This window comes from Battus philenor, unplaced genomic scaffold, assembly GCF_028537555.1.
Source record: "Battus philenor isolate CCGP_79_NKW_IND1 unplaced genomic scaffold, ilBatPhil1.0.hap1 SCAF_18, whole genome shotgun sequence".
Classification (NCBI taxonomy): Eukaryota; Metazoa; Arthropoda; class Insecta; order Lepidoptera; family Papilionidae; genus Battus; species Battus philenor.
In genome coordinates, this window is record NW_027181680.1 from 10682979 (window position 1) to 10755067 (window position 72089).

The 72089-nt window shown below is 33.7% G+C and overlaps 1 protein-coding gene and 3 pseudogenes across 1 annotated transcript; all 4 read right to left on the reverse strand.

Moving 5' to 3' along the window:
- Positions 1-12343: 12343 nt before the first annotated feature.
- LOC137920476 (cathepsin B pseudogene) lies at positions 12344-13253 on the reverse strand (annotated as a pseudogene).
- A 20937-nt stretch (positions 13254-34190) lies between these two features.
- On the reverse strand, positions 34191-35111 carry LOC137920477 (cathepsin B pseudogene; annotated as a pseudogene).
- Positions 35112-39540: 4429 nt separating this feature from the next.
- Positions 39541-40470, reverse strand: LOC137920478 (cathepsin B pseudogene; annotated as a pseudogene).
- Positions 40471-45529: 5059 nt separating this feature from the next.
- LOC137920479 (cathepsin B-like) lies at positions 45530-46495 on the reverse strand. Its single transcript, XM_068763846.1, has one exon. It carries the CDS (start codon positions 46493-46495, stop codon positions 45572-45574), a length of 924 nt encoding a protein of 307 aa, XP_068619947.1. The 3' UTR covers positions 45530-45571.
- Between the last annotated feature and the right edge of the window lie 25594 nt (positions 46496-72089).

Here is a 72089-nt window from a genome sequence, read left to right on the forward strand (position 1 = left end):
ATCAAAAAATGATTTAAAATAAAAGAATAGTGGTCATAGTGGACAGCAATAAGTAGCGTTAACGCTGAAAATTATTAAAAATTCAGAATCTCTTCTAGTAATTATTATTCTGCGAGTGCTTGTGATTGGGTGTTTATTGAATTAGGCTTCCCGTTATTTTGTATCAATGACCCTCTCTGCTATTATGTGGCATCGCAAAAAGCTTTGCGGTCTGAAAGATCTCGATATCATAAAGGGCATACGATTCATGCATCGAATAGCTGATGTTTTAATTGATTTACGCGGTAATCAAAGGGTAAAGAAAATGGAGTGTTTTCAATTTTTATTAACGTTTTAGTTCTGTGAAAAAAAAATTATATATACTTACAAATAAAATTTCTCTACGGGATTGAATCCGAAGAAATGTTACCGACATAGCCGAAAGCATTGGCAAGATCAAGTGGCGGTGGTGGCTAAATTTTTCTAATTCATTTTTGTTCTGCTGCCGAAGCCCAGACTTTGGCTGTGTACAGCGTAATAAGCTCTGCCACCGCTATATAAATGGTCAGTACCATCTAAGGGGATAGATCTCTATTTTCAGTTTGTTCTGCTTCTTTTAATAAGAAATGGAGAAGTAGGTGCGGTGAAACTTTTAAGTATTTTTTGTTCATACAAAAAACAATAGGTCAAGAGAATAAAGGCAGACGATTGTAGGGCATTAGTTCACACTTTGAGTAGGGCATGGTATGTTTCAATTATTTCAACACGTTTCGTAAACCGGTTTAAAATGTTTATTCAACCGTCCCAACGGTGGACATATAATTAACGAACAATCTATATACGCCTCACATCGCTATATGAATGTAACATTATTCAATTATTAATTACTTTTTAACATAGAGTACTAATATATTTGAATAAAGTATATCCGTGGCTGTTCAATAACAATTGCGAATTTTGTATTACAGCGAGTTCGGTTCATTTTCATGCGTATACTATGTGTTCTAGCCACTTGATAAAATGGTCAACAAGGAATATTTACTGCAAGCTTTGTCTAATTTTGCAAAGTCATGCATTTCCTGAATTAGGGAAAAACAAAAATTGGCTAATGCACTATGATAACGCACTTGCTCACGTATCCTTGCTTGAATACAAATTTTTGGTTTATTACGACGATATTGTACGCAGCTCATTCGTAAGCTCTTACTATCTGTGACTTTTTCTAGCCCGAAACTGAAGTCGTTGATGCAAGAACGATACTAAGCTGTCATGGAGAAAATAATGACGTCATAAAACGAGGAACTACAGAAGACAACAAAAATGATATATTTGAAGTACACCAAGGAACGGTGAAGTAATATTTGATGAGGATTAGTTTGATCATCATCATTTCAGCCGTAGAACGTCCTCTATTCGAAGTAGTTCTTCCTAATAGACTTAAACTAATCCATCTTTAAACAATTGGATGTGAATTAAAGAATACAAAATAGATGTTAAATAATTTGAACAGATATTTATATTAAATTTAATTTTACCTGTATCATTCCTGAAGTATACTCGTTCGATGGTTCCCAAGCGGAAATAACTGTATCCATCATTACAGGCTGTAACTGTAGATAGAAAGGCACCAGTGACGTTTGTACGCAGCAATATTCGCACCGGTATAAGCACTTCCAAAGTTAAAAGCGTGATGATTTTCATACCAATGCACTCCCCTGTCTCCCCTCGCATTATATTGTCAAAGACCCCGAAGTGCAGTTAGATGCGTACACAGGTATAGAGGTGACGAAGATGAACCGTGCTGTATTACTATTTTGTATAACATGACCACTGAAACTGTGGAACGCTTACCATGATTTTTACAAGCCTTTATTATTCACAAATTCTTATATTTTGTTTACAGCTTCGTCGAACAATGAGTTCACAAAGCGAAAGGGTCATTGAACTATACGAAAAACAAAAGCATTCGTGTTTCAGAATCTACAATTGGCACTTTGATGGAGGTTGAGGCAGCTATGACAAGGCCTTATTTGATCGTATCAGTGTTGATGTTGGTGTAGTGCGTGAGGATTATAAGCAGCGTGGACCTCTCGGCAATCTGAGGAAGTATACTGATCCTACCTCGTATCACCACACATATATTCTTAATAGATGATCCATTATTTATATCACGATCTCCTGGAACACGTAAGGCCTATTAAGTCAACTATTCTTTAAATAATTTAAATAAATTAACTTCTAAAAAGTATCGATGACCGTATCTGCGAGTATATCTATAACACGGTGACTTGAACGATACGTACACTTATGAAAGTTGAAGATTTAATTTGTATTAAAAACACATTGTTGGTATTGTTTAACGTTGTCTCTCTTTACATTTAAAAACTATTACTTCTTATTAATTTATTGGAATAAAACCATGCGTACATTTTGCAATTATTAAAATACAGTAGATAATTAGCTCTGCCAGCGACTTCGTCTGCGTGGAATTTAACAAAGAAATTATTTAGTTTATTTAATTTTAATTTTTCGTTATAGAAGTTTTTTTTAAAAAAAGTAGCCTATGTTACTTTCTATTACATCAGCTACCTGCCAGTATAAATCGTAAAAATCGCATCTGCCATTTCAGAGATTAGCTGGAACAAACAGACAAACAAATTTTGATGTATGTATCGAATATTCATAACCATATAGTAAATGACTTTTATTTTAATATTACAAACAGATAATCTATTTTATTTATTTTATATAAATTATGAAATAATATAATATAATATAAATATAATATAAATACAGGCAAATGACCATCTGTTCTGCGGGTCTGCATTGTCATTTTGTATTATTTAATAACCTCGTTAAATTTAATACAAGATGATTTTACTGAAAAGATCACATAACGCGGGAGTTTTGAATGATTTGTTATACTGTACACAGTAGTTAGTAGTTATTTATAAGAAGATAGATAACGTATTGCAGATGCACCGATTTAGTGTTTTATTAAATGTCTGTACCATCGCAAACTCATCTAAGGTATATGATTTTATCGTTTTATAAAATGAGAATCTACGAAGTCCCAACTGTTTATAGCCGCCTACACTATCGGCTCTCCCCTGCAGGGGAAGTCGACAAAGCAGTGGTGAGTAATTACAGAAAAATGGGGAATAACTGGGTCAGTGTGGTTGTGTGCGTTTACGTGTGGGATTAAAACATGCAAGCGCACGCAACTGCGCGGACCGGGTAAATGCAACAAGGGCTGTGAGGACATATGCAACATTTTTGCATATAAGCATTAAAAGTATCCTTATAAGCTCAGTGGACAGAAAGCGTTATATTCACGAATATCCTATTCACCATTTGTTGTTTATTTACATTTTTTTTTCATTTAAGGAAATAGAAATATGATATTTTTATTTTCGTATTAATGGTGAATAATGCTGTAGTCATTGATATTTTTTTAAGTTCAGTTAAGTAAAAATGAATTACACGTGTAAACACTTTAAAAGAATAGTACAACATATCTAAAAAATAATGATTTTCGAAATAATAAACAATGCACGACATACGTGACTATATTATTAGAAAAAGCGTTTAAGAAATTCCTATTATTACATATTAAAATTAATTATTGTTTACCTTCTCTCCCAGCAGACTATGTACTGATAAAAGTAATTAGGCTGTCGCATTCAAAAAGAAAAAATAAATTTGTAAAAAAAAAAGGCTTTAGAGATGAAGGTTACACATCTTATGCTGTCAATCCTTTATTTCTCTAAAACTATGTTCATTGGAAATTTGTCACCGAAATAATGTTTAGGACATCTGAAAGGCTGACATTTCTTCTTTAAAAACGCTATTTAGGTAATTTCTTCCACTTATAAAGGATAATCTCTTAATGGTGTAAAAGGTTTTAATAGGTAAATGTTTAGCTCGTTTCCTGCATATGCAACGATCAATGCTGATATAGTAAGAAAAGGCATTTTCAAAATTCAGATTACTATGTACTAAAATTCATAATCGTTTACACCTGTTTTTGAAGTCTGCACTGCTAGAAGTATTTCTTTTCCGCGCATTGCTATAGAAAGGATTAATTAATGTAACATATTTCAGTGATCGCCTAATACAGGATAAATGTGTAAAAGCTTCAAGGATTTTGGCTGACTAATGACAGATACATTCACTCATTTTAAACTGCTGCTGCTATATTTAAATGTATGTATTGATATATATCTAAATAGTTCTTAGCATAATATTTACAATACAAAAATGTTTAACCATAAAAAGTTACATAGAAATAACATAAAGTTTACATATAGACTTAAAAGCATAGCAGATAAAAGCACTTGAAAGCTGAGATCATGCCGACGCATATGCGATCGCTTATTTACCGAGAAGCTGTTGAGAGTTGCTGGATACAGCGTAGCGAGGTTCTAGTACTATTAGAACAAAACCCTTGTGTTTTTAAACACAACCATACGTAATATACTGAAAGCTTCATGGAAGGTAAAATATTGAAAATAGCGACATCTATTGAGTAGAATAAGAATCACTTCGTGTGATAGTAAGTTGACGAAATCGGTAGGGATGTTCGTATACGTATTATTTCATATTTTTTTCCCCACTTATGATTATTTAACAATGAATACTTGTGTAATTCAAGAAAAAAAATGCAAAGAAGCCCAATTTGATTGAAACTAAAACTTGATCTCCTTTATAAAAACATTCTTTAACTTTCAGTAAAACAACAAGTATCCCAAATGCGTTCTGATCTGAAAAGAGTTTTCTTCGTCAACGTCTTTATTATAATTATTAGGAAATATCATGGTTAATTAAAGATAATAGGATTTAGAGTAATGCTAGAGAATTAAAGAATGAAAAAAGAGGAAAGATAAATCATATGACAAATGAAAGAAGAGTAAAGAAATGAAAAAGTATGTGAAAGTAATTATTAAATCTTTCTACGAGGACCTTCAGCTTGGGGTGTCACTCGACACTTGTTTCGAATTTCGAATCGAGTATGCCCACGGGCCGAAAGATTGCAATTATATTATTAATATCTGAACACTCAGTAGTTTATGTCAAAGTTATTATTAATTTAATCATATTAATCGTTCCACACCCGCATTGCAAAATAAACGTGAATATTTAAAGAAAAACCGTAACAAATATGTATCATGTGTCTTATTTGTATCGAATTGTTTTTGATATGGCTCAGGGAATTGACATTGGGCAAGTTTTTTGATATGGCTCAGGGAATTGACAATTGGCAGTGGGCGCGACATACAGCGCGCGTAACAAATGGGCGCTGGGACCTTAGGGTTCAAAGGTGTAGACCGCGTTGATAATAATATTATTAATAAAAACTACTAGTATAAAATGCAGTAAATTCTGAGAAGCTGCGATAAAAAGTACGTTTGTTACAAAGGATCCTGTATGTAAAAGTGTGTGTTAATAAGTGTACGTGTGTATGTACGAAACATATTGCAGCGCCGTTCAATTTCTGCAATTTCATCTGCGCGTCAGTATTGGCACATTCCGTTAAGTTGCGGTAACTCTGATAAATTCAGACATTTCGCACTTTGACTAGATACCTAATAACAATTATTTATATTATAGATATTGAAAAATTTAAAGTTATTGAATTTAAAAAATAAGTCTAAAACCAATATTTATTTATTGGTACGATGTATCTGATAATAAAAAATAAAATATAAAACAATAAAAAACCTAAGTGTATAACTCAATAAAATTGTTAAAAAGTATGAAAGCTTAAGAATAAAGAAATAAAAATAAGAAATGTTAAATTATAGAACATTGGGGGTAGGTGGAGGAAGCGAGGCGTAGTATAGAGGGAAAGTATGAAAAGGGATGAGAGATATGGTAAAAAAATTTTAGGTAAGTATGAAAGCCATTGAGAAGAATATAAGATAAGTATGAAAATTAATTAAAAATATATGAAAAAAATATAATGTAAATATAAACCCTGTCCACCCATGATTAGGGCTTGAATCACTAGCCCATAAGAGACCTCAAAAACGGGGTCATAAAATAAATGTAAAACTCACAAATAACACGATCAATTCAGTGATTTCTTCTTTTTATCTTATCGTTGAGACACGAGGAAGGTTTTTGTGGTAAAAAAAAATGGAAAAATCACACGAAAAATAACAAAAGCATCACTTATCCTTATATTGTTATTTCGTGTACAAATCACACAAGAGTTAATTAAAACATCTATGTCTAGCTGTCAAATATTGGACACCAATCAAAACCAAAAATATACGTATAGCAAAATAATTAGTTAAAAATGTCTACAATAAAGTAACACGAATGATATTTTGATCATAATCACGATTTCTAAAATATTACGGTTTAAGAAAACTGGTTTTGTATGTAACCATGTTGGAAAATCAAGTGCGATATAGATATTAAAAAAATATATAAGAATTAAGAAATGGTAAATTATTAAACAATTTATAAAAACAACATAACATGATTGTAGAACTATAGAGGGAAGGCGAAGGAAGTGAGGAGAAGTATGGAAAGGAAAAAAGATTTTGTGAAGTAAATTAGAGGAATGAATAAAAACATTTAGACGGACGAAAGATGAGTATGGGAATAAAAAGGTAAAAAAATATGTTAATATAGGCCCTGTCCACCCATGATAGGGGTTGAACGAGAGACCACAAAAACGGAGAAAAAGATATCGTAGATGAATTTTAGGACACTTAATCAATAAATAAAGTGATCACTCTGAAATACGTTATAATTTATTTTTTATATTTCACTGTCACAGATCAAAGAATTTTGCCTATATAAAATCTACCCCAGGCAGCTAGTAATTAAAAAACGATTTAATGTTACAATAAATAACATAATCGTATGGTAGGCGAGTGTTCTATGTGACAAACAGAAGTAGAGTTAAAGTAATATTACTTCTTATACAAAGCGATTGATTGTTAATAATTTTTCCACTCATTGTTAAGTTTAAAAAAAACATTCATTGTTTTACTATGTTATGTTGATAGCTTGCACTTTAAAAAAAAATAAAAAAACAATGTTCCTGTGTACGAAAAAAATCCTTATTATTTATTGATGATACGTGATTAACGGTTTATTAACTTTTACGATTAACGATTACGTGATAGATAAATGTGATACGTGATTAATTATTTTTAATTAGTAATTTAAAGTATGTACGAAATTCATACAGTGTTTGTAACACAGAACAGTGTAAACAATGCCTATAGCGTTCGCCCTTTCGCCGCCCTGTCATTGCGATGCAGAATGACGTCATTGAATCCAGAGATGGATTTGGACCATAATTCCTGAACACAAAACTTTTACTACGAACGAAATCGCAAACGTGACCACAAACCATTTCGTCGTACAACGCTGGGTTAGTACGTCGATGTGTAAACGTTACGTATGGCGACGCAGTAATATAGCATACACATTGTTTGTGTCGTATTTTGTTTGTTTGCGATTGGCAGGTGACGTTGTCATTTAGGGAGCTGATGGGCAGACATTAGGGCGTCTGCGTCGTTGTGGGCTGGACGCTTCCATTTGTTAAGGGCTCGGCGTAATTTTGTTAATGCGTTCAGATAACGGGTTGCACGAAAAAATGAACGCGGAAAATATGTCAATTGACAAAGCCAGCGAGGGTACAGGGCGAAACAGCAGACTTAATGTCACAAAAAAGACAAAAGAGAGCACACGACTTTTAATAAATGTTTAATCGCAAATACTTCAACTTTATGAGACGATAAACAAAAAAGTTGATGGCAATGGCATCATCGCGAAGCTAAATCTGATTCTAGTTTCTATCAAAGTGTCATTCTTGTGACATAAATATGTAAACATTTTGATAGAATGCAAACCGTAAATAGACCGGTGGAAATTAGCATCACTTTTAATAGCTTCCGATCAAGCAAGACTTCACTATTGAATCAGATTGCGATAGAAATGTTCAAAGTTATTTGCAACCACGCATTGTTACAGATTTTTATTGTTTATTGTAGTACTACTTTAAATTAAATAAATAAATATTTATTTGACTTACATAATTTAGACATGTCATGTTGAACCTAACATCTGTTTGGATTGACCTCAGAAGGTTTATACATATATATATATAAATCAATAATATGTTTGTGGGATCATCTTGGTTGACTATTGCATTGTGGTAATATAGTACGAAGAGGACGTTGCTCATCTTCAAAAACTTCGAAACTTGTTTGTAAACAGTATGAATCCTATATAATTAATGAACAAAGTGTTAATTATATCAGATTATGTCCAGGGAATCGGACCCGCGACCTACCGTCGAAGTCTAACCGCTGGGCTACCACAGCTCAATTTTACTCTCGGCTTCTGAATTTCATTGTGTTTATTATAAAAATTATAAAACTACTATAAAGATATTCAAAGCCGTTTATTTAGATTCTATGTATATGTTGCTTCTGGTCTGTAAAAGAACAATGGAAATAAGTCTTTGCACGTACTTTATATTAAATCGTTATCCCACATAAATGTAAGTAGTTTCATTGAAGAAAATGCAACACGTTCTCGTTGGAATAATATAAGAAATTTATACCGCAATAAAGTATCCAATGTAGAAGGTCGAAGTTGTACGTAATTTCTCTTTCATTTTCCGAGAAGTCTTTCATAAATTTTCCATCCCTTTGTAGTTGTAAAGATAAACCTTGAACTATTCTCGTCTAAATGGATATCTAAGATCGTGCTGGGACCTCGACCTTGGCATTGGCTTTCGCCTTGAATACAGTTTGCTCTCTTTGCGACTTCATATAATACTTTGTTTAAAACCTAATGACGGCAATTAAAACATTCACATTCCAGTTAATAGCTTTTAACAATAATAAATAAACGATTTGTTACTTCATCTATTTACTTAAATCAATGTTAAAATTTGCTACTTTTTACGTTTTGTATATATTTTTACATGAGTCATCTAGCACTAAACTTGATTAATTTCAGGCAGTTATATTTATTTTTCTACTCAGTAATCCTCGATAAATATTTTTAATTAGAAATTAATTGTTTTTAACCGAGGATTTTCGACGGTGATACTTTTACTAAATCGAATTTAGACGTCCTCATTGATATTTAATGGAATCAGGCGTTACTTCGCGGAAGTCCATCCTAAGTAAGAAAAGGACCAATATTTAGCCACTTCCGCACGTGCAGTGGTAGTCGTGCGATGAAATGCACCGCCCGCCAGCCCGCTGATAAATGCGTGGCTAAATATTGGTCCTTTTCTTACGTCCTCATTGATGCCAATAAAAGTTTATTTTGTGAAAAAAAGTTTATGTATAACATAGTTATATCTCATTTACCGTGCTTCTAAATATATATCTATAACTATTCTCCAATTATAAACTAAAATAAAATATATATTTAAAGTCACACATGTTTTAGTGCAGAAGGGGAAAAAATCTAGAGAAAGCAGATGTAATCTGAGAATAGAACAAGTTCTTGCTTCTATAGACACTAGCATGTTGCACTCTTCTCAAGGCTATATAACAATAGTAAATGATTTGCGGGGAACTGTGTCATCACCATCATTTCAGCGGAACAAGGTTTACTGCTTAGGTCTCCTTCAGAGATATCCAATAGGAGAAGTCGACGGCCCACATTTAACGTCTTCCGGCTACCTTTAAAAGATCGTCTCTCTAACTTGTAGCCGGTTCTTGGTTTCCAATTATGGAGAGGAGACCGTAGGGTCACAGTGGCCACTTGTTCTGCGAGCATTAAAACCTGCCCACTTTTATTACTTTAGGTGACCATTCCGTAGGGCTACATAGGTATTACTCGTTAAATGGGATCTGATCATTTCTGATTCGATTCCGTAGATAAATACTAAGCAAGTACTGATTTAAGCCGAGGGATGTCAGAGAGAAGTTCAATTTGGTACTAGTTTCTATCAAATTTACCTACTTTGGTATTCTCCTTTTGACGTTCAGTACAATGATCGCTTCACTAGAAGAATAGAAGAATGTGACTTTTAAAGACAGAGAATAGAGAAGAATATGCAGTTATTGGAAAGAGTCATCTTATTTTGTAGGATCCCTCTGAAAAGTAGAAAGAGTACCATCATTATTTTTAAAGCAGCTATTTTTATGAACCTTAAACATTGATTTGTTATATTGTGTATTCAATATAAAATTACTTTTGTTAATATTAAATTCGATAATATGTGTTAAATTATAGTATCCTTAATAAACCTGCTAAATGTTGTACGTGTCTATGCTACTAACAAATAATTCAACTTTTAAATTATAACTAATAACGATAACGATAACGAACTAATGGAGTCAGAGTTTTGAGGGAGTCAAATGAAGGTCCGATGGTCAGCAGAGTCGAAGAAGACAAGAGAGACAGACAGAGAGAAGTATGCCATTAATATGTTTGTATGTATTGTATCTTATATATACTTTTATGTATTTAATATTTATATACACATGTTCCAAATTATAACAGCATTTGATTTAACTAAAAGATTGCAAAATAGCAATAGCTTCGAATTTTGTAGATATAAAAACAGTTTTTAAAAATTAGAAAATAAGTAACAAAGAGAATATTGTAGACGTGTTAGGAGCAAACCTTCGTTTGGTCCTTGACATTCAAGCAAGGCTAAGTCAACTCTAACAAAGAGCTGCAGATACCGCGTGTACATTTTAATTTAATGTGTTCAGAACTACGAACAAGGGAGAATTTTCTGGAGCGGAAACTTTTATTCCTCTTGTAAATAAACATTGAAAATTAACTCTGTACCCTTATCCTTTGTTATAGTTTCTAATATAAGTGACAGTTGTAGCCTTGACTTTCTGAGAATACGAGATAATGTTAAACAGTCATTTAATTTGTGGGATGGGTTTAGGTTTTATTTTTCTTTTGTATATTATAAACAGATGGATTAGGGGATCTTGTAGAAATTTGAAAGTAACTTAACCTCTACAAGGAAAGTAATTGGTACTGTTGGAATGTAAGCTTTAATTATAAGTAGACATGATGTTTGGTATCTTCATGACCGAACAGGTCTTAATCCAACACAAAGGCGCATAGTGGACTGACGTATGAAACTTGTCTTTCGAATTTTTAGTCTAGATGTATTTATACGATTTTTTATCGCTTAGGATCTGAGGCGGTGTTCACATAAACCTATCCTGGCAATCAAACCAAGGATCTGTGATCTTGAATATTCTTAGTATTGACTTTGATATTAGTAGAGCATGTATGGTAGCCCCAATACCAGTAAATCAAATTTTTGCATAAAGCGACCACAGTATTATGATATTTAAGAGTGAAAAAGAGTTATGAGGTGTTGAATTTCTGGACAATGGAGAAGTTTCGTGATTTGGAAGAATCGTACGTTATTTAAAATAAAGACGACGCTATGGAAATTTATTGTCTAGGGTTAAGTGAATGACATAAAATTCAGAGGTTGCTTCAATCGATGGATCAAAAGAAAGCTTTCATAAAATCGCTGATAAATCTGAGCCGGCGGTGTGACTTGATGAGGAATAAATAGTGGACGATTGTGAAAATGTTCGTGTAATGAACTTCATACTTAAAACTCTTCCAAAAGAATACGTCTAAGAAGAATTGGAAGATGATGATGCACTTGATAAATTGAATTATATTTTTGATCAAATAGTAGGTAGGAGGTAGAAATTAAACTGGGTAGGTATGTCCAACTTTCGGTTAATGGTTATTAGACAAGGAAGCGTTTAAGAAACTACAAAACATCTTCTTGTCCAACATTTTTCAGTACATATTAACGAAGGTGTACAAACATTGGTCTTTACCAATGATAATTTGCGAGTATCAAAAACTGGTTTTTCACTTAGGGCCACTGGCAAGCTCACAATCGCCTATCAAGCCATGGATGTGCACAGCATATCTCTACGAAATAGTATCAAGAATACGTAAACGATGAAACAATATTACTAATATAGCTTAGCGGTTTCTTAAGTTGAAGTGGCAATAACTAGGTCACAGAGTATAGAGAGCAGATCGCTTGGTTCTTAAGGTTTTACTACGTTGGACGTTGACCCACTAGAAGAAAATATAACCTTTATAAGATGGTCACAAGACGCTCGATGCGGGAAGCTTCTAAATGGAGTTATTGTAAATCTGTAAACAAGGCTTTTGTCTAGTAGTGAACGTCTTACGGCTTGATGAAATGAGGGCAATGTTGACAAAACATATTTAGAATAGAAATAACAAAATTCTACATATTTTTTATTGCACATGGTGAGCAAAATTTCTATTTGTGTGTATATATGTATTCACATATTTACTCAATAGATGTTGTTCAAGGTAAAATTTCAGGATCAATAAAGTAACTTCAGCCACCTCTGGGCATAGCTGATACTAACTGGTTTTCCATATTTAGTTCACTTTGGAAGCGCTTGATTTTGTATAATCCATTTTCGCCTTTCTCCATGCCCCAACTGTTCGCTATGAGCCAATACTTTACACCCGCTTCCTCCCCGTATCCGATGACGCGAACGCTGTGCAGACCTTTGCGATATCCGTACGTGTGTACGTAGACGCCGCTGGTGTAGTCCTCGATGTCGCTGTACACGGTTAAAGTTGCTTCTAGAGGTCCGTTTGTGTAGTTCTGCTTTTATTTGTTCCTCATCAGCTGGCACTGTATATATCCTGCCGCCGTAGTTCTTGTCTTGATTGTAGTCCTTACCGTTTACGCATTGTTTGGGGCAGTACTGATTCCTTAAAAGAGCGTTGCTATCGTAGGGTAGGCATTCGTAGCTAACAAGACCGTTATCGATCCAGAATTCGAATGCTAGTTGTGGGTAGCCGCCGCTGCAGATTCTTCTAGAGCACTTGGTACAGCAGCTAAGGTCTTGCTCGGAGAGGTCGATATTGATGTTCGTGTGTATACAGGTCCGGTCGCTTGCCGTGGTCGCTGCACCAAACATCCAGCAAGATCCGCAAGTTTGCTGATTGTATATCTTGCTGATGGAAGTACAATGGGGCCATTTTTGTCTCGCGTCGAACGAAGCGGGGGCATTGATTGCTTTGACGTCGTGATATATTTTCGGATATGAGGTGTTATGATTGATAAAGCTGCAGTGTTTATGATCGACGAGCCCTTCGACTCCTACCTTGTAGGGTACATTCAGGCTGTTGAAATATTCCACGAAATCCTCACGAGGCATTGTCTGGTATTTCAAATGAATTTCATGGTCAAATGCCAAAGTCGCGGTTACAAGAGACATAAGTAGGAACATCATCTTGTTAGTGATCTTTAGCCAAACTTATGATGAGTGTGAATTTAGCTTGCTGTACGCCATTTATAAAACTTATTATTATTTCAGTTATTTATTTAATTTTATCGAAAAAAAATCATGAAATATTAAAGTTTTGATTTATAGGATTTCTGGCGCATTACATCAGTGATAGAAAAAAATATTATGAATACCATATCAATATGAACAATTTCAGTAATTTAAAATAATGTCTGTAATTATTCATTATTTATTGTTATTTTATCGATAGTAAAAACATATCTCTATCGACGAGCATAGTTGTGATTTTACTATCTCTAGGTAATAAAATATTTAAGTACTCGTAAATAATCGATGGATATTATTATAGAAAGACAATGTATTTTTTTTTTGAGAAAACACTTACAATTTTTTTTAATCCAAACCACAATAAAATTAAACTCCTGTCCCATGCTGTCAATCATTTGTCGTAAAACGAAATGAAAGGCGTGTTAAGATGAAACAAAAACAATCAAATGATTTAAAAGTAGTACATAGAAAAAGCCTTGCCCGTCATCATCATTATTTCGGTAGTAGATTGTCTATTGCTCGTTATTGGCTAATTTATTTCCAATAAGACCAGTAGGAAGCGGCCTCCACAAAGTCCTTTGTCCATCAAATGAGTGGACGCCCTAGGATGCACCTGCGGTTCCGTGATCTCAACTCCAAAATCTTAAGACCTCTGGGACTCTTCGTTCTGAGTGCTATATGTTCGGCCCACTGTCATTTCAACTTGCCAAACCATTAGCTACTTTACCTACACATTTATATTAATGAGAATTTTCCTTTTGTAATTAAAATACCCTCCTTTGCAAAAAATACTTGTAAACAGAATTATTTAACGAATGCAAATAAAAGTACAAAAATATATATATTTAAGTAGCCCAGCGATAGAGGACTGAGATTTGCGATTATAGGTCGTGTGTTCGATTCCCGGGACATTATATAATTCATAATTTGTGTATTAATTATATAGGATTGCCTCTGCTCACAAACAAGATTTCAGAGTTTGGGTAGCAGCGTATTCTTTGTACCATAATACCACACAGCGATTGCCAACACGCCCACCAAGCGCGGCGATTTTGGTTTACTCTCCCATAGATATCTTTGGGAGGAGGTATATGCCTTACACGGGCACCTAAATACTAAAATCACGATATATTTGTGAAAATTAAAAACCTTTATAGTCATAATACATTAGTAAATAACATAAACTTAACTATTGCACTAATGGCGAACGTAATTGTCCTAAAGCGACGCTTATAATTGTTAGTATGACAATTGAAAGTCGAAATAAATACAAACCAAGCCAAGGAATATGGTTTATCTGATTATTAATTGAGTCCAGACCACGTGATCTACAATAAAAATCTTTGTGATACAAAGTAGTTTGTTTTATTATCTTTGTGTTTCTTTTTGGATATATATTGTTGCCATACTATGGTTGTTTAGAAAAAATTGTCTCGTGTGTTAAGACCGCCAATTGTACTTTTTTCCGTATTATGAAACTATGTTTATATTAAACCTATTCCCAGCTGTGGACGATCTATGACTGAATTAATGAAGATGATGAATTTAAATGAAAATGTGCACATTGTACGGTTGTATGTCATTATTTTTGTGTGTTTGTTTTAATGTCGTTAATGAGTCTTAATAATCAAATATTAAGCAAGTAAGATCAAGGAAATAACTTTACTCAAAATTTCCATAGTGCGACTTGTAAAAAGAAGGTAGAAAACATACCAAGAAACATACACGCTCGCAACCCTCACGGGAATTTTATAGTGCAACGTTCTTTTGCCAACCCCATCAGTACCTGCGTCGAGAGTGCTTTGAATAATTGAAAGAACCCCGGAGCAGAGGGTGGCTGTGCCTTCATATAGGTCAGTAGCGTCATGTAGGGTTTTACGGAGGGCTCCGAGAGGGCTAGGGCGTTAAAGATGTAACACCTAGGTAGTTGATGTGGGCACTTTTGTATCGCCGCTGTACCTTATTTGTCTACGTACTTCAATAAGCCGGCGCAAAGCTGGTGCGCGGTAAAACTTTTAATTAAATTGCAAAAGACTAACCTACCCTTCCATAGCAAAAAAAAATCAAGGAAAAATTTATACAGTTTTTTTTTCCGGTATTTACATAAAGTATGTACGCTTTGAGTGATTTGATTTTTTTAATTCGCTTCTGTAAAAAAATGTAGCGTTAGTTAAATTGGTATTTTAATTTCCTCATTAGGGTGGTAGTAATTTTGTTTTTCAGGAAGTCGCTCAAGTAGCGTAAGTGTGGTGCTACCACATATATTTCTACATGCATTTCTATAAAAACTCATTTATAACAAAGACTTCGATGCAGAAGCGTCAGTTATGTTAATAGATAGATCCTCGCACCCAACTCCAAATACGTAATAAATGTTTGCCCCGTGGAGGGGTGAAACACGTGTTGAGTAATTTGGTGGTGGCGTTTGTGTGATTCGCAATGTTTGCCGCATACGCATTTATCAGCGGGCTGGCGGGCGGTGCATTTCATTGCACGACTACCACTGCATGTGCGGAAGTGGCTAAATATTGGTCCTTTTCTTACTTCGTATCTAAGTCTCCAATAAGCCACGAAGACGGCTAAACTCGGAATTGATTTACGAGATTGAATCGTGAATAAAGAGATAAGAAGACGAACAAAATTAATAGAAGAAAAAATAGAGTGGGTCGTCATGACAAAGTGGTTGGCAATACAATGTATATTATATTAACTATATCATGACGATAGTTTCAGCCGCGCAGCGTCCACTACTAGAAGGGGTAAGGCCCCTTCTAGTAGATACTTATTCTCGGTTGAAGTTGTTGCTTTCAGCCTGGGGGCTTTCACAGCTTCATCGGAGCTGAGTTCACGGAGCGGAAGGGTCCGTGAACTTAAAAGGTTAATAATAAAAAAACTGGACAGGCGCGTTCTAGCTGCATGAAATCGTTCACATGTAATAAAGCGCTCTTACCGAGTAGAGATGTGTAGTATTGATGTTGTGTATGCGGCTTGGAATAGTAGCGTGGACTATAGGTGAGCCAAGGAGGGATACGGATCCAACCTTAGTTCGCTCACGATGTTCGCGGTTAGGGAGCGGGCTGCCCCTTAAAAACGGGTGCTGTATGTGTTCTGTGTGTTCTGTTGTGTATAACGCAATATCCAGTACCGGTTCGTTTTAAGTCTTATATAGTCCATTTACTGTCAGTTCAACTTGCCGTCTGCAGATCTCCATTCGATGTGAAAATAAAGAGTACTTAAATAGATAAACGAATTAAAATTAAAAACATTTCATTATTTTAAGCGACGCATAATCAAGTATCCCCGGGGTATTATGCAAATTGAGTAAAAAAAAAGAAGAAAGAGACAATATTTATATCCCTCATGTGCCATTGAACATACAAAACGTGGCCTCAAATGAATGCAAATTTACTTTGCAAAAACACAAATTTGCATAAATGAGTTTTTCTAAACGGTTAAACGTGTATTAAAATCCATTAAGGCGGTTGTAAATAATGTTGTATTTAGCGGAATCTTTATCGCTTTTGTTTTTATAATTAAAAATATTTTGGACGTAATATTTCATGTCATGGTCAATTTAAAATTATTTCACAAAAATATAATACCTTAGTTTTGGTATAGTTTTCACATTACAATACATCATAATTTCATGTAGATGTCCATAGCTGGGCATAAACATCCCACGAAGATTTCTAATGAGACTGGCTGAAAGTGGCCTGATGTGCGTTTTCCAACGAACAATGTAAAACAATATAACAAAAAGTATATATTATATAATAGATATTCAAACCTACCTCCGTAATTTAAAGAAACCTGTAGTTTCTTGGTTATGAAAACGTTAAGCAAAAAGAAAATTTTGTAATATGTAAAAGTACAAATAATAAAAAAATTAAGAAGTGCGAACGTATTTAGCTGTGCTATTAGCCAATTGTTCTTTTAAATAGTTAGGTATTTTCATACGTGAGTTTTTATAGCTATTTTGGTAATAAATTCATAGCATTCTATTATTTTGATAACGAAACTGTTATATAGCTGTATCAAGATAATATCTGTTTAGATGTTAAATGGATACTTATACCTACATATATAGTCTATATTTTCTACCATTGTCTTATTCGTTTAGGCAATTTAAAAAGTATTGAATTATTGAAATTTAAACTTTGGAGAAGGAATATGCCTTGTATTGGGCGTCTATCGGCTGAAAAGAAAATGAAAAAGAATTTGCATTTTACAACTCTTAAACTTACAATATTGGAGAACCCTGGGTGCAGGAATTAAGCCATTCCAACTACAAATCCGGGGAGGCCTATATCCAACAGTGGACATTCGCATGGCTGAAAGATGACGTTTATTTTTATGTATAACTAATCATTATATTACATCATAAAGGATAAATTATGTGTCACTTACAAAAAAATTATTACGTAGATTTCATAGCGTATATGTAGGGATGTGGAAGCTTAAATCATATATAAATACACACACATGTATATATTTACATATATATTATATATATATATAATATATATACGTATGTATATATATAAATAATTAAACGTTTATAATTACATGCAAAATAATATATAATTATATATATTTTACATACATTTAATGTATGTATTTTCATGTCTATTTACATTTACATGTAAAAATCTTTTCTCAAGTCTTTCTTAAAAAACCTTGACTGAATCAATGACTTCTTTCCACCTTATCATCTACATTTCTCAGAGCAGTTGTAATAAAGGGTTCAGATATTCACTTGCCTTGATTAGAACATATATGTATACTACATTTACATTATTAGCTTTATGTGACGTCAAAAAAAAAAATAGAACAGATACATTAAAGTACAAATTAAGTTCCTTAGCACGAGGAAGGTTATATCACAATCAATTAATCGGAGTGGAAGCAGTAAAATCATTGTTAAGCCTATTAGTAATCCAGACAACGTTTCGGAGGAGTGTGATTTAAGTTACAAACGTTAGCGATTTTTAATTAAGAATAAAATTATTCATAGCTTATTTTAAACTTTATTTCAAGTTTATTTAATATGTTTATTTGAATTTTTTATCTTTTCACACTGTGTCTGCATTAACTAAACTTTTTTGAATTATGGAAATAAATTTATAATTTTCTTTCACATATTGGGAAAAGTAATATATTTTTAAAATCGTGCATAATGGATAGGATTTTTAAAATATATTGTATATAACCCTGATAAAGAATACTGTGGAATATTTACGGTTAAAGAAATGGTTTGTGACATTTATTTCAAGACTTTTAGATAATAAAATAGTCTTCGTTTTTAATTGTGTTTCGGTTTATGGGTTTCGGTATATGTAATATAATTAAAACAGGTGGTGCTTTGGACAAGTGAAGGTTTGTAATCCAGTTAATGAATGCACAGAAGGAGCTTTCTTCATATAAGGCCAACGAAATCGAGACAATTTTTTTTTAAAAAGGTAGGGAGTATTTTTTTTTGACAAAAAAAGTTTTTTTTTTCTCTCCCGGGCAAGTACAAAGTTTGACAAATAAATTTAATGTTTTTATTTATAGTAGTATATTTAATGTATTTATTATAAGTGTACGAAAATAAGTTAAATTTTCGTTTGTATATAAGTATGAAAAATAATATAATAAATATATGTTCGTTTGTATGTCCACGTCGACTGCTTGCTATTATTCCTTCTTCTATTTTTGTATTATAGTTGTCAAAAATAATAAATTAAAAATATTTCGATTTATTTTCTTTGTTCCGCGTAAAAAATAGGTTGAAACAAAATTTAAATAAAAGAAAAATAAAATTTGCAATTATCTTCTCGTAAAGTGAATTATTTCATTACATTGTATACGTTAAGTATTCGAAGATTCATGACAGTTTTTCAGTATTTTTTGGTAATAAATTAAATGAATTATTTTTACAAGACGATGTCTTGTCAGGCTACTAAAAATATTATATATGGTACAAAACTCGAACGTATCTAGCTAATGACTTGAACCACACACTGTTATCGCAACATTGACGTCTATTTATCAACGTCTTGTCTCGGGTTTCCGACCATCAGATTACGGCGTGACATTCTCATTTTGCCTCCCCGCCCTTCTTCTAGATTTACTCGCAGCCCGACTTTTGACTCGGGCGCTTTATTAATCTATCGCATCATTAATTAACATCACAACGGCTTATCCATTAGCATTCTGATATCTTTAAATGAAACAACTTTCTTAAATACATGAATAAATTGTTAGTTATTCTTCGAGAATTTTAATTACAGTAATTTTTATTCACTTTACCATCACCAGAGAATACAAGAAAATATACATACTCGTAAGTGGAAATAATTACAATAGTAGTGTCGGTAAAGATAGACAGATGAAGAAAGGGTGTTAAAAGAAGAAGCTGAGTATTTTTTTCCCCTCTCGTACCCCTATCTTAGGTGGGACAGGGTCTTTATTGGCAATTTAATTTTTTTCACATAATTTTTTATTTTCATTCTCTACTTTCATTCTTCACATAATTTTTTATTCTATTCTTTTATGCCACAATTCTGCTTTCTTTCACTTTTGCTCTGTGTCCTTTCATTCCTCCCTCATTACTTGTTACATTTTATCTTTTTTCTTTCATTTACATTTTTATCACACTTTATATCACATTTGAGTTACAACATATCACCTTTTTTCTTATTGTCTATTTAAATTTTTATTTTTTTGTATAACTTTTTTAATTATTTTCTTGCAGCATGAGAGGAATTCTTCCCTAGTTTCCTTTCCGCCTATCAGGGAGGCTATTGTCTCCTCCCTGATTTTAACGCCAGACCGGCATTCGAATTCGAGCCGGAGTCCCCCGAATGCGGGACACTGGGCCACAAGGTGGATCACGGTCTGGTCCATGCCCGGTTCACAGAAGCACGAGGGGTCCTCCTTGAGTTTGAACCTGTGGAGGTACTCAGAGAACCCCCCGTGCCCCGTGAAAAGCTGGGCCAAGTCCGCGTCCACCTCGATACTGCGGAGCACGCGGTAGGCTGAAATGGCGTCCGGGAAAAATGTCCTCGTTACTGAAGCCGTCGTTCCTTTCATATACCTCCTGTTCCATTTGTCGAGCGACTCCAATCTCAGTTGTTGCTTGACGAATGAAATGGGTCATCTCTCATAATCTTACATCCTTCCCTTTTTCTCTCACTTTCATAACATTTTATTTCACTCTGAACGCTAAAGGATGGAGGGTCTCTGAGAAGCTGAGTATGGAACGACCTCCTCCATTATAGATCAACGACTTTAGAGCAGCCGAAAGCAAATGGATGAAGAACAAAGTGGACAGCATATGGCGGATGTCCACTGCTGAACTAAGGCTTTTAGCGTCGATCTAAGATAGCAATAATAACTATAATACATAACAAAAACTAAGCGCATGGAAATATAAAAGAAAATATTTACGTAGTCGATATAACATAAACTTTATGTTAACCATAAAAATACTATCATAGAACATGATATTCGCAGGTGCAACGTGGAAGGTTCTCGAAATGCTAATAATTCCGAACACCTGGTTTAATGCAATCCGCATGCAGCTGGGCAAATTAGGGAAATGAGGAGAGGATTGTGAAAGAAAAATCCGTATTACTTTAAACATTGTGGAAGTAATGAAATTTTAGATTGGCAACTGTGGAGTCAAATGAAAACTTTCATCGAAGCAATTTTCTTTGATTGTTCAGGATATAGTATTCCGGGAAATTCTAACACTGTGAATAGACATTCAACACTTGGTATTGGCGTGGTATTTGTCTACAAAATTGAATCAGGAGCGAGGAGATTCGTAAAAGAATAAAAGTAATGGACATAGTCCAACGGATAGGCGCGCAAAAGTGGTGGATGTGAAGGCCGTTAGTTTTGAAGTGGAGACTTGGCGAATAAAAACAGCAAGGGCGTTCACTTACGGCGGCATGACGAACTTGCTAAAGACGTCGGGAGATAGTGGATACAGACTGTTTTCAATCAGTCACTACTAGGAAGCGTATGTCCAGCTGTGGAAATACTTCGGTTAAAATGATGATGTTCATCCAATGTTTATATTTTATTTATCCTTTATAGACGAAGCAATCGACCTATGTCTCGCCTGATGCTAAGCAATTATGGCGTACGATGACACGCTTTCCTAAAAAAAACCTATTCATTCGTCTTGAAGACTCCTTAGTAAAATTTGTATGCCAACAATGACTCCTGTAAGTTGTTGTTGTTGCATTTCTTGGTTGCGTGCCTTATAAAAGTATTAGCAAAACGCTTAGTGCGGGTGGAAGGAATTTCAACTGTGTACAGATGTCTTGAATGTGTATGTCTTGTTGTCCGATAGAAGAAAGGAGATGTGGGAATTATCTGGTGTAATTTCGGCGCACATACTCCAGAATCTGTAGAATACAGTTACACTGGCAAGTTTTCGCCGATGCTCCAAGCTTTAGTTTAGTGCTCTCCAAAGTACCATGACCAATCAGTGCCTTGGCTCGTCTCTTTATTAATTATTACGAATAATATAAAACATTACAAAAATATATACATTAATAACAATAATGTCTACAGAAATAAAAAAAAAAAACTATAATATTCTGTACATGGTATGTACATGTAAGTCAGTTTAGCAAATTGAACATTGTCAATCATTCGACAAAACTTTGATTTTTAAAAGTATAAACTTTCATAACGATTACCAGTAATGGCTTCGAAATAAAGTCGTAAGCTTGTACGAACAGTTCTAATGGCCGTCATATTGCGAGATCAATTGCATCGGCAAGTTTTATTATCCATTCTGTTCCAAAGGGTTTATTTGAAAAGTGCATTGCTATGTTCCGCGAATGGTTTGAGAATAGTAAAACTGCTATAAATAATAAATGTTTTACGGGACCGTAACGCTGGAGGCTAAAATTGCTTGAGATTTGCTTAGAACGATAGCATATCTGAATTCCGAATGAAATATTCAAAATTTTCGACGACTGAAAATCATAATATCTTTGACAGTACAGAATATATATACAGGATGTTACGTAGAAAAGTGTAAAAATTCTGCTGGTGTATAAAGTTAGTCTATACAATTATTTTTAATATGGGCACCAAGGTCTGATATGTTTTACTTTTTTAATTATGGTGAAAAAACCGGTTTCCAGTGAAATTGTTCTTTTGGAGTTATTTGTTAAGTAAAAAACACAATACAGATTATAAATATATACCTTTTTATTATTTTTAAAATAAGCATCAATAAAGTGCATCTAACTTTGTAAGATTTAATAATAAAGTGAATTTATAAATAATATCATAAGCCGAGAGTAAATATATAATCTATATTAAAATAATCGTTAATATATAAGAAAATAATTTACTACGCATGGATCATTGAAACTGACAAAAATAGCATTTGTTTATGAATTATTAACTGCCTCTTTTGCAATTTTTCGGATTTCTGGTATTTTTATACTAAGGTAATCACATAAATACCATGATATGGCAAGTACGCCTTCTATACAATACATAGCTTATAATGGTAAAGTTCATTCATGATAAATTCTTTTTTTTTGATATATTAATTGTTATCGGAACAATGAAGAGAAAGCCATGCTCGGGATTTCTATCTCGAATATAGATCGAATGAAGAATTAGTAGATCCGTAGATGAACGAAAGTATTGACTTGGCCCAGCGAAATAGCTATGGGCAGGTCAGGTGTAGAACAGGTGGCCGTTGGGACCTTATGGTTCTATAGTGGAGACTACGGAACGGCAAGCTCAGTACAAGTTAAAAGATGTCCTGAAAGCAAACCTCTTCTTACCGGTCTTCTTAAAACTAGACTATATCTTTGTTAATACACGATATACAGACTTAATGTCAAAAACGCACACATGTACACAGATACCTTTCCGTTCGGAACAACTGCGAAATATTTATGTGTGTGTAAATTTATTATAAGTACAGTTGTTTTTTGGTGTGTCTGTTATGGGCAATATTTTGATTATTAACAATAATGAGCTAAATATGCGTTTACACGACGGTATAATGTCTTAGTCTACGTTGATAGTTTGCACAGTGAGGACGTGTTATTTTTCTCTTAGTTTTATTGTTTATTTAAATCTATATTATTGTTGTAGTAATAACAAAATGGGTTGTAAATTGTCTTTGCATAGATTAAACAGAAGACCTGTGTTATTTGTCACCGGCGATCGCGCGAATGCGTAGTGATAAATTACACGCATGCGTTTTATGGGCGTGAATGAAGATGTCACTTTTTCGTTTTAACTATCGACGTCGCTAATGTCGGTAAATTACAACCCTGGCTGGAAACCGGAGCAGATGCAACGAACTACCAATCAATATCGTATTAGACGGGAAATTCGAAATTAATGAAACGCCTTTCTGACTGACTTGTTATTCGATTTTTAAATTTATTGTAACTTTATTATTGTACACATATTTATTACTTCTGACTTTATTTGTTGTTCTATATTTAACTTCACGTCTAATTATAATGGTATTTAAATCAAATTAAAGATAATCAATGAATGAGAAGTAACTGACATTTTCTGATTCCGGTTTTATGATAGGACAGAGCTAAGAGGGCGTTTAGTCTAATATCCCTTTTAAGATAGCAAAGCTCAAAGCTTTTTTGGAGATCCTTGGCTCGAGCTCCTGCGTACTACAATATCACCGGATTAGTCTTCCATGTTCTTAGATCACTTATGTTATTGTTACTGTCCTGATGTAAGCAGAATGTAGGATGGCATGGAAACAGCACGTCATCAATTACATCCAGGTGTTTCGAAATGAATATGTATTTCTGTAAAGAAGAAATTATTGAAAAGAAGCACTGTTAAATTTACCTAAATGTACCACAATGGTTGTGGTACGACGAGTTTAACCAAGTATATAAAGATGCATATATATAAGTAAGTGTATATATATAAGTATATAAAGATGACCTTACTAAGTTCCCGTGAAGATGGTGGATGCGAGCTGGTAACAACCGGTCTTATCGAAGATCAATAGGAGAAGTCTTTGTCAAGCAACAGATGTACTGATAAATACTAGCATACGAGTGATTTGCAAATAATCTACAATATTATTTTGTACACGTTGCAATAAAGGCACCCGTTAACATTTTGAACACATTGAAAATTGCCATTGTTAACTATGCAATGCATTCGACGGGTCTTAATGACTTTGGGTTTTAGTTTAATTTAATATTAAGTTGAAACAAGAAACGCGTCTTAGACGCAACTTGGTAGAATAAGTTCACATCTACACTAGCGACTTTACAACATTATTACGTGAAGCTGTTGAATTACCCCGATAAACTTAAAAATAGAAAATGTAAAACATACCGTAAGTTAATAATATTAATCTAAGGATGCATTTACACGGGTGAAAAATGTTATTTCACGTCTCTAATTTGTTCAGTGCGGACGTGTTCACATTATTTCGATTCTTTTTATCTTGTTTTTGGACTGTTTTCTGTATACGAAATGACGGTAATACGTAATTAAAAGATAATAATACCATTTGAATATTTAATGGATTCAGGCGTTACATTGCGGAAGTCCATCCTAAAGAAGAAAGGACCAATATCTAGCCACCTCCGCACATGCAGTGGTTGTCGTGCATGAAAGTGCACCGCCCGCCAGCCCGCTCGTAAATGCGCATGCGACAGACAATGCCAACTACACAACCGCCACCGTAAATTCACTCGACACGTGTTTCACCCCTCCACGGGGCATCTTCAGGAGTTGTTACACAGATTAGTGCTAAACACCGAGTGCTAAATACCATTTGAATCATAACTTTTAAAGTAGCAGTATGTAAAAGGATCGGTGTAGGTGGATTAACACCTTGCAATCATTAATGCGTTTATAATCATTTGTTACTTTCAATTGAAAAGGAAAAAATATTATAGAAGTTACGTACTTACAAAAGTACTGTGGAAAGAACGCTTTATTAACTCTATTCGGCGAATAAACTTCAGTTTGAAATGTATGAAACACATCAATTTTTCATATCATCAACAATAAGATAATATTTTATTTTTACAGTAAACACAGAAGAATTGCATGCTTTTGACTCTTTATTTGCCTAGGTATGTGGGTAAATAAATTTTCGTCCGAACAGACAGCGTTCGTTACTTCCTTTTATGCAGTTCCAACGTTCACAGAAGAAATTGCAATAAAATCGTCTGTTTGAACGGGAACTGTAAGTGATTTCGCACGGACGTTGCGACCGGAGCGGTATTGAGCTGTCGTCGCCAGACGGTGTGTTAACGTGTGGTGAGATTAGACGAAGCCGCTACTGAGCAAATACGAACTTTATCTTGAACAGTCCATAACGTTACATATTTGTTTTTGAATTACCTAATGATCCTTTCAGCTGATAATGGCAATTTTTGCCATTATTATTGTCTATACTTAGGGATGCATTTTAACTTTTAGTAAGTTGTCGTTTTCTGAAAAGACTGTACGAGTTATTTAAAATTTAAAAGCTAGAGAATCTCTGAGAGATGTTTTTAAAGAAAATAGTATTCTTACGGGTGCTCTGCAATAACTTTTTTTATAAATATAGATAGACACTTGGTCAATAAAAAATAAATAGATAACGCTTAAATTTCATCTTCAAAAAATTAAGAAACCCTTTATATATAATAAATTCCACAGGATTCAAACTCAAACCTTCCGTTTATTAGTTTTAAATCTAAAATTTAAAAGTGTATTAAAATGTTAACAAATTTCAATGAATTTTGAGTAATAAGGCATTTCATCATGACCCAGTTAAATATTAATCGAATTCTCAATAAATATTAAATTACTACTTTACTAATAAATTTAATATGTTTCACACTCCTCGTTCACAATGTTGAGATATAGGCATGTTTTTAGTATCTTTTTAGTCGTTTGTAAAGGTTATTGACAACATTTATAGATCTCTGTTCCATATAAAAAATTGAAAAAAACCAGGTTCTTCGTGTATCTTATTATACTGCAGTCTTTCCAGATCTTTATGAGCTTTTTAAATGAGGATCTAGTCATTGCGTAATGTTTTCGAATCTTGTCATCACAGCCTCCAACGTTAAAGATTGTGGAGTTTCAGATATACGTACCATTTAATTGTTTGGCATCTTGATGTAATTTGGACGGCCAAAGTCCAAATTACTACAGTTGTTGGTATGATCCACAGATATGATTTTGGTTTTGTAGTCACAGTTATCGCGAACTTTTGCGATTTAGGAACACATTGGCTACAGTAAAAATTAATAAACTAGATTAGTTTTACTTATACAATAAATAAAAATATTCTAAACCGGTCGACAGTTATTTTTTTTTCAAATTTAATCACCGTAAACATCATGTTAAAAAACCGTGATTTAAACAAATTAGGCATTAAAAAATTACATTAGCGACAATACAATGTACAAATAAAGGTATATTCCCAAATAATTAAATGACAATGAGACCTAAATTTAATTATTACAGAGCGAGGGTTCTGCCGGCAAGAAAGGTTTAAACAATGCTTCTATGTTCGTAACGATGTAACCGTTGTGAGTAATATGATTAAAAAGTAATTGTAGTGGAAATTATTTGACTGGCATGTCATTTAACCCTTTACTGTCTGTTGGATTATGAACAATTTGATTTATATAACATTGTATTGTCACTTGAGATATTTATCTGTAGTGAGATAAATTTTTAAGATCTTCAGACTTTCACTTTCTTTGTAAGATTTTCATTAGAATAGAAAAACGAAACAATGAATTTTATTTATAACTTTGTCTCTTGATCGTCCTTTTTGATAAAATGTAAATAATAAATCGCATCATCTGTCAAATCTACTGCCAAATTATAGTTTTCTTTTAGTAAGACTTTAATAATGTATACCATGTAATGTTATATCTGACGTTCAGACAATTTCATACTCTTTTACAATAAACTTATCCTATAACGCCATCGCATAATAACGCAATAAATTTGAAAATTTGTCAAATATAAACATGCTAAGAACAGTGTGAAAGATTTCTAAGTGATAATATAATTATGTTTTGTATGTTTTACTCTTACGTGTCGATGTTCAACCACCAATTCCTCTGATAATATCTAATAGATTCAGGCGTTACTTTGCAAAAGTCCATCCTAAGTAAGAAAATGACTAATATATAGCTACTTCCGCTATGTAGCAGTGTTCGTGCAATAAAGTGCACCGCCTGCCAGCCCGCTGATCAATGCGCATGCGGCAAACAATGCGAATTACATAACTAACACCGTTAAATCACTTAACACGTGTGTTAGGATGTCGTCTGAGGATGCTCCGTGAAGGGGAGAAACACATGTACGACTACTGCTACATAGCGGAAGCAGCTATATATTAGTCCTTTTCTTACTTCGTCTAATAAAAAGGTTGTGGTCAAAAAGCGCGAAAATTCTGTTCTTACTGGTTAGGTCCTTACCTATTCACTCTGACATAGAAGAGACATCGATTAAAATTCTTGGAATGATTTAGAAATGAATTGCTTTAATTACTGTATTAAGGATATACTTTATCAACATCATTTCAACCACAGGATGACCATTACTGGACATAAGAATTGCCATAGATTTCCAATTTCTAATTTTTGCTGACAAATGACCTACACATTCACCTAATTAAAGCTTTTACACCTATAGCCAATCACCCTGTAGACATGGAGCATCACTTACTTAAATATCTTATTTATCGCGTAGACCATCAATCACGACATGGTTCTAGATAAAGTGGTACTTGAAAACTTACGCTACTAAAATTACTTAGATGATATTTAAATTAGTTTCATGACATTGCACAATTTCTATAATAATGAATATATAAATTTCAAGTCCAATTATTTAGACCGCCAAGCGCAGTATGTGGTCCAACTGTGATCAGTGGACAAACGACTTTGTTAGGGTCCTCAAAAGACGTGTATCTAGATACAGACCGATTCGAACCAAACATGGAAAATCTGTTGTTGAGGTTATATCCCGTGTTTTACGGCTGAAATGATGGTGATGATAAATCGTTTCGTCTTTTGTAAATACCATGGAAATTCAGGAATAGAATTAGCTATTAAAAATATTAGTAAATACATTTGCGTCTTAAATCTGTTCGTATAGTAAGAATTATAATTAAATTAAGAACGAGGAGAAAAAATAAAAAGTCACTTGGCCGGTGAAATATCGCGGGTATTAACCGCGTTCGTATTTTGAATTTTTTAAAACGTCCAATCTGCATTATCTGTTCAAATACAAAAGAAATATACACGCAGTAACGGGAAATGCCTCTGGATTTGTCAACGTCACTTCCCCAATGTTCGACACGGCGAAATGTAACGGACGAAAAATAAAAAGGAAATACGAAATTTGGCGACATTTTTTTTCACAAATGAACCGTGTCGGAGCCTGGTCTCCTCTTATTAGATTAACAGGTCGATTTGCAATTCCGTGTGTGCGGGCATACATGTTTATTTTACGGAAATGAATCGCAATTTAGTACGAGAGGGGTCGGCATTGTTGACTCAGCGTAATATTATATTTATGTTTGAAACACTCGTGATCGACTGAAGCGCGGCCTTTGATATCGTCAAGTATTATTACACGAGTCATTTTCCAGGGACATATATGTTTATTGGTTGAATGTACCGATAATTTAATAATCGATTTACTTTTCTTCATTTGTCAAGGCTTTAATTTAAATTGTATGATGTCGTCACTGATTACATTAAAGCAAAACATTGTTAGTAAACAAGCATGTGTTTGATCCAAAAATTTAAAATCCAGGAGGTATAGTACTCTATAAGAGGCTTTGTAGGTGTTTAAGCAGTAGTACCCCAGTGGTAGAGAATTGAGACTTGTGATCGTAGGTCCCGGTTTCGATTCCTAGGAGATAATCTTATGTAATTCACACATGCATTAATTACAGAGGATTGCTACTGCTCATAAAAAAGCTACCAGAGGATGGGCAGCAGCGACTTTTGTTTAAGGTAATACCGAACTGCGAACGCTCACCCGCCTTCTAAGTGTAGGGATTATAATATATTCCCCCCACCCAGATATCTTTGGGTCCTCCCATATGCCTTGCAGTGGGCATCTATGATCTGTAGCAATGCTTCTAGGCAATTACAGCTGCCCTTAAAAAACAATACTAATTATTGGAATAACAATCATATCACTCAATGTATTAACATAGAAACGAAACACTGCTTTAATTGGTATCTCAAACTTGAGAACGACTTTACTGAGTTCATTAATAACCTTTTATGTATAAATAAAAGTAAAAAGATAAATATAAATAAAATAAAAGTAATAAGAGACAGAAGAAAGTCCTTCTAGATAATAAAATTGCGAAGAAACTTCACAAAACATTAAGGACCATTGAATTGAGCATTTGACAGTTATTTTTGAACTTTGCGCTACAAATTATTATTGTTGTTTAAAAGATACGTCGGCCAGTATTTATCGAGTACAAAATAAATTTATATGTGAAAACGTTTTATTTTTTTTCTTGTTATTTGTAACTTTTAGCTGCACAAAGTTTACAAGGACAGCTAGTGTATGATAAAATGAATTGTACATATATTTAAGAATGTGTATAAACATCTATTTAGAAACATAATAGAATGCAATAAATGAAGAATGATAAATAATGGGAAGCGTGACCATAATCCCCGGCGGGTGGAGTCACGTGTCGGTTTGATTGGTTCCATGAATCGTTTTTAATATTCGCTTAAAGAATTCCTACATTGGATTTTGATCTTAACTTTATCTCTTGAAAGTCCATTATGACGCTGAAGTTTTTTATCCACTGCATGCGCGGTACTATCCATAGAGACATACGAAATTCAATCTTAATATGATACTGTTGTGGTTCACTTTCCAATAAAGGGATGTACGGTAAAAACGTCCGGATTATCCAGAGTTCGCAATCGAATTAGTTGACCGCCCGCAGTTTTTGCTACTCAACACAATAGGTCCATTGAAATGGGAGCGTGCTTCAAAGAAATTACCCCGTCGCTTGTCTTACTACTATTAAAATAAGCTTATATTTTTTTGGTTTTCCTTGTAAAAATATTAACGAATTTACTCTCACTTATAGATACAATATTAACATAATTAAATTATGTTAAATGAACCGTGGTATCCCAGTGGTAGAGGATTGATCCCCTTTAAATTGTTGCCTGTATTGTCCACAGATTGTCTTCATAACGTGATATGTGCCGGGGCCAAAGCTACTATATATTTAAGCCATGGACAAATTCGTTAGTTATTATAGTTTTAATACACTCGGTGTTTGGTACAAATCGGCGTAACAATACTCCTGAGGATGCCCCGTGGAGGGGTAAAACATGTTGAGTGATTTAACAGTGGTAGTTGTGTAATTCGCATTGTTTGCCGCATGCTCATTTATCAGCGGGCTGACAGGCAGTGCACTTTAATGCACGACTACTGCTACATAGCGAAAGTGGCTGTATATTGGTCCTTTTCTGGATGGAATTCCGCAAAGTAATGCCTGAATCCATTAGATATAGTCTTTTTGGTTTATCACCTTTTAATTTGCTGCATTTCTTTACCTTACCGTCACTCTATTTACCCGCATTAATTCCCGATGCATCGAATTAGTTAAACTGTTTGACCGAACCAACGAATGCAAGTGATCATAATTTCCAAAAGAGAATTAGAGTACTTGATATTGTCCAATACATCGGTAATTGATACAGACTTCATAATACGACGGTAATACGCTCTTTAACATTATTTACATAAAAGTAATATATCGTCATAAAGTATAAATTCATTACTTACTTATACATATGCTTCTTGTTAATCTATATTGTCCACAGGTCTTTATAATCTGTTTTTTAGAGTACTTTCTTTATTATAAGGCCAATCACCATCAGCATAAAGCCCTCGTTGGGTTTTTTTTATCACATTCTAGGTCTTATTCCCTCTATTTTTCCCACAACAACCAGCTTATCGCTCACTGGTTGCCTCCAAGCTATATGGCAGAAGTAGCCTAGAATACGCTTGTAGTTGATGGTGGATAGTCTAGTTTTTATACGGAGTTGATCGAGATCAGAACATCTGTTTCTCATGTAACATATTATTTTAGTAAAAGTACTAAAAAAGAAATATCTTTATTTTTTTTTTTGATATATTATTGTTGCCTTTGTACCGTAACACTTTTTTATCTGGACATATAACAGTAGTAGAGTAAGTGAGAAAGACCTATAAATTGGTAATGCGTGATTTTATAATTTATATTTATAAAGTTTAATCTTGATAATAAAGCACATCCGTTTAATGTCAGCTAGGTACTTTATGTTTATATGACGGATAGCAATATCTGTCAAACCTTAATAGGACGAAATGTAGGATGCGTGCATTACGAGGTTTGTGTAATGGTAAGGTTGTTTACACTATAAGTTATGTTTATATCTTACCAAGTATAGCTAAGCACTGTGTTTGGTGTTAGTTTAAACTTATATATATACCTCTTTAAGTAATATATAAATATTTTAATCCTTTTTAGAGGTAAACAGAATAAGAGATGAGAGGATGGATGAATTTCACAGGATCTTGTCTAAATGTCTTCTTTGTAAATGTATCTATATTTGTTTATGGTTAAGATATAGATCGTGGATTCTATTAAGTATCCACACTACCATAGAGCCTATATAAAAAAATTCTATGGTAGCGTGTCAATCGCGATGTAGGGAGAGTAACTGTGCGTGGTGTCCGGGGCTGAGGACCCATGTAGTAGTTTTAAGAAAGTATCTTTACAATGCATTGGCTTTTACCTTCATCGACCAGATCTTTTCACTCTCTTTAACCAAATCTTTAGTGATTCTACTAAAGTTGCTTTAGATGCCCTTTCTTGAAATAAGCTGATGTCTTGAGACTCTTGACTCTTGAACTCTGTAGAGACCTAAATGCTTCAGCAGGGTATAAAGAAAATTTGCTGTTATACCTCTCCCTCCTATTTACACTTGTAATAATTTCCCTTTTAATTTATTCTTAGTTATTTCATTAAATAAATCGTAAAGTTTGTTTAGCTTAGTTGCCAATTCTTTGGGTATATTCATTTGCGAGAAAATAATAAATTCCTATAATAATAACGTAAATTTGAAATGCTGAGAATTTAAATACGTTCTTATTTTTTTAAAAGTGCTAGCTTCATCGCTACAAGTATCCTGCTATGTTAAAATGGGGCCAAATTTTTCCCCATCTGCACTGAAGGGTTAAACTGTTATGCGGCTATTGCGTATAATGAGAAGTATTTAAAGAAATTTACAGTCCACGGGGTGTTTTTGTCACGTCGCTTAGGGGCTAGCAATGGCTTTGCGGCACAAATATTTGATGAAACGAGGAAAAAAAAGAGAATGTTGCTTTGTTCAGACAACATTGTGGGTCATTAGAGTTAAAATAGCTAAACAATTTTAGAATCGATGTTAATTATAATATCCTATGACTATGCATTTATTTACTTTTTATTGCACATTTAAAAACAAAACACACACACAAATGTATATATATATATATATATATATATATATATATATAAGCCACTAAAAATAAGGTCCAAAGAGCGATCCTATCAAAAAACGCGATTTCTTCCATACAATCATTTGTCGTATTTATTTGTTGAGAAAAAAAGAGCGATAGGTCGTCTCCAAAAACAGGATAGCCGGCGATAATGTGCACAGCCGTATGATCCACTTCCGGGTCACAGATGCACGAAGGACTCTCTTTGAGCTTAAGTGAAGGATATTGGAAATGGAAGAACATACATTATAAATGTTTGTCATAATACATACAACTTAAATATATCTATAATAATAGTAAAGCGAGGGCCATATAAACTTTTTTCGCCTTCTTCAAGAGCTGAATGAGTACAACTTCTTGACTTAGTTTCAGCAGGATTGTAGCACTTGTCACAGATCTAATTTCAGAATAGAAGCTGTAAGTGAAATGTTCCCTAGAAAATTTATATCAAAGAAGGGTGACATTGAATAGCTACAGCAAAGCTAAGATTTGGCTCCTTGTGTCTTTTTCTATGGGGACATCTCAAGAGATGGGTCTTTCTCGATTTTTCTAAAATATTTGCCGAGTTATTGGAAAATATTCGAGAAAAAATGGCAGCAGTTCCAAAGCTTATTAGCACATGTGTTTTTAAAAATAGCTTCATTGTCGTTTGGAGGAATGGTTTTGAACTATCTTTAGGACACGTTAATGATAACACGTTCAAAAAAAATTACATTCTTTCTATTGCTTAATAAAATAATGTGTATTCGTCAATGCTCAAGATAATTTTTAACTTTTTTTTCAAAAGTGAACTTGTTCATTGTTTGCTACTCGAGATGGATTATCATTAAACTAGCATCCGCACAATTTTATAAATAGCACATCAATGCCTATAGACTTCTTCTTCTTTTCAGCCGATGGATTTCCACTACAAGCCACAGGCCTCCACCAAAAAGCCTATAAGCTAAGAGTTATTTCTGTCTTTAAAATGTTTGTATAAAATAAATAAAATGAGTTTTATTAAAAACCGCATAGGTGTAAGAGTTCACCATTATAAGAAGATATATATTAAAGTTATTTTGCAGAAAGGAAAGGGAATATAAAGTTATTAGGTATACTGCGAAAACGTAAGCGTGTTGAACAAAAACATGTCTTTTATTTCGACCTCACTTTTCACACAGATCTGGTAATAAATAAGAAGTAAAGTAATTTTTTTATATATTTATAGCTTTAATGATTGAAATAATTTTACTAAACAAAAATACCTTATTATGAATAAAAACAAACCGTCGTAAGATTAGAACAAGTTCTTTAACAGCCATCAGGTCCTTATCAGCGTGGAATCCCGGTTAGCAATTGACTTTCGAAAGACAAATTGGTCTGATAACTTTGGACCCTGAAAAAGCCTTGCTCACCCCATTCTTTACCCCAACTGTTAGCGACTAACCAATACTGAACGCCGTTTTCTTCGCCGTAACCAACTATTCTCACACTATGCGCGCCAGACAATTCTCCGAATTTATGTGTATATATGCCATTGGAGTACATCGCAAAATCCTGGTAAACTAAAAACACCGCTTCAATTGAACCTTTCGTAGATAATTCCGTTTTGATGCTCACTGGGTCATCAGAGACGCGATATACTTTGCTACCGAAATGTTTATCAGCATTGTAGTCTGCGCTGTTTTCGCAGGATTTTGTGCACTGTCCATTTTTTAATTTCCCAATATTATACGGCTTGCACTCTTGTGTCACTAACCCAATTTGAACCCAACAATTGAAAGCACGGTCGGGATACCCTCCATCACAAACTTTTCTTTCATATGATCCTTTGCAGCATTGGAAGTCTTGTTCGGATAACGCGACGCTTTTGTTCGCGTGTATACAGATTCGATCGGATGCGGTGGTAGCCACGCCGAACGTCCAGCAAGATCCGCAATCACCCTGATTGTAGATTTCTCCTATAGATGGACAATTTGCCCATTTCTGCCGTGCGTCAAATTTCGTAGGCAGAGACTCTTCTTTTCCCAAATGAACAATTGCCGGCAAATGTTTAGCGTCACCTATATATTTACAGAGGCGACGCGTCAAGTTTTCAACATCGTACTTCTGTACTTTCCATGTATTGTTGAGTTTATTGAAATATTCAATAAACTCATCTTCTGGTAAATGTTCAAACTTGCTATGTATATCTTCGTCGAATGTGGCGAGGGCCAGAGGAACGGAGGCAATGAGAATTATTAACTGATACATTTTGCTTGTGAAATGCTGCGTGTGAAACTGGCCTAACGTTTTAAATAATACTTTCGCTGGAACTAGGTATTCATGGAATGCCATTTTGTTATAATAAAAAAGTAATTTATAGAAATGCAAGTTTTTATGATAGCAGTTAATACCTTACAAAATTTCTACTTGTAAATTAAATAATTAAAATACAGCAAATTTTATAAAAAAATTGATAACTATTTACGGAGAGATTTTAAACACGCTTTTTTAAATATTTACTGATTTTAAATTTAGTTTTGTTTATTGAAAACGGTAATGAATTTCCACCTTAAAAAACGTAACTGTTAACCACTATTTGCTTTCCCACCGTTTCACCTAGCGTGGCAACACTCAGTCGCACCGGCAACTGCCACCACGATACCCGCTGGCAAATCTGCGGCTACAAAGCCCAAGCTGAACTTTTAAACGGAACCCCTCAAGCTCCTTGATCCCTCGAATCCCAAAACTTTAGCGTCAGAAAAATCATAATTAGCACAGAGTCTAGACATAGCAGAAGTGTATAACTCTACAAAATAAGTCTTCGTCACAGAGGACTTCAATAAAAAAAATCGTCTTGTCCTTGAACATTGGCAGAACCAGTGTCAACCGCAATATTTAAAGCCTCCTAACGACTATGAATGCGAAAAGAAGTTATATTAGGCAGTCTACGACCACAAGTGACAAAATTAGCTGTAGAGTTAATCCCAGACCATTAGCCATTGCTTTCTACGAACGAATTGGCGGCCTAATGCAATACATGACCTCGATGGTCGATGTCGACGTGTTTATAGTGCAGGAGACGTTTCTTAATCTATTTAAGGATTGATTCGAAAATTACAAATTATAATCATATTGCTATAAGGATCAGCGCACATGGCAGCGGTATCCTGATCTATTACAAAGGCTCCGTATATTGTGAAGCCATCGATATAGCCAGATTAACTTACCTTAAGGTCTCTCTGTGTGGGTTACTTCACGACGACCACAGCTTCCTAGTACCTTCCGTATTGAACCAATGCTAGTTTTATACAAGATTGGATTTTAATAGTAAGCACACTTGATTCAACATCAACACTATTTTACTCGATCGAAGGCACTTGATACTCTCTTAGATTTATTAAACTTTGACGTCATCGGACCAACCGTATCCACAGAACGCAGTCGTTATCCTAGCGACGGAGGGCAGGCGACAAGCGTACTTGATATAACGATAGTTAAGGGCATATCTCTTCCTGTTAATAAAATCTCAGTGATACCAACATCGGTGCACTTACAAGACATATTTAATCTGTTGTCAAGGATCGCTCTTGCGTAACTTCATATGGGTTCTGCCAAACGATATAAGATATCATACGACTAAGTATTAACTCCGACTTATAGCTAAGGAACCCATTGGTAAAGGTAAAAATCAAAGATTTATGATGTATCTCAGAATTTTAACCGTTCCTCCTTTTGGAAAATTTTCAAAACCCTAAGAGCGGAATAGTGCTCAACCATGCCAATGCCAAATATATTCAGAAGATTCCACTACGGCTTTACTGGACGAGGAAAATTCGACCTTCTGTAGGAGCAATCCGTTCCCAACCTTTCTTGCGATCCAGACATCTGAGTTCTCAAGTGGTTCTCAAAGCTGAAAGGCTTCTTCGGGAGCCCTTCTTAGATTCATTTAGTCCAGCTACATGCGAAGTTGTGGACGTATTCGCATATTACTAACTAATCCACAGGGATCAGATGGTAAAACCAAGAAGATAACCAAACTCCTTCAGAATGGCACCATTCACCTGAATGTGGACTAGGACTTACAAGTCATTATTATCATCAGACCATCAGATTCTCCCTTAAACAGTGGAAGAGTTTATAGGTCACAGGGTTAATTTTTAAAGCCCTTTAAACATTAAAATAGACCTTCGTTCTGACGGCCCTCAGTTTCTTACAGGCTTTCTGGAAGTTTAAAGAAAGATCTAACCTTCCCCGAATTGGGTGATTCATGGAGTCGAACTCTCTATTCCCAAATAGTTAAATTTTCAAGCCAAACACTTCTGCACACATTAAGTGCCTTTGTTCACGGCGCACGTCCCTACTGAGTTAATTAAGAGATCCATCATCCTCGACATGGGTAAAAAGTTTGATCTAGCATAATTGACTTTAATTACACTAGTTTAACGATTCCGGTAAGCCGAATCATCTAGCATAATTTGAGACTTTCTGAGGCATCGATTATTTCAGTAGAGCCTTAAGGGAGGTAGCTCCCGGCCACGATAAGTCAGAGCAAAGGTACCCCAAGGATCGGTTCCGCAGTCTATTCTAGGTATATACGGTCTACATCAGCAATATAACACGCCTCAAAAATGTAGAACCTTGTCCATAGAAGACGCTTGCATCTATACTTCTAGGATCGCTACCCACACTATTACCAATCGTCACCAAACTATGGATAACGTCATAGATAATGGTTCCGGAGACATGGAATCGAATTTAAACTCAGCTGATGTGGTGCAGTGTTCATTTTGAAGCGCAAAAACGTCCTTCCAAATTCTATTTAGTGGCCAGCCCGGTGCCACGAACCAAGCAAGTCCGTTATCTAGGTTTAGTCATAAATTATAACCCTAAATTTACCCATCGTACCCAATAATAAGCAGCCTGTGTTCTCGGCCTTCTCTTCCTTACCAAAGCATATCACTTTCTAATAAAGTGATTCTATAAAGCTGTAATTAGATCCGTTCTTACATATGCAAGCCCGTGCTTCATGCTTTCAAATCTGCATCTTATTCACAGATTCTAAGTCATGTAAAGCAGATAATGCGCAGGACCATATTAGCACCGTGTACGTGCGTAATCAAAACATCCACGTATTCTTGAAATTGACGATTATCGGGCAGTTCTTAAAATAAGTATCGATCCATAACTTTAACTCTGCTGCACTTCATCGTACAACCCGATGAATAAAAGTGCCGTCACCTACAATACAATCACGCCTGGTAGATTAAGTCGATGCGCTCTGAGACATACGCTCGAGTCTCCGATCGATTTGACAACTTAAAGACAGGCATCGTACAAAACACTTAACAACCGTTAGAAAACCAGCCTACGTCGTGGAATTTGAGGTCATAGGTGTTTGCGAGAACCCTGAAACCTGAAATGCCCTCGACATGGTCCTCCAGGTCACTAGAGCGTCCACCTACGCGATCTAAGAGCCCAGGTCCAGGCCTGTAGCAAAGGATCCCTCCACATGTAATTTTATTAAGTATTATACCGAAATCGAGTGATGGAGCAGGTAGTGATTAGTACCAAGGAAATTATTTAAAATAATCTAATTCAGGTAATTTTAATATTGAATGTTGTTATCATTTTGAGTACATGTTTTGACAGTATGAGTTTATGTCTGTACAAAAACGTTCCTCACGATTGCGTAAATAACTTAAGTAGAAGAAAGGAAACCAACTAGTCAAGTAAGTTCTATGATCATAGTAATACGTAGATATTTTTCTTCTCAGTTCATCAGTCATTTCAGAATGTCGTGTACGGTTTGAAATACTAACGACGAACCCTACCCATCTTATCCTATCTTCTGTTTTCCACACGTGGTTATCTATTTCATTGTTTCATTTTAATACTTCTTACACATTTCATGTATAACGCCGAACTTAATACCGAAGGCAATCTCTACCATTTAACCGTTTGGCGGAGCAGAGATAAATTAATAAAGGTATGTGAAAGAAGTAATATCATATAACAAAAATAAAATAAAAAAGTTAAATGAAATTGAGAGAGATAATAATAACATAAAAATGATAAGAATAGGATAGAAAAGGAATACTTAAAAATGATTCCGTCAGCTTGTCAAGCAACAGCTTTCGAATCTTCGCTTTAAATGCGCAACGATTACTGATCATCCTAATACCGAGGTGGAGGGTGTTCCAGAGAAGAATAGATTGTATTGTGAAGAAGGAGTGAGTAAAGTCGGTACTATAGGAAGACATCTAAATAGACGATTGCTTGAGAAGCCTCGCTTATGGACTTCCGTTAGGACTTATAGGAAGCGAGCTATATTCAGCCCCTTTCAATGACCTCAAAAAAAGAGTCTATCTAATTTGAGGGTCTATATTCAAAGCTGCTCTTGCCGTGGTATCCACTCAAACGGTATTACTCGCAAAAATACATCGGGAATATATTTTACTAAAGAGTAAACTATTGATACTTAACAATATTACGAAAAAAATGAACAATTGCTTATAAGAAAAAAAAATTAAAAACCTTGAGTAAAATAAAAGCCTTAAGTTTTTTTTAAACCCTTTATTAATTTAATGATTAAAATAAATTTTACCAAATTTTACATTATAAATAAAACCAAAACAAAATTAAGATTGTAATAAACGGAACATAACAATATCGCGTAAAATGAATTCTTAAAAAGTTCTTATAAGCGCGGGTATCCGGACAGTAGTTGACTTTCGAAATACAAATCTGACTGATAACGTTCGATTCTGAAAAAGCCTTCCTCGCCCCAGCCTTTGCCCCAACTGTTAGCGGCCAACCAGTACGGAACGCCATTTTCTTCGCCGTACCCAATGATCCTTACACTGAGCCAGCCAGCAATTTCTCCAAACCTGTGTTCATATATGCCACTGGAGTAATGTAAAAAGTCTTCGTAAACAGTAAACACTGCTTGGATTGGACCGTTTGTAGATAATTCCCATTTGATATTGAACGGATCGTCAGCGATTCGGTACACCGATCTTCCGAAATATTTATCGGTAATATAGTACTTGCCGTGGTCGCAAGACTCAACGCATTTATGGTTTTTCAATTTATCGATATTGTATGGTTTGCATTCTTGAGTCACAAGTCCCTGTTTTACCCAACAATCGAAAGCTTTACTAGGATATCCTCTATTACAAATGTCTGATACGTATGATTCTTCACAGCATTGGAAGTCTTGTTCAGATAACTCGACGCTTTGGTTCGAGTGTATACAGATTCGATCAGACAATGTCGTAGCTACGCCGAATGTCCAACAAGATGCGCATCGACCCTGATCGTAGACTTTTCCTATAGACGGACAGTTTACCCATTTCTTACGTGCGTCAAAATTTAAAGGCAGAGATTCTTCTTTTCCAATAACTATAAGTGCCGGCAAATGTTCTGCTTCACCCAAATATTTACAGACGCGATGAACCATGTCTTGAACATCATATTTCTGTACTTTCCATGTACTGTTGAGTGTATTGAAATATTCAATGAAGTCATCTTCTGATAATTCTTTAAACTTCCTATGTATCTCTTCATCGAATGCCGCGAAGGCCAGATGAGCGAAGGCACTTAGAACAAGTAGAAGGAGGTACTGCATCTTGCTTGTGAAATGATGTGGGTGAAACGGAGCAATCGCTTTAAATAATACTTTTGCTGGAACTACTTGTATTCACGGAATGCCATTCTATGATTACGAAATGTTATCAGTAAAAATGTGCATTTCTTCATGATAGCAGTTAATACCAAACAAAATATTAATGTCCAAACTAAACAATTAAATAAAATTATAGCCAAAATTTTATTACTATTTATATATAGAGATTTTATTATGCGTTTTGTATATATTTAGTAATTTAAAATAAACTTTAGTTTGCGAAAATTTTAAAAAAGTTTTGCAATAAAATGTAATACTAGTTAATTATTTTAACATGTTCCTAATTTTTGATGACAATTGCAGGGGTTGATCATTTTGATTATTCGAAATATTTATAATAGTCATGGTTAAATTTAATAAAATCTGTAAAAAGACTTAAGTTAAACGGTTTTTTAAACGGTTTTATTTGATACCCATATTGTGGTGGTTGTGGAAAAATATGTACCTAGTCCGCCATATTGGAACGGCGTCCATCTTGAATTTTAAATTTTGACATAATCATCGTGTTTTACCAGTGTAGTCCTTTCATTTGATACCCATATTGAGGGGGTAACGAAAAATATGTAATCCGCCATTTTGTATCGGCGGCCATCTTAGATTTATAATGTTATTGATTTTATTATATTGTATTGTCATCTAAATTAAATGTGTGTACCAAATTTAAGATCAATCTGACAACGGGTAGGTGCTTAAATTTCAATTTCTAATTTTGACCCATAAAAATTCCGTACGGGTCGAACTAAATAAAATCGTTTAAAAAAGTCATACACCTACAAGTATCCGTACAAACATACATATATAAACATATATATATATATATATATATATATATGTGTGTGTGTAATATAATGTATATATACATCACACCTCTCGCTCGCACAATTTGACGTTCTTCTTCACGCATGTTCTTACGTTCCATTCTATATACATATATATATATCTATATATATACATGTATATGCATATATATTTACATTTTTTATATATATATATATATATATACTCATCCATTTTTAGTTTCCTGCTTTTTGAACACATTTCAACCTTCACCTTGTTTTTCAAATATCACAGGTATTTATTTAGTGTATATTATTATTATTTTTTACTAATAAAATTTGTAGATATTATCACAACTGGTATCACGTATCTAATGTTAATGTAATGTTTTGTTTACAATTTTACTTTATTTCTAACTTTTATTGTTTTACCGTTTTCCTGTTTCCAATTTTCTTTTCGTATATTCCTTCATTTTGCTTACCCGACCTGATATATTATTTTAACCGTGCTTACATATGTTATGTAAATATACTCCTGTATACAGGCATAAATATCTATATAAATTCATTACAACTTTTATTTTTAGCGTCTTCTTTCTATTATCTTTTCCCTTGAAAACAAAACACGAAATGTTTTTTTTAATTGTAAAGTTTTACCTAACTTGAGTGTATCTAATATCTCTTTTGTTTGGTTTAGATAAGAACCAAGCTACTATATGCATTGTCATTGAATATACACATAGCTTACACTCCGGATACAATTGGCTAAGCGGTGTTATTATTTTTACTAAATTAATACTGAATATTGACTACGTGTTTGGTTTCTTTTAGTAGTTCAGTGTTTGGAGCATTCGAACATATCTCTCTATTTTCCCGACTCTATTACAATTGATCAATTTGTCAATCGCTGGTTTTCGCTGCGATGATTGGCAACTGATGTCCATCAGACCACTTAAGCAAAAGAGTCGATCAGATAACTCCCGGTATAAATCTGTATAGAATAAGGTACCTAATAAACTCTGCACAAAATAAATTGTTAACTAATAATAAGAAATAGAAAAAGAAATGTGTAATAAAGAATTAAGAAAGTAAAATAAATGTGTAAATAAAGATAAAATAAATGTAAGATAAAATTAAAGAATAAAAATAAATAAAATGTACCTAGCCACCTTAGAGTAAGAAGATGATGGAAGAAAGGCGAGGAAAGAAAGAAGGTATAAAAGAGCAAAACGAAAGATATTGTGAAGGACAAAAGTAAAGAATGAAAGATATTGTGAAAAAAAATTATTGAACAATAAAGTCCCTGATCCCAAAAAATTATGGGTACGAGAGGCCCCTAATAGCGGGGGCCATTAAACAAAAAACTCCCGGTATCAACGAAGAACAACTTGTGATAGCCCCGACAGCCCGAATTTCTTTTTCATAGGACCGCCAAGTCTAGAAGGTTCCGTTCTGGTCTTCAAACGCCTTCTGGTAGCTTTAGATAGATTAAAGCAAACCTTCAGGTATATATAAAGATCGATATACGTAAGTACTAGGAATACATGCAGTATGCATAAGTTCCCTTGTACAATCATAGCAGTAAAGGCACGCAAACTCCGGCACTCCACCGGAACCCTAGGATTAAAATATGGTTGACTTACAAGTCGTATTCGCCTTTTTGGAAACGAAGTACTTTGAGGCGTTCGTTGAGATTACCACCTCACAGGTAGACCTTTCAATCTCTTCAAGAACCTTCGATTTGGCTTCTTGCGTCTCGATGTCTGTTGTAGGCTTCGCAATGTAGACGGAAATTTACCCGTTTTAGTATCTTAATGTATGAAAAAGCGCAAAAACCGTTTTTTTTGCCAACCTCGTCGACAGCGTTGTCCCCGGGCTTCACGGGATTTCACAGGAGGCCAGCCAATCAGATGACTTACACGCTTTCCATCCCCGGGCCTTGATCAAAATCCCGATAATACCCAAGGCCAAAGCACCGCACCCAGGTCAGAAGCACAATACCTCTACGTAGAGACGGCTGACGGTTTTTAGCAATTACGCGCATCTTATTTCAAAAGTGCGCGCATCAACAATCAAGTATTACCTGAATAAAGAGTATTACGCATACAGCTAAAGTATATCCGATGGGAAATATGCGTGAGTGCATTGGAGATCACCCATTTGTTAAAAAAGCAGGTAATCACCCCTATCATCGTCTTTGAGAGTTCCGCGGAATATCCCCAATCTACGGTTTCAGGGGGCTCACTGTGGAGCCGCAATGTCAGTAGCGGCAGTTATGTAGCAATTCCTCAAGGAGTTTCCTACATTATAAGGACAAAACCTCCCTCCAATACTTCGGGCCCTTGACTTGCATCTTCTGTCACGCGGAGTTTCAGTCTGTGAAACGGAGTGTCATAGCCAATGACTGCCCGAAAGCAACCAGGCAGCTACTCTTCAAGCGTGAAGGCCCCAAGTTCTCATCTTTTTCATAGCATCAACCAGAGTAGCACCAAAGGTGCAAATGCTCCTTCAGTAACAGTATAATCCAGAGTAAAAGAATTATATTAATACAATATGAATACACACTTAAAAGTTAAATTGCTATTGCAAGGTTACAAAACGTATTTTTTATAACAACAGTAATTAAATTGTGGAAAAATATTCCAGGGTTTTGTTCCGTTTTCGTATAGTAAATTTGTTCAGGGCAGTAGTAATAAAGAGTTTAGTTACTGATGTGACTTGATAAGCGGGTAATTGATGGTACAGAAGCATCCAACTGTACACGGTCTTGGCCCATCTCTTCGCGAGGTACGAAGGATTCTCCAAGTACCTTCACCAGTTTAAGCTCAAGGAGAGTCCCGTGTGCTTCTATGAATAGAGTACGAACTAGGCGATGATGCATCTGATAGCCGACTGTCCCGCGTTCGGAAGACCTCAGTTTGTCTTTGAATGCTGGTTGGGCGGGGACAGCACAGGCTTACTAATGAAACATAACAATGAGAGGCTGAATGCTGCAGGAAGATAGTGGAGGACGCAATAAAAAGAAATAAAACTGTTACAAGTCGGATAAGCAACCGAATAAATAGGAGGTAAAGAAAATAAAAACAAAACTAGAATCAAAAGAACTAAGAAGAAATAGTAAAAACCCAAAATAGTGTTAGATAAATAAAATAAAAGCTGGAAACTGTGATAATTCGTAACAAATTAGCATATTAAATAAGAATGTAAAACGACACAAAATTTATATAAGTTAAGGTAAAGAAATGTGATATAACCTGGATCTGTAATATGAATGAACGGAAATAAGTATGAAAAAGAATGAAAGAAAATTAATGAATGAAAGAAGAGGAAAAATAGATCTTACGAAGAGTACAGAAATAAAAGGAAAATATAGTGAAAAAAAAAATCATTAAAGAATATCAAACCTTATCCTAAAATAAGATAGGGAGTGTGAGAGGTCCCCAATAACAGCGGCCTTTAAAAAAATGATCATACATGTGGTATTTTTGCCTTAAAACAACACTCTAATGATGCCGCTGATGTCGTATCCCTCAGAACTATAGCTCCCTGTGACGTTAGTTCTCGAAACTAAAGCGCCCCTTGTATGACGATTCTGGCGTATGACCGAGGTGATAGAAACAGAGAAGAAGTAAATATTTTTTGATAGAATTATTTTAAAGTAGACAACATAAATGCAAACCAATAAATATGTGTTTATGAAAAAGAAAACTTAACGGGCACAGTATCATTTATTGAGTAATACATTCTATGAAAAACGCACCGTGAATTTCTTCTGTCCCCAAAACAAAAATTATCTATGAGAAAAAAAAAAACAACTTTTTGGCAGATTAAATACCGCATCCGTTTAAAAGTTCATTCACAAATAGCTTTCGTATAGCTGCATCCAGCGCACTCTGACGGCCTTAAAAAGGTGTCTATCCAACTTTTGGATGCACGATCTACGCTTTGTTTGCAGATTAGTTTTTTTTATCTTAGTGTTTAGGCCCAAAAAGACACATTTTAAATGTAATTTTCTGAAGAGATCACTGCTACTTAAAAAATTATGATCAGAAAAATAAATATGCGCCATTTGTTTGCACCATACTTCACATAAAGAACTAGTGATAAATAAAAATGAAAGTCAAAAGATATTTTAATACATTTATTAATTTTATGATTCAAATTAATTTTACGAAAAAGATCCCCATTATGAATAAAACCAAAAACAAATTAAAATTACAGTTGACGGGAAATAATAATGTCGCGTTAAATGAATTGTTGATAAGTTCTTATAAGCTCGGGATTCCGGATAGTAATAAATATTCAAAATATAAATTGGGCTGATAACGTCGGATCTTGAAAAAGCCTCCCTCACCCCAGCTTTTGCCCCAACTGTTAGCGGCTAACCAATACAGAACGCCATTTTCTTCGCCGTACCCAATGATCCGTACACTGAGCACGCCAAGAGCTGCTCCGAATTTGTGTTCATATATGCCTTTGGAGTAAGTAAGAAAGTCTTCGTATACAATAAACAACCCATCGATTGGACCCATGTTAACTAATTCCCATTTGATAGAGACCGGGTCTTCGGCGATTTGGTACGCCATTCTTCCGTAATATTTATCGGATTTGTAGTATTTGCCTTGGTCGCAGGACTCGGTGCATTTTTCGGTTTTCAGTTTTTCCACGTTGTATGGTTTGCACTCTTGCGACACGAGTCCCGTAGCCATCCAACAAAGGAAAGCACCAGAAGGTAATCCTCCAGAACAGAAATTTTCGCTATATGAATGTTTACAACATTGGATGTCTCGTTCGGATATTTGTACAGTTTGGTTCGCGTGTATACACATTCGATCCGATATGGTCGTAGTAACGCCGAACGCCCAGGAAGATCCGCATTGACCTTGATCGAAGATTTTTCCTATAGATGGACACTTTGCCCATTTCTTCCGTGCGTCAAAGTTCACAGGCAGATCGTCTTTTTTATCGGTATAAGAAATTTTCGGCAAATGTTCTGTTTCCCCTACATATTTACTAACTCTATGCGCCAACTCTTTGACATCGTACTGCTGTACTTTCCACGTGGTATTGAGTTTATTGAAATATTCAACAAACTCGACTTGCGGTAACGATTTGAACTGCTTATGTATATCTTCGTCGAAAGTCGCGAAGGCCGAATGAACGAAAGCAATGAAAATTATTGAAGACTGCATTTTGCTCGCGGAATGCTGTGGCTGAATACGGGCGATCGCTTTATATAATACTTTGACTACAATTCAGTATTTACGGTATGCCATTTTATTGTAATAAATTGTTATCTGTAAGAATGCACTAACTAATTATGATAACAGTTAATGTCGAACAAAATATTAATGTCTTAATTAAATAATTAATAATACATTTACACATATCCATTGTTAATATAATTTTCTACATCTAGCTATGTATTTACTTGCAATTAAAATAAAAGTATCTATATATTACTTATTTTAAATTTTTATATACGCCCAGATAGAAAAGAAAAATACATAATTACGATGGTCAATCATAACCATCAAAAAATATTAATATATACATATATATATATATATATGTATAAATATATATATGTATATATATACATATATACATTTATATGTAAATTTGTTTCTATCGTAAATATAATGTCCAGTTTGATTGGTTTAGATAGAAGCGAAGCGAAGTTGTATACGTTGTCTTAGAATATACGAACAGCTTAGCCTCCGGACTTAATTGGCTAAGTGATGTTATTATCCTTAGTGAATTAACAATAAACATTGACTCCGAGTTCGCTATTAGATCAACCTGTATATATAGTTTATCTAAATAATTAAGCGTATTTTATGTAAATACAATATGATTACAATAAGGTTGCAATGCAACGTTCAAAAATTTAGAACTATTACTAAGGGAAATAATGCATTATTTTTTGTCTTATTGTTTTAACATTATCTTTATAACGATAATGATTTAACCGAATAATATTTTTCACATATATGACCCATATCTGTATACTCGTAATAAGAATATACTCAAAAATGTATTAGTTACACATCTATTTATATATAAAATGTAAACAAATGTTACGTTGAACTCGCATTACAGAGCATGTAGTGGATAACCTGAGAATTAATTTAAAAGGAATCTATTTTACTTTTATTTTTAGCGTAATAAAGTGCAATGTAGTAATAGTTCTTAGTAGATGGTTTGACAGTATGATTATCAGCACACTCTTTACGAAAGGTCGCTGATGGTGATGTGAGAGTAAAAATTGTGTAGTTAAGTATTTTAGTCATGATAATGGAAAGTTTCTTACAGTGGCGTAGCTATGGTATTTGGGGCCCGGGGCAGATTGGGGCTTGGTGTCCCCCCCCCCCCCCAAAGAGTCTAAGTTATATCTTTTTCTCTAAATTTTTTGCCCATAAAATAGTAAAAAATCCGAAGCTCAATTTTGTTTTTTTCTTCAAAATATTTAAGAAATCAAAATATTTTTTTTTTCTTAAAGGGACATGATCCTCACCCTTTTTGTATAAAACAAAAATGTGTTTCCAGAATTTTTTGAACCCTTTATGAACCCATCTTTGTGGTTTATACATTAAGGGAGAAGATCATGCCCTTAAATGTTGAACACATATATTTTTAATGTTCATATTATTTAACAAATTTTTTAGCACTAAAATAGTAAAATTCGATATTCTTTTTACTAAAAAAAAAATTCAAAAAAAAATATTTTCAACTTTGGTGCCCCCCTGCTTGTGGTGCCTGGTGCGGCCGCCCCGCTCGCCACCCCCTAGCTACGCCATCTGTTTCTTACATCATTACCTGGTACATCATCATCACCGTCTCACCCGATAGATGCCTACTGAAAGCGTCTACCGGCTCTAAACCTTTACTTGAAATCATTTTTGCCTCAACAACCGCTTTAGATTAGAAATTCTTCGAGCAATATTGTGACCTTGGTACTTCAACGGATCTTCTCATTTGGATTTAGCAGCGAAGCTTCAACCATAGGTTTGTTCATTGCTTTCTGGGTGATTCTTTGCCTTGTAAATTGTGAAGCCTATCATAAATGACGATATTTCAGATCCATACATCATCGGTAACAAACAGACAAAGATTTTTGTCTATTTGGCGATAATTATAGAAGAACGCTATATTATCTTTTTAACCAATTTTCTGGGATAAGGCAATAAATATCTTATTACGCCTTGACGTTGATTTATGGGGCACCATGTATAAATAATAGGTAGAGAGAAAAGTTCCTTCGCATTTTATATGAAAATTTTCTAAAGTTTATTCACATTTAACAGAGAGTATAGATACCATTTTATTGATGATGTTTTGTCATTTCGTTGCTAGTGACATGATGTCACTTTTAATGCCTATACCAGCCAGATACAAATAGTACAGTCAGACAAAGTGTTATAATTTTATATAATAAATATATCACATATATCGTGACAATTAATGAGGTAATTAATTCTAAATTTACATTTATTTGTAAATATTTAAATTATGTAAATACATTTAGTATCACAAAGTATAAATACGTCGAAACTATTTAAACAACGAACATTTATTCATAATTTTCAGTTGCAGAGTTAAATATTAAGGAAAGAATAAGTTTTGTGTTTCAAAAGCGAAATGCATATCTTAACTTTGAAATAACATTCTCGTTCACTGAAGCCATGGCTTATTCCGCGAATACGGTATGCAAATGACAGATGTCAGGAATGTCGCACGGTGCCGGCTTGCACGTAGATGTCGCATGCGATACATAAATCATCAATTTAGCACACAGGAATATACCCCGTGAGTTCATCGAATCGCTCTTTCGATTTTCGTGGAATATTTTAAACTAACACCAAAGGAGCAGTGACGTACGAATTTAATGGAGAAGGTAATAATTTTTTATATACATTATCTTTGCTATTTTTATTACATATATTAATTAACTTTTATAGTAACTTAAAGAATAAATTTAATTTGCTTTTATTGAAGCGCTATTAACTATTCTTGATGAGTTAATCTGTGAATGCGTAAAAACTAGTCTGGTGCACCAAAGAGAAATTTAAACATCAAATAAATATTACTTATTTACAACGAGTACTGATGTCTTTTTACATAAGCAAACATATTAAAATTAATAACTTAAAGAATCTCCATGGCTATCAGCGTAGACAGCTAAAAAATCAAGAGAGATTGAGCGTTACGTTAGTTCATAAGGTTTTATTCTTGTTTGAACGGTGAAGTAAAAAGATGTTTTTAATAAGACGCACAGTTTAGTTGCACAGAAAAGTTTGTAAGCAAAATAACACTGGTGATGTATCTTGGTGCTTTGGATTAGGGACGAAGAAAAAAAGAAATTTACGACGGTTATTTTCCTTCGTCTATGGACTAATGAGCAATTCTCAGCTAATGATTCTATGCCGGAATTCATCATTGGTAATAATACTATATAATAAATATATATAACGTATACTAAACAATAAAACAACAAATATTTCCTGACTTTATGACGCACGGAAAACCTCAAAAAGTTGTCGATCGCATTCATTACCATATCAGCTGATAGACGTCCTCTATAAGGAATAGGTCTTCCCCAAAGATCTTCACAACGACTTGTCATTCTATTCACCTTCTGGGAGGCCGTTGATTTGATTGTACAATTCGTTCTCTGTTTTTGAGAGTAGACTTGTTTCTGATGTGAGAATATTAAAAATACAATACAATATAATACAAAAAGACACTATAAATAAAAGAAAAGTTTAATAAATGTTAGAATAATATGCCTTCTCTATTATTTCGTAACTTGATGTGTTATGGAAATGCAAAATTCGAGTTCCGTACGTCGAAAGCGAGTTACGACGCTAATATGAGCGGACCGGTTCCTTCAGAACCCTACCAACTTACCGAATTTAATATTGTTTATGACGCATTTGTTTTACATCCGTGCTTTATACCTTAGAACTCACGACTGCATTCATAACTTCAAACTTTGAGTTCACTTCTTTGAGTATTGGACGAAGTACATTAGCATTGGATTGCACTCCTCTCCAAATATTCATCGCTGAACTTTTCATTTCATTAGTTTTATTTATAAAGTTATAACTTATTTATGCATGGATATCTAATATTCAGTATTATCATTGGTAAGTAGATCCCCCGCTAGATGGACCGAAGTCAAAGTCAAGGTCACAGGAAGTGACTGGTCGAGCCCGTGCAAACCTGATTTTTATTGCGATCTTTGGGATATGTCTACACCTTGCAGTAAGGGTCTATCGGCTGATATGAATAAATAAAGAAAATATACTCTATGCCCCAAAGTAGTAAAAAAGTAAAGTGGAATTGTCATTTAAAATTACCGAGCGTTAGGCAGGCAGGTATTTTTTATTTCATAGATTGGTACACTTATCTATAACAATTGCAAAGCGTCTGTTTGTCAAAGTTGGAGTATCATTTGGCTCATCCCAATCCACTTTGAGGGATATTTTGCGTCCAAAAGTGTCTAGTCGTGCCGAATTCGCTCAATTTTTGGATAAATAGCATCAAAAACTTGCCTCAAATCGTTCCGCAACCACTGTATTCGCCTGGTTTAGCTCCGTGCGTCATTTGGCTATTCAGGGACCCTTTCGAAGATTGCAGTACGCGTTGGCAAAAGTACGTTTTGTCATGAAAAGAAAAATTAGCTTTCTACTTTGTACACAATTACTTTAGTAATAACGATTATGTTGCATATGTTTTACTTTATGTTACAAGATATTTGTTAGTTTAATTATGTTATTATATCTTTATCTATTTATTAAACAGCATAAAATAGGAGTTAAAACCATTCGCTATTATATGCTATCATTATAAATAGATACAGATTTACAATAATTTTGTCATAAAAATTAATGATTTTGATTGGTGTCTAACTAGAGCAGCTGTTTTAAATAAGTTTATGGTTTTTATAGGAAAAGTATTTTATGTTATGTTGCCTTCAATGTTTTTTATTTTCTTCCTACAAGAACTTCACAGATGCGTTTTTTTGGTCCTGTTTTAGGAATCTCTTATAGGGTCTGTCATATTGAAGACAGATTTTTTTACTTCGAATAATAATCTTCACATTCTCCTACTATTTATTTATATTCTATTTAAATCTCGCGTTTAATCCTTCGCCACACCTTTTTGGTTTATTACAGTACAGTTTCAAATTTGATGATAATTTATTTTTTATTTTCAGGTGCCTTAGCGAGAACATCAAAAAATAAAATCAGGCGAATCGGTCGAACATCGTCCTCGAAATTTAGCGCCTAATAACAATCTAAAATTAATCGCCGATTTATTTTTGTTATTACATAGATTAGTAAAATAATTATTAAAAAGTGATTATTTTTAGCTCTTTAAGTTTTTTTTATTTTAGAAATATCTACAGTTCTTAAGAGACCAGCCACATTTAAAATTCTGTCGAAGTCTTTAATATAAAAATACGGAAAGCTTTCAACATAGAGGGCTAGAAATACAATATTTAAGGTTTAGTACTTCATATAAAATTTTAAACTCCAAATAATAAATCAACAGCTTCTTCCGAACCTAAACCAAAAGTGTCCGGTCATCTTTCGTTATGAACAAAAATAGCCACCGTGGTTTTACAAGACGGTCTTTAGCAAAGAATATTTTAACCACTAACTTCGTTAGGATTTATTATTTTATTAAAGAAAAAAATAATGAATCGTTTTAAATGAATAACCGTACCGAATGTAAATAGACAAACAAATAATATATGTTTATAAATATCGGGTAATTAAAACATTCAAAACAAGCATCTGTCCCATCAAACAATATTAAGCGACGCGGAAAATGAATACGCTCAACGTATAATATTTGTCTTTGCAGCCAAAGGCCATTTTGTAATTGAACAGTTTTCCTTTTTTTATTTTTGCGTGTCTGCGGCACATTCGCTTTGCCCGAAGCGGCATCTGTTCGAGGAATGTTCGAGAATAATTTAAATTGGAGCACAACGCTGTTTTTAATTGCTCACCGATGTAAACAGTGAAAATTCAGTTACCTTGAATTAAAGGAAAACACCGGTTTTCAGTACTATCTTATTTTAATATGTCATTAAAATATTATAAACTCTTGTATATACAGTTTGTCCCATAAATAAACGTCAAACCGAAATCTGATCATAAGGTAGGCATCTTATGTCTGAAAATTATTTTAAAATGTTAGCCACGCATTATTCAATAATTTCCATTAAAGAAATATTATTAACCTTTATATTTATTATTATATAAGTATTTTTCTTTCTTCACTTTAGTGTTACTGTGAGTTAACTTTTTGTAAACGTCATCAAGAAAATAACACTAATTGTCAAACAATGTACTTAGAAATATTACTTTATTCAAATTTATACAGGGTGATTGATTAAGCGACATAAGCTATGAACTACTGCATTTCCCGGTAATTAATATACAGTAAATCCTATGCAAAAATCAATAGTTTCAGATATAATAAATTACGTAATGATATATATCATTACGAAATTTAAAAAATTATATATATATATATATACATATATATATATATATATATATATATATATATATATATATGTATATATATTTATATATATATGTATAATATGATAGGAAATTTAAAAAAATCTTTTTATCATCGTCAGCACCGACACACAATGCAAAGAATAAGTTTTCTCCATAATCCTTCAAATTGCAATGTAAACTGGTCTTACACTGCCCGCCACGTTTACCGGCTTATGTGAGCTGTTCATATATTAATATTATATTAATATAATATATTTTGACACCGTAAATATAAAATATTTTAACACCGTAAAATAATCACCCTGTATAATTCATACGTATTACACCTGTAAGGGATTGAACTCACGACTCACAACTGTAAGTCACTGTAAATACAAGACTACCACTGCTCATTAAGGTTTACGTAAATAAAAAAAAAACAAATACAGGCATACTAAATCGTGCGTAGAAGTCATTAAGAACCATCTACAAAAAACACAATGAATCACCCATCTCGATCTGTTCTCTACATCTCTCTTACAGCAATGTTTTATTCAGTGGGCGCCGGTAAATAAGTTTAGTTTCGGACAAAATGTTCCCAAGTGACACAGATACAAAAATTTTACAACCTAACATTTACTGTTCAGTAAATGCATGTTAAATTGATTTTGCACCTTATAGCTATGATATTAAAAAACATGGCTTGAAGTATTTTTGTGATTAGTGTGATAAAGTTATATTGGTTAATGTATTCTTTGCGAGGGATGCCGGCCATCAGTCAAAGTCTGGTATATTTATCGTTTTAGTTGAATTTTATCGAACTAATAGCTTCGGAGATAAATTTACGATTGCTGGCGGAGTTCTGCGCTGAAAAGGGTTGTTCGTATAATACCCTAATGGATGTTACGTGTAACTGTCTGTATTTCCACTGAATTATTTTAGGTTTTCGAGATTATTCTAATGTTACTATTAATTTATTGATGCAGCTATTTCATTATAAATATTAGTACCTACGTAAATAGTGGCAGTAAAATGATTGTAATAACGGAATATTTTCTCTTGAGCTTATCGACGCAAGCTTAAATGAGTGTATTACGGAACCCTAAATTTATAATACAAACATTTTAGTACAGTAAAATTTTGAAATTCTCAACTGAAAATTCTACGTTACTCGCAGGAATCATGTTGTTTAAATATGAACATGTGGACTTTAAGATTTCGCAGACCATATAACGGCGAGCGAAGTTTACGCCGCCCGCCCACGAGATGGTCAGACACCATTGTTAATAGTATTTTGTAAGACGATGGATCTAGGCACCTATCAACAGGACTTATTGAAAATATATGGGGAAGGCCTATATCCAGCATTGATCATCTAATAGCTGAAATGATGATGATGTTATTATTATAAAGTATGTTATTGACGTACCGTTGTCATAAATGGTTAAAGCAGAGTCCCCCAAACTTTTTTGTGTCGTAGACCCCTTGCCCTGTTTTTCCGTGTTGGGTAGACCCCCTACTTACCTGATATTGATTTCCTGTAAATTTCTAACTGTAGTGAAGTTTAGTGTTAAAAACTTAAAGTAAAAACACATGTTAATTTATACATTTATTAATTGAATTTAAATTAAAACTACTCAAAATAAAATTTTGTGTCTGTTATGTAAAATATACGTAACATTAAATAAACATCAAATCAACTATAATATTTTTAGTGAGAAGGATGAACCTGATGCTTTAATAATAAATTATCAACATTTAGCGTCAATTCAATCTGTTTTGATATTATAAGATAGTATAATGTAAGTAAATAGGTACTATCAGTGTATGTGTTGAGATCCACTATCGTGGACCCCAATTTTCATTTCATGGACCCCCAATTTTTTTTTCGCTGACGTAGACCCCTTGTAGGTTGTCATAGACCCTTGGGGGTCGATATAGACCACTTTGGGAATCACTGGGTTAAAGAATACTAACTTTCTTCCTCATTTCACTCTTAGGCCCATTGATGACGCTATCTTAATTATGCTGCACCTCCTGTATGCTTATCCTCGAGGTCAGCATTGAATTTAGTGTCAAGTGTCGAGCGGATAGTTTTCTTGTCTATTATTATCTATTTGTAGTATTTTTCCCATTTTTCTTTTTTTTTAGCAAGGCAAAAGCGGTTTCATACTTAATCCAAATGATCGATATTTTCGAGCGAATTGACGAGTTGAAGAAGCAGGAACCTGTCCATAATGCTCGCAGAACATATGCCCGTTGCAGCCTTAACGTAACAGAGTGGTTGCAGCCTCGGATGTCCATAACTCAAGGCGGACAGACGACCTTGTAAAGGTAGGGAAGCAACTTGATGGAGGCCACTTCGAAGCGATATTATTAGAAATCATTGAGGTAAGTCTATGTCCAGGCGTGATCTTGCTGATGATGAACGTCCGTCATGATACTGAAACGATAAATATGATAATAAAGAATAAAGTTTTACAAATATTAAGGTGATGAAATTGAAAATATAAAATATACTAGCGTTAGTGTCGCCGGCAAAGCATTAACCACAGTTCGCTGGTAGACATCAAATATACGTCCGCTGCACGAGCCATTTTTCATTGCGAGATATCGCTTCTGCTGCAATGGTGTTGCGCTCAATGATTTGTGGATTGGACAATGTAAAGGAGAAAATAAGATACTGAAGAAACTACGAAGAGATATCGGTGAAATCGTGATTCTTGACAATTCGAATCATTAGCAAAATGATTTATACCGAGCAAGAAATATTCTATAACATTATTTTTAAATCAGTTTTTTTATTTCATTCCACATTACAGTATCCCTTGTAATTGTAACATTAAACATTACAATAATAATACAGAAGTACAAGTAATCGTATAATCGCATTCCACGATCTTTTAAATTGAACCTTTTGTATGATTTGGAAAAAGACTTGTATTTTAAAAGAGGGATGTCGACGTATTCATTCAAGGCTGTATTTAAGATCTCGTGTCATCGTGGCGATATTTGGGAAAAGCCTATGCCTTGTAGACGTCGTTCAGCTGAAATGATAACGATAATAATGATGGATATACTGCTAATTTAAAATTACTTGATAACACTTAAAATACATATTTACATGCTTTTGTTAAGATCGTTACAAGACGCTGAATAAAACCTGCTTCCAACTGGTCCTATTGGACATCTATAGTAGAGATCTATGTCCTTAACCTATATATGAGTATAGGTTCTACGTCTCACACGATGAAGACAAAATATTGTTACAATATATAAAAACATAAAGAACAAATCTTAACGTATTGAAGACAAGTAAAATGTTTCATTTACGAATACGATTAGAATTTATCTTATACTTTTTGGACGTTTGCAGTTTTCGTCTCAGTCTGTTACTGTTCGTGAACATTGGCATTGCTCTATAAAAACACAAGGATTTAAATCCTACTAAGTATAACTGAAGAATATATTTACGGCTAAATCGCTTCAGCGTCATACAGTAAATGAAGTAGTGTTAAATTTGACCGTGTTACATTATAGTATGAAAAGGCAATAATTGTTATAAACGTTTTGTTAACAATTTTTAAATCCTAAAATTAAAAGGATCTTATTAAATTATTTTAATTGTAGCATTGAGTTTTCAGCTGACAGAAATGTGTGGAACTTGGTTTGTTGACTCATTTACATGATTGATATAATAATATACACATGAAAAAATGTTAAATTACATTTAAAAGAAAGACCTAAGTTTCTGGCTGGCTCTTCTCGTCAGATAATTTTACCGAACCTGTGGTAGATTATTACTTACAATGTTAAAATAATAATAGAAGATTTAAATTCCTACTTGATGATATTATGAATTTGAATTTGAAAAAGACAGGTACATAAGCAATTAACATACTAATTATGTACTTATTAATATTTGTTAGCTTCATCTCAAAGCAGTACGAGGAGCAGCTTTATTATGAAATGCTAATCAAAGCCTATTTTTACTTAGTCGAGTTTGTGTTAAATCCATAACGGCATTGTAACGTAATTTTCAATTCAGGGAAATTAATGTCAGAATCATATTATATATTTGAAGAAATAATAAAGTGTTATTTAATGGAATTTTAAAATGATTCCTTGGTTATATCTTAAAACTTTCACTGTCAATAACGTATTATTTTAGTCTTTTCCATTTTAAAACATTTTTTATCATTATTCTTAAACTGGATAGCTATTAAAACTACAGGTGTTTCTAATATCGCAAAAATAAGCCATTATGCGACCGCAGTCACTTAATTCATGCAAGAAGAATAAACGGCACGTAAAGACCGTAAGTATCATCCAACAACAAATACCCTACATTAGTCTGCGTACCTCTAAAATAGTGAGTGCATTGTGTGCGCTTTTATATCACAAAGGTGATCGGCAGACTGTGAAATGTCCCGGTATTTGTCAACCACTCCGCGCGGTTTTGCAACGGAAATGAGAGTACGGACTCGTTTTTATACAGGAATGATACTTAGAAAGACTTTTTTGAGGAAGCACGTTACATTGGCTTTTTACAAACGTTTGATTGGTTGTCTTTAACATTGGGTTCTTCGTTAACTACAATAGGTTATGTATTCCTAGTAGCATTGACATTTATACTCGTAGAGTATATCTTGGCTGCGTAAAACCGAATAAATAAGGGTAAAATAAATTAACTTTGTTTATGAATTATTACAAAATGATGTGGTAGGGTTGGATTATTCTAAATTACTATAAAAAATGACTTTTAAAATTTGTAAAATACTGAATACCTCTCACTAACATAGCTCTTGAGTAAATCTTATTTTATTAATCTTTTACTTACTTGTAGAGTTTTAAAAATATCTTTTAAATACTGTTGTAAAAGGTAATATTGAAGAGGGAGAGAGTGTGCATTGTACGATCTCTACCTCAATAATTTCTTAATACACTTTACAGATTAGAAGCAAAAATTACTTTAATCGCATTTTTAATATGAACAATAACACTGGTGTTACTCATAAAAAATAACTTGTCATAACATTGTACAATGTGTTTATATTTTCTAGGGTGTACAATAAAGAGTTTTAAATAAAAATAATTAATTTTCAACAGAGCTCAAAGAATTGCTCGTATAAATTAGTGGACGGGACACATCAGCCGTATAGGCGACGGCTGATGGGCCCGAAAAGTTAGCTACTCCTCGAACAGGCAGCGAAGGACCGTTCATTATGGCTATGTTGGGGAAGACGACCATGTCTTGCAATAGGCGATTATCAAATGAGATGTATAAATGAATGACTTGTATAATAGAGCATTATAACTGACATACTACATTTTATATTTTGGTTGGGCTATATCTACGATTGTACATACAGGTATTTAAAGTGAGAACGGAAACAATGGTATTATTCAAAATAGTAGTCATTGGGCACGACATTTATTTACTTTACATTAATTATTAAATAAAGTGGTGACTGAAATATGGTCGATTACTCCTGACAGTACAACATCGGCACAGTTACTACTGGGATTAAAACGCATCTGACTTTTACTCACTTGTCAATATCTTAAACGCGAACAAGGTTACTCAAAGGATTAGTTCAAAAAGCTCTACACGTTAAAATGAATCTATGGTCGAGAGTTATGTTTATATGTAGTCCTGTCTTCGACAATTTGAATTCATTAATTAAAAAAAATAATACAATTTTATAATCATTACCATTACAGCCGTAAGACTTCTACTGCTGGACATGGGACTCCACCATAGATATATAATAAGTCTTACATTCAAGTTGAAGTTCTACGCTATACTTGCCAGTCCATGGTCACTACTCCAACACCTTAAGGCCTTAGCAGCTATCTGTTTTGTATGTTATGTGACTTGCCCACTACCACTTCGACTTTTCAACTGCCACTTCAACTTGCTCACTGCCACTTCAACTTGCCCACGGCCACTTCAACTTTCTCACTGCCACTTCAACTTGCCAATCACTAAGCTAAGTCGGTTACTTTTTTTCTTCTTCCGAACATGACTGCCTGAACCTGACAGCTGAGTACCTAACTCGGTCTCGTTAAAAAATTCCGACCACGGCCTTATCCGTGGATGACAAAATTAACTTTTTTCCATCTGCTTGAGAAAAAAATCTACACTAGGCACAGCCTGCCCTGTAGAGTGGAATAAGTTAGATAACTAACTCAAACATTTAAAAAATTATCGGCATTGTAATTATAGTATCTAGTTTTAAGTATAATTTTCGATGTAATAGTTTTCAAAAAATTATACTTGTCTCATATATTATCCAAGTAATATATATCTTAAATTCGGACCCATATATCCGAAACGCAGATGCCCGGACTTCCACCCAACATAACTACGGTACCGAAGACAGAAATTACATATAGTCGACTTTCAATAAACAACGCAAGAAACAATAAAATCTTAGGCGTGAAGCAATAAGAGAGACAACATTAATTACTCCAACATACGGACGTCGAAATTTTATAAGTACAACCTTATTTCCACGGTATAAAGTACTAAATTGCATAACCGATTGTAGTATTAATATTGTAAAAGTAAAGATGTCTCCCATAGGACAAGGAACGGAAGAATGCCAAATATATGGTGTTTTAGGTAATTAAATGTCACATAGATCAGAGATTAATGATGTGTTACGACACGAAGCGAGATATGGGGATCGCTTGACTTGCTTATACATATACGAATGAATGTTTGTGTCAATTATTTATGTATTAATTCAATTGTAAGCTTATTTTTTACTTAAAATAACGAAGAATGTACAAAAGTGCAATTTAATTCATAATATGATTATTATTTAAACAACGATTATTTTAAAATTATAAGTATTAAGCTATCACCGACTCGAAACTTTGATCTGTTGAGAAGAGCCGGCCAGAAACTCAATAGACGTTCTTTTAAAAGAAATTTAACTTTTTTTATGTGTACATAATAATATCAATCATATAAATGATTTAACAAACCAAATTAGACACATTTCAATAGACTAAATACTCTTGAATTCTATAACAAGATTTATTAATTAAAATATTTTAAATTTTAGATTAAAAAACTAAGAAACGAAAGATCTGGGATTTCTTGTGGAACTTTAGTCTATATGTGTACACTCACAATCATGAACGGTTTGTTAACTTTCAGAAGACGAAATTTAAAAGTTACGAGTTTATTTTTATTTCTTATATTTATCAAGAGTCTCTCTCTTTTTCTTATAATATTTGAAATTACGGAGCATAAATAATATAGTATTAAAATGTATTGCGAATTAACTGTTAGATACCAATTTCTTTTAATAATTCTCGCCGAGAATATCAAGTTTTTAAGTTGTAAATAGCCCGTACAGCTCTTTTCTGTAAATTAAATATAGAATTAATATCAGCGGCAGTGCCTCAAAACAAAACACTATAAGATAGAACACTATGAAAATAACTAAAATTGACATAATATTTTGAATTCATATATATTTTTTTATAATCATAAATACAATTTTTTATTTGGTACAGCTGTATTTGATTGTAATTATCGTATTCGTTATCATTGTGTTTCCGCGAAGCCATTTCAAAGAAACTATGATAGCCTGCTGGCCTATCAGTGTCGACTTCAACAGAAAGAGAGAAAGAGAGCTATCGTGCTCATTATTATACGTTTTGAGTTCACAAACAAGTTCCCAAAGGATGGGCAGCAGCGTCGCCTAAGTACTACAATACCACATTGCAATCGCCAAACCGCTTGTCGAGTTGACTTAAGTTTCTAAATTATATTATAATAAAAATATTTTTATCTGTTAATTCAATTTTAGGTGCCACTGTTAACAAAATTATTCCTCCGTGGACATCTATGCGTTAAATTAAATGTTGTCGATGGTCACTCAGTAAGCTAATTATTTGCAAGCACTCTACAACTGTATTTGTAAAGAACAACTGTTGAATTTTTTCGCCGGCTTTTCTCAGCAGAACTACTTTTTAAGCCAGTGGTGGCTTCATGTAGGTGTAACAAAGCCGGCATTTTATGTTTATTAATGATTCAAAAGTGTATGTAATAGCTTATTTGTATAAAGAATATTTTGATTTAGCGACGTGGCGTTCCGACGCGAAAACACTTTTTCGGTTATCTAAATCACGACGACAATAAGACTTGCTTACGAAGCAATATGATTCAATTAAACTAAAGCTGTCTAACAATTTAGAGGGAGCTGCAACCCTTAACCATCCTCAATAATAGAAACATTGGTAGAGTTCTTTCTGATGCTTCCTCTTCTACGCTTTTCGTAGTCATAATATTAACTAAGAAATTCGGTTTTAAGGCTGATGAGTGATAACTGAAGCTGAGGTGTCCATCTGAAGGCCTTTGCTGCAGGTCACTCCGTTTACTGTCACAAGAAATCAAAGAGATCGTTGACCCCCCATTTCAGTAAAATTGCATGTGATGTAACGGGCTCGAACCAAGGTTCTGAAAGGAGTTCTCGAGCCAAGTTACCTAAATAAGATTTAGACTAAGAATCTTCTGTGCGTAGAGCACTCTACGGAATCTGTGATTGCTCTTGAGGTTGGATCTGGCTCTATGCTATTATACTTAGGCCAGAAAAAATACTATTTTATTTTATTGATTACTATACCGGCCATTCCACCTATGTTTAGTATAAAAATCCTCTAGTAGTATTTAATTATTTAAAATTGTTATTTTATTAAACAACAATATTTTTTTGTATTAATACATACTAAGATATGCCGGGTAACAACATCTTAAAAATAAACAAAATCACGTGACGATGCCATCGAATGATTTCAATTGTTAATGTTTATGAACCGGATACAGTATGCTATTGTTTTCGCCGGCGCCTCTAGCCGGAAGTGCCGCCATCGCCGGAAACAACCGGAAGTAGGTGCAATAATTATTAATTGCCGTCTTAGACGATCCCACGAGACATCGCGCCGGGGTGTCTAGAAATAAAATTATGCGGAGTGATATTAATGAATTTTCTTCACGACTGTACGCTCCCATCTATTTTGTTTACGTTAATTGTTTGGAAGTGAAATTATGAATTGAACTTCCCTGGAATTCATTTTAATTATTTTTTTAGATCGTCGAATTAAGAATGCAGTGTATTATTTTTAACCGGTGTACTAGCTTCCTCGTAGGCAACAAAATCGTTATTAATTAGAAAGTCAGGTTCACAGTTACCAATTGAAGACGTTATCGAACGTAAACACTAAGTAATGCAGACTAAGCGTACAGTAACGTTTAGCTGTATTTTAACACAAACCATTAATTTCCGTTTTAATAAAATGATTTGTTATGGTAAAAAATGTTATTATTGCTTGGCCATCTTCTATGAATTTTTCACTTAATGATACTCGTATGAATAATATTGTATCGTTATTTAAAAAGAGTAGTGAAAGATATTTATTTAATTAGTTTTTTATATAAGTTATATAATTCTAGAAACAGTGATGTACATATATACTTCTGTGTGAGGGTTCGGACCACGAACCGGAAGTCGCGGCATGAATAGACACTAGATGGAAATAAATACTAGGTTAATCGACGATATAGTCAAAGTCGCGAGATGTGACTGGATTCGGGCAGCGCCAAACCTCTCAACATGGCTATCTTTCCGGGAGGTCTATGCCTCACCGTGGAAGTCTGTTGGCTGAGATGATGGTGATGATATTTATTAACACAGTTTTAAAGAAAGAAATTACTCATTTTTTGTACTATTATGTAAATAAATAAATATTAATGTATCCATAAACACAATCGATGTTTTCCTATAAGGATTTATTTTATTTTATTCTTAGCTCAAAAACTTTAAATTGAAATATAAATATAGACAGTAAAACATGATAATGAAGGTAATAATAATTTTATCAAGAGCTTAGAACGTTTTCCGAAAATCGATCGTAAGGAAAATGTGTTTTAGCGCATAAACCCAAATCCGACCCCCAAATTGTTAAATAGAGCGTCCCCACGGGCTCTAATTTATTCTTTCATTGCGTGTTATTATTTGCAAATGGTCTATTTGTCGCGACTTAACCCTTGCGCTGCAGATGGGGCTCCACGGCCCGGATTACGCGCGCCCGCCTCAAACCGTCAAACGACGTCATTTGCTTTAAACGTCCACAATTTATTGATCAGGACATTGACAGATATTGCACTAGATCTCGTAAAATGCAAGCGGCAGATTAAGGGTTGGTGGGTGTTCGCAAATGGGACCGGTATTTGCAGTGGCCCACTCATTACGGACGGGTTTTGTGCGTGAGTACTTTTGAATTTTACGACGTGAAACGCTCGAACTTTATGTATGGAATTGTTGGAGATGGTACCGAAAAATAGAGTTCAAATAATTTATATGTGATGATTCTTTTAAAGAAATTTTCTATTTCCTTAGTTAATTCATTTCTTTTTCTTAATCTTTCAATCTTAGTGTCATATTATAAATTAAAGTATCATCTTAATTTGTAAATGTTTGTAAAAATAAAATAATCTTCTTGTATAAGATATTTACCAGAAGTATAGAGAACCTAGATATCTAATTAGAAATATGTAGGATACATATTATAAATCAATATCATGACATTATTTATTACCCACCTTTTTAACATAATACAACTATTAAAAAATTTGCTATAAGGTATTTAGTTTAATAAAACACGTTACAATCAAACAATTTCTGTATTCATCATTCAATTATGTTTTTTAAAAGTTGTAGTATAGCTAACCAAACGAAATTATACATAAAACCCATTAGTCGACCAGATTGTTTAAAAAATAATATATTTTTTATTCTACAGCTTCTCAAAATTAAAGTAAATATTTAGCGTTGTTATTTAAAATATTATACAGCAATGATTAAATGCGATTACATGATATATAAAGCCTTGTATTCAGAAGGTTTGAGGCAAAAAATCACGACCTTAGGTATAACTATTACATTGTATCATTAAGTTATCTGGAAGAATAGTATATTTTTCAAAAACATCTCAAGTTCTCAAATGTTAGCCTTATTTTTTAAAATTGAACTATGTACAAGACGGATAGGTATTGAGGTCTTCCACAAGCCCATGTTATATCCAATAGTTATGTTACATCTGTATACATCAGGTAGGCTTGTTTCGTCACTGGTCCACGATGGTATACTTTATTTATACATACATATTGCATGTTAGTAAATCGTTGTTATATAAACTTTCTTCGAAACAATATAGTCCATTACTAGTCTAGCAGGCGACTTGTGAAATAAATTAAAACGAAGCAAGCAATATCGCAGTGCCGTGAAATGTGTTCATAGAACACTAATGGCGTCTTAATGAGAGGCGAAGTTGTGAAAACCGCTCGGCGAGGACGTGAACATATTAATTACCCTTCCTTACTTTAATGCACGTCGGCTATGATTAATGCGCGGCTAAGAAACGAGTATAGACAGTGTTACATTGTGTCACGGCTCGTCGTTTGCACTTTCTTTGTGCTTGCTGAACGTTTAATAACAAAGACGAATGGGTGTAATAAGAAATGTATAAAATTGCGGTATTATATTTTAAAGTCCACTTTTTTATTTATTTACATAAATTAATTAATAGTGATCGCTTAATAGAAGAATACAAGATGAGCCCAATTCTATTGAAACTAGAGTTAGATTGCACTATCACATAATGGTATCTTTCAATTAAAAGTTCGAAAGGTTTTGAACAGTTTCTTTTCGTGGTTACATTTACAATGTCTTCAACACAGTAGTTAGAGCAATTAATTTTCAAGCTTTTTTATCACTTAAAATCCTTTACACTGTAATAGGATTATAAAACTTATTCATCAGTTATCAAAAAATTAGGTGAAATTTTTGATAACAGAGTAAGAGTCCAAAAAATCAAAGATTTGATGCTTGAAAATAAAGGATCGACAATTAGAGACCTCGGTAATAATGTTGTAATATCATTTGTTTTAGCACAAATAATTTTAAAAGATGTTTTGTACCTCAAACGCGACAAGTCCCGATTGGTCGATGTGTGAATGGATAGGTTCCTCGCGACTTTTTTTGCTAAAAACGCGACTCGTATCGTTCGGCCATCACCAAACTCAAAAGGTCAACGCGGGGACGCCGTTTTGACTCGTTAGTGAAGGTAAAAACCGAATCGAAGGTCTTGAAAGCTATATCGGAGAAAGACAATACCGACTGTTCCGAGGACTGAAAAAAGCGTCGACAAAAGAGTGTTTTATCGGATGAAATCGGATGAAGGGGTTGAAATTGATACATAATAATAAAGATTCTTTCAATTTTTGTTTATGTCGATAGACTTAATGTGGGATCTATTTATTTGACTGTATAAGTTGAGACTTAGTTTGAGTACACAGTTCCTTCAAGAACTCCTAACACAAGTAACGCTGGTCTGTTCAACAAAATATTAGAAAGTTTTTGATCTATTTGGTAATTTTTCTTTTAGAACACCGCCTGGTTAGTTAAAATAATTGTTTTTGCTTCACATAGTTCACAACCATATTGACTAGTGAAGTTAAATTGAACTGTGCTTATTCAGTCTTTATAAGCAAAAGAATAAATTGCGCTTTCTATTGCAGTGTACATTGCTGAGCTTCTGAACAGAGGAAGAAGCAGAGTTAGTGCCGTCACAAGGTCAAGGAGATATGCCAGCTATAGGGTACCTAAACTTGAACATAATTAATCAAATAAAACCACTCAGAGAACACTGTCTCTTGGTACATATTACAGGAAACATTATAACAAGAGGGTTCCTTTTTAAACACTCTGTATAATGTTACTACACAATAAAAAAAATATATTTAATAAAATATTTTATTGATTGGATATGTTATGCAAAATATGTATATTGCCATTCTTTTCATTATATTATTACGTTTATAGAAAAAGATATTTCAAATTGTATTATAAGTTAAATCAATTGTATTATATTATACATTGTTTATTCTTTTAACCCTTACGTTCAATTCTACAATTGCGTTTAGTGGTAGAGTTAAAACATTGAATATATTCCTTATGAAAAATGACATATTAATGTTTGAGTTATTTTCTGAATATTACCTAATATTTCTTAAGTCATGGGCCGCTCTTAACCCAACAGGGAAGGGTTACATTGTTTCACACGACTGTACTTTGTCAAGAAGAAAGCTAATGGAGCTTAAACAGGAATTTATTGATATTGCACCCATACACAATAAATAATAACAAGGCGAAAGGGTCAAAACGCCTTTCTATTTTTCTATAATACGTGAAAGAATAATGCCCAATGGACAAACGAAGGGGGTCGATTCGACCCCTTGTAATGGAAAAATGTTAAATTTGCCGTCTGATGGTCATTCAAGGTTTCTGTTGAGGACATTTCGATTTTTACGCTGCTTTTGTGTTTCCTTAGAACTGATTTCCTTACGAATTGCTTCAGTTTATTTATGGCACAATTGAATAGAATATAGCGGGTTTTGTTGATTTGTATATTATTTTCATGTTACAATGGATTTAAATTGTTGTGTTCTAATTTAACGGAGTATGAGAATATCATTTAGTACAATTATCAAGTGAGTTTTTATATAGAAAGTTTCTTAAAGAAACCGACAAATCTTAGGAAATAAAATTGAAATATCCATAAATATGAACTAATTTGCACATAGATGTTAGTTTTTTTTTTAAAAAAAAGTAATATTACAAGATTGAACATATATCTTGAAGCGTATAAATTAATAATTTAGTAAACAATACTAGACATTATATACTCGTATATGTGACAAATAACGCAGTTCTACAAGCCTTTTGAAGCCTAAAGAAATTTCCATTATGATAGAATTTTTATAAAAAAAAAACATTAGAGATTATCGTTGCATTCTTGTTATAGTAATTACGCGCTTTAACACTAAAACTAATTTATTATAACACTTTAAATACTGTATTTTACTAATAAAACCATTAGAAACGTAAGTCGATTTAAACCAATAAGGTGCGAATTGAAAAGGAGAGAACATATTAAACTAAAAACTTAATTATTACATTGTCGAAGAATTAATAAAACTTACTAAAACAAAATGGAATGACAACACATAACAATTAAATTGCACATTAAATGTCTAATTGTTTAAAATGCTATATTTTATATTAATTATATCAACAAATAAAAGCACAAATAAAGATACAGTTGCACATACTACAATAATTATCTCTTATGGTCTTATTGGTTACTTGGACCACACGCTAGTGGAGAGAGAGTTTCCGTCACTGGTCTTTTGAACCGTTTTCCATGCAATAAACCCGCGTTGAATCCGACACGCATTTCAAGGGTTAGGTGGCTGGAAAAAATGTGAATTTAATTTTGTTACGTAACTTTTATATTCTTTGCAGCTAATAATTGGTTTGATTATTTTAAAATGTGTTTGATTCTGGCTTAATATTTAGAAAAACAGGTCTGTTAAAATAATTTATATTGTAAACAATATTCTTATAATTTTTAATGGCACTATATCGCTTTAATATTATCATTTCAGCCGTGGTAGGCTTTCTTCTAGCAACGGCACTCATATATCCAGTAGTAGCCATAACTTTGGAACGTCGTTACCTAATTCCTATATAATTTTTTAAAAGATTAAGTGTTGAAAACATTAACTAAAAAAATAAAATTGCACAAAAAATTATCACAAAATATAACAACCATTTTTACTTTGCGCTTTATCGCCCATATCTTCTTCTTATTTTCAGCCAAAAAACGCCCACTACAAGAATTCATGGTAGAAGGTATATGTATGTGCAATAATATTCCACACATAATTTCAGATCTGCCACCGCTGAAATTTAAAATCAATACTGAAAACTTATTATAAAAAAGTGTATTATTCTATCCACGAATTTTATACTGATATTTATTTGTGGAATTAAATGTTGTTGATGTTCAAACTGGATGCTATTGTCGTAGACTTATTGTATAACTATATTTGTAAAGAGCAATTGTTAAGTTTATCGCCGATTCTTCTCAGCAGATCTGCCTTCTGAGCCGACGGTAGCTTCTTGTAGGACTGACAATGTTGACAATTTTGTTGACTCCTATGTTTATCCTGCCTCCCACAAAGATAGCCGCTATGACCGGCCTTGCGCCACCCACATCCAGTTACTTCTCGCGATCTTATCTATGTCGTCAGTTCATCTAATGGGGGGAGGGGGGTATCCACACCGCATCTACCGGTCGCCACTTGAGAATCTGCAACTTTAGCTTTGAGGGTCAGTATTAATAGATCACAAAATTTAATCATTTTAATTTTTTAAATTCTCTGATGATGTGTGATCACTCTGTGATATGTTACATTTGTTTTATTGTAGGGTAACAATAACGAAACAAAGGTTGTCGAAACTGCTGTAAATAGATATAAAGTTACATATTAGTAAGCGGATTTTAAGCAAAGTTTTTGCAACAAAATCAAAATCATAATCACGATTATAAATTATTTATTCCAATCGCCAATCAATGTCAAAAATGTCGGCATTGTTATCTCTACAGGAAGGTGCCACCGATTTGAAAGGCAGATCTGCTGAGAAGAGCTGGGTTAAAAGTCTACAGTTGCTCTTGACATATATAGTTTTAAAGAGTGCTTGATATTAATTAGCTTCCTGGATGAGCATCAACAATATTTAATTCCACGCATTAACATCAGTGCAGTATTCTTGGATAGAATAATATATATTTATTCAATCATATTTTCATATTGGTTTAAATCTCTCCTGTGGCAGATCTGAATTTGTTTCTGTAGTATTATTGTACATGTATATACCTTGTACCATAAACGATTTATTTAATTTTTGAAGACGAAAACTAGGAGCATACAACTTACTTTTGTTTCTTGTATTAACACCGTGTGTATCGCTATGATAAATATTTCTTTATGTTTTCGTGGATAAACATAACAAAGATTATACATATATTATTATATATTATACATATTATATTGATTATACATATTATAGATATACATTATAGATATATTATATAGGACAATTCTATTTATTATTTCGTCGTAACTTATTTGTGATAAGTTAACAAGATGTGAACAGTTTAAACAATAAGACACGTTCAATTCAATCACCGGATTGAATCAATTATGGAACAACAATTGAACAACATAATCCATTAACACGTTTGCTCGATACAGGGTTGGGATAACAGAATCCAATCTGCATGCCTAATGTTGTCACGATGCCCTTTTTGTTCAGTGGACGTAGGGGACTAAGATGTCCATTGTCGGACACTGCCCCGTCCGATCCCAAACAAATAGAACATAAATATATTATCAAGTGGTTTATAAATCGAATAGTACTGTTTACAGTGAAGCATCATTAAAAAGAGATATTACATTTCTCAGTGGACCAAACGTAACACTATACGGGCCAAGCGAAAATAAGGAAATCAATTATTTTTAACAGTTGACATTTAATAAAAAAAGTTTTATTGATGTAGCAATAGTCTTAAAACTACGCGGTCCACTTTGGCAACAGGGCGACGCATCTTATTTCTATGTACATTTTGTTTGATAGTTTCTATACGTTGCCTGTGGGAAATTATACGTAGCTCACGGATAACCCCTATTACGTAATTGGTCGCAAAAAAAAAATGTATGAAGTCTAAGGTATATTGGACTTATCGCCTAAATAAGAACGACTCATTAGCTTGTAGCTTCTTGTTTTGTATCAAAAATGCAAGACATTTTTATAGATAAACATCACACTAGGATAGATTTAACTTCTTTCCTTGTTATACGATGGAAGAAAAGAGATCATAGAATTATTTGGTGTAATTTCGACGCACACTCTTCAAAATGCAGTCTGTAGAATACCTATTCTCCAAGATTTGCCCCTAGCTTATAACTCATCAAAGCCTCTCTAATAATATAACCAACCTCTTGACTCGTCTCTGTATGGAGTCGAAATCTTCGAGATGGTACTTCGTCGAACTAACTACATGAATAAATCTTTTCAATTTTATCTAAGAGTTAAAGAATTTCGCTTTCGATGGCATCTAGAAGTATGGTGTCTACATAGCAAAGATTAGAGACCTAAGTAGTATTAGGTAGTAGTAGTAAGTAGTCCTAGTATTAACGGACACTGGCAATGTCACTATGTTATACAGTGACGCACCGTGGAAAAAAGTTTTCAACGCACGCCGCAAACCAATGCCTTCAGAGATACTTTGAGACTATGTAAATTAATATGGAGTGTGTTTGGTTGGCAGCCTAATTATGTTACCCGGATAATTCCTCGGCACGCCAATCGAGCGCAAACCGATCGCCCCTCGCTTAATTATATACGGATTAGCGTCTACACATAATTAGTGAGATGCGTTCGATCTTGTTCCCTAATTGCGATTGTAATGTACTTCTATGTAATAATCAGTCGTTTGACAAATACTCCGTCTAAATATACATATTAACGTTGGCTAAATATTTGTTTTGAGGTTGAATTTTATAAACATTTATTTTATTTTCCAAATTCTAGCGGAAAATCGCTGGATGCGGAAAAGCAAGATTGTGGTGATTTTCGGAGGCCTATGCTTTGCTGTGATCATATACCAGCTGACACGATGCCTACGACGACGATGTCGGTGATGTTAATAATGATGATGATATATCTATTCACTTATTTATATTATTATCCACATAACACCACATGACACTTGGGTAGATCATGAAAAGAATTCAGAAGAGCCCAATTTAATTTAAATTTAAAAGTAATCATTGGTATATTCATATAAGGCGTTTTATCTTAGTGATCATTATTGTTATTTTTTATGGTTTCACGTTTTTTTTTTGGCATTTATTATATTTACTTGATTCATCTTCTTACATTTATTTATCTCTGCACCAACTATAGAGATAACGGGTAGAATATGCTTACGAAATTAAGTTCATAGTCTACATACATTGTATAAGAAGTGTTTAAATTAAAAATAAAATATTTATCTTTCATATAATTAAATCATACAATTTAAAGGTACGTGGGCTACACACGCTCTAAGATGATAGAAGCCCACAATAATATCAAACAATTTTTTTTGTGGTTACTTTTATTATATCCCTAATACAGTAAGAGAGCAATTAATTCCTAAGCTTTATTACAACTTATTAACATTTTTACAAGTTGTTTAATAAACTTCTGAAATTAATTGCATTATAATTCAAAAAGAATAACCCGGTGTGTTATAACATGTAAAGTTGTCCTCAAATTATACTTCTTTAATGAGAACTCGTGATTAAATTTAAAGTGTTTATAGCTTTATTGCATGTACGATATATGAGCTTATATTTTATAAGTCTACGACGAAAATAAATCTTTCATCTATTGATAGGCATTATTATTACTGTCGCAATATAACTCTCTATTAGTCGTATACCGCTACATATTACATATTTTCATTGACAAGACTTCAGTAAAGACAGAATGAGATAGGCAAAATTACCGCTTGAAATAATAGATTTAAAAGATATTCGATGAACAATTTACACTTTTAAATTGTTCGCATTCTTCTTCTTTCAGCCTGTAAACGTTAGACAGTAGCCCGCATCCGGTGACTTCAACCTTGTTGTCAGAGCATTTAGTAAGAGGCTTATTCACGCCGCGTCTACCAGTTCATGGTCACCATTCGAGAACCTTCGGTCCCAACTGCATTCGATTGCACGAGCGATGTGCCCCGCCTATTGCAGCTTCAGACAAGCAATCCTTCGAGCAACGTCGGAAACCTTGTTTTTAAACGGTTTTATTTAGTTCGACCCGTACGGAACTTGTTTATTTGGGTCAAAATTAGAAATTGAAATTTAAGCACCTTCCCGTTGTCAGATTGATCTGAAATTTGGTACACACATTTAATTTAGATGACAATACAGTATAATAAAACCAGTAACATTATAAATCTAAGATGGCCGCCGATACAATATGGCGGATTACATATTTTTCCTTAACCACCTCAATATGGGTATCAAATGAAAGGGCTACACTAGCAAAACACGATAATTAAGTTAAAATTTAAAATTCAAGATGGACGCCGTTCCAATATAGCGGACTAGGTACATATTTTTCCACAATCACCACAATATGGTTTTTTTTAATGTATTTATTTATGCGGATCTCATTTTTAATTTAAACTCACAGAATAGCCCTCTTCATTGCTCTCTGGGCGACCTTGAGCTTATAAGACCTATGGAGATCATCCATTTCTAAAATCCATATCTCTTCACTGGAAACAC

What these genes read in the sequence shown, in the direction of transcription:
- LOC137920479 (XM_068763846.1), bottom strand. Translation starts at nt 46,495, where the DNA reads ATGCAGTCTTCAATAATTTTCATTGCTTTCGTTCATTCGGCCTTCGCG.